The sequence below is a fragment of the Gopherus evgoodei genome, unplaced genomic scaffold, assembly GCF_007399415.2.
Source record: "Gopherus evgoodei ecotype Sinaloan lineage unplaced genomic scaffold, rGopEvg1_v1.p scaffold_35_arrow_ctg1, whole genome shotgun sequence".
Taxonomy (NCBI): domain Eukaryota; kingdom Metazoa; phylum Chordata; order Testudines; family Testudinidae; genus Gopherus; species Gopherus evgoodei.
The window spans coordinates 4,279,828-4,348,486 of NW_022060027.1; the positions used below are offsets into that span (position 1 = coordinate 4,279,828).

At 60.1% G+C, this 68,659-nt stretch overlaps 3 protein-coding genes across 6 annotated transcripts; 1 reads left to right on the plus strand and 2 right to left on the minus strand.

The window, feature by feature from the left end:
* Window positions 1-3,329: 3,329 nt before the first annotated feature.
* Window positions 3,330-31,347, minus strand: LMTK3 (lemur tyrosine kinase 3). The gene is made up of 15 exons (XM_030544755.1): window positions 30,664-31,347; window positions 29,112-29,245; window positions 28,738-28,888; window positions 24,369-24,445; window positions 24,033-24,151; window positions 23,038-23,125; window positions 22,072-22,220; window positions 21,659-21,743; window positions 21,297-21,418; window positions 20,672-20,821; window positions 17,142-19,564; window positions 8,539-8,861; window positions 6,446-6,560; window positions 5,845-6,066; window positions 3,330-5,477 (listed from the first exon to the last, which is right to left on the minus strand). Exons 1-15 carry the CDS (start codon window positions 30,749-30,751, stop codon window positions 5,461-5,463), a joined length of 4,263 nt encoding a protein of 1,420 aa, XP_030400615.1. The 5' UTR covers window positions 30,752-31,347; the 3' UTR covers window positions 3,330-5,460.
* An 8,315-nt stretch (window positions 31,348-39,662) lies between these two features.
* On the plus strand, window positions 39,663-43,554 carry RPS9 (ribosomal protein S9). Of its 2 annotated transcripts, XM_030544977.1 has the most exons (5): window positions 39,663-39,748; window positions 40,908-41,030; window positions 41,660-41,782; window positions 41,911-42,097; window positions 43,036-43,554. In XM_030544977.1, exons 2-5 carry the CDS (start codon window positions 40,934-40,936, stop codon window positions 43,211-43,213), a joined length of 585 nt encoding a protein of 194 aa, XP_030400837.1. In that variant the 5' UTR covers window positions 39,663-39,748; window positions 40,908-40,933; the 3' UTR covers window positions 43,214-43,554. The 2 variants fall into 2 exon arrangements, with proteins under 2 accessions (XP_030400837.1, XP_030400838.1); XM_030544978.1 differs by lacking the exon at window positions 41,660-41,782.
* Window positions 43,555-44,819: 1,265 nt separating this feature from the next.
* LOC115641639 (suppressor of cytokine signaling 3-like) lies at window positions 44,820-50,180 on the minus strand. 3 transcript variants are annotated; one of them, XM_030544972.1, is made up of 3 exons: window positions 49,831-50,180; window positions 48,490-48,527; window positions 44,820-46,521 (listed from the first exon to the last, which is right to left on the minus strand). In XM_030544972.1, the coding sequence occupies exon 3, from the start codon at window positions 46,439-46,441 to the stop codon at window positions 45,815-45,817; it is 627 nt and encodes a 208-aa protein (XP_030400832.1). In that variant the 5' UTR covers window positions 46,442-46,521; window positions 48,490-48,527; window positions 49,831-50,180; the 3' UTR covers window positions 44,820-45,814. The 3 variants fall into 3 exon arrangements, with proteins under 3 accessions (XP_030400832.1, XP_030400831.1, XP_030400830.1); XM_030544971.1 differs by having other exon boundaries at window positions 48,422-48,527; window positions 49,768-50,178; XM_030544970.1 differs by having other exon boundaries at window positions 49,768-50,176.
* Between the last annotated feature and the right edge of the window lie 18,479 nt (window positions 50,181-68,659).

The following is a 68,659-nucleotide window of genomic DNA, read 5'->3' on the forward strand; positions in this document are numbered from 1 at the left end:
TGGGGGAGCCCCTCATCCCCTGCAGGGCTCCCGGCAGCGCTGCCCAGATGTGGGGAGCCCCAAGGTTCACCACCCACCGCCACCTCGGCCCATTGTCCCTGCTGGGTTCCTGGCTGGAGTGTCCCCTCCTTAGGGGGGTTAATTGCCCCGCGACAGGTGGCTAACGGGAGGCCGAGGTTTTAAGCCCGGCTTCAGTGCCAGGCCAACGGGGTGAAACTCGAAGGCAGAGCAGAAGGCACCCAGAGGTGGGTGAAGGTGGGTTGGTGGGGAAGGGAAATCCTGTCTCGCCCACGGACGTGTGGCCATGGGGATGTGTGGGTCTAGCATCCTTGAACAAGGCTCTGAAGCAAAGCAGGCTGGGCCCAGAGGGAAGGGGGTGGTTAAAAGACAGGGGCAGTTTTCAGCCTGGAGAGTGATAGACGGGGGGTTCCCCAGGGCCTGGGCTGTGCAGCGGACTCAGAAAAGCAGACAGGGCGAACGCTGAGCAAACACTTGCAGACGAGACAAACTGACTCCGGATCATTAAGTCCAAAGCGCCCGGTGAAGAGCCCCTCAAAAGATCTCCCAGAACAGGGCGACTGGGCTGTGAAACGTGGGGTTGAGAAACGTGACGCTGGAAACGGTCCTCCCAGCCATACCTACGCCAGGAGGGGATTGAGGTTCGCCCCCGAGACCCAGATGGCGGAGTCAGGATCATTCACTGCAAACGTCAAGGAAAGGGAGGTGAGGAAACAGGGAGAGAATCAGACTGACGATACCGTAATGCCGCCCTATAAACCCAGGGCACGGCCACCCCTTGAATACGGCGGGTGGCTTGGGTTGCCCCAGCTCCAAACTGATCTGTTTGCGTTGGGAAAAGTGTGGAGAAGGTCAGAGAAACGATGCGGAGATGGAACAGCTTCCGGCTGAGGAGAGATGAAAAGGCCGGGCACCGTTCAGAGAGGGCGAAGGGGGATGTGAGAGGGCTGTGAAATCGGGACAGGGAGGGAGACGGGGAAGTGCTATTTACCCCTTCACATGAGGTGAGAACCAGGGTTTAGCTGATGAAATGAACAAGCAGCAGGTTGAAAACAAAGTGACAGCAGCACTGTCAACCTGGGGAACTCCCTGCCAGGGGATGCCAGGAAGGGCGAAAGTCGAACGGGGTTCGAGAGTGGGTCCAACGCTGGTGGTCACGGGGGCAACCCAGGCTCTGTGTGTCCCTAAACCTCTACCTGCCCAAAGCCAGAAGCAGCCAGTGGGGTGCTCACGCAACAGTCGCCTTGTGTTCATTCTCCGTGACGCAACGGGCCCCGGCCCCTGGCGACAACAAGCCACTGGGCTGGCGACTGTTCTTCCCTGGTCCTCGGGGGCTCGTTGGCTGTGTGGTTCCTCTGTCAATTGGGATCACTTCCAACTGCCCCTTTAACATCTCATTCATTCCCCCCCCCCCACGGTCCATGGTCCCACCCCTATGGCACCAGCTCTGTCCTGAGAGCAGCTTTGTGACCATTCGGCCCCCATGGGGGAGCTGCGCAAAACAGAGAGGGAAACTGAGGCAAACACAGGCCTCAAAAATATTACAGCAAATTTCCACCTCCTCATGCCCTCCGTCAATACAATTCTAGGTATGTGTCCGTCCATCCCCCCACACCCTCTCTATCCATCCCCCAAACCCTGTATCTATCCATCCATCTTCCCCCCTGCCTCTATCTATCCATCCATCCCCCCAAGTCCTGTATCTATATCCAATTTCCCCCCATTGCCTCCATCCATCCATCCCCCAAGCCCTGTATCTATTTATCCAACTTCTCCCCACCCCCTCTATCCATCCATCCATCTTCCCCCCCAAACCCTGTATCTATCCAACTTCCTTCCACCGTCTCTATCTACCCATCCCTCCCTCCCCCAAGCCCTGTATCTATCCCTCCATCTTCCCCACAAGCCCTGTATCTATCCATCCAACTTCCCCTCAAGCCCTGTATCTATCCATCTGTCCATCCCCTGCCCCTCTGTCTATCCATGTCCCCTCCACACACCCTCCATCCATCCATCTCCCCCCACTGCCTCTATCTATCCATCCACCCCCCAACCCCTGTATCTATCTATCCATCCATCCCTTCTTCATCCCTCCCAGCACACCCCAAATAGCTGTCTGTCTGTCCCCCACCCATGGCTCTGTCCATTATGTGTCCACCCCCCCCCCCGCCTTTTGCTCTATGTCCAGCCGTCTCCTGCTGACACAAGTTGCCTGCTGTGGGAACAACCCAGGACACCCTGAAAAGTGCCTTGTCTGTTCCCAGACCCACAGCTGGGCTACCGGGAAGGGGGGGTGTGTGTGCTGAGCCGTATAACCCCTCTCCCCCCACCAAACTATGGCTGGAGGATGCTGTATTCAGAACTGCATCAAATAGAATCATCGATGCCTCCCCCCGAGGGGAGTGCAGTGCCCCCTGCTGGGCATATGGGGGGAAGCAGCACCAGGGTGGGGGTGGGGGCTCTGTTACAGTCTTGATGTGACTGTGGGAATTACACCTAGACTGATACTAAACCATGTGTCCAGCTGTCTGTGGCACCCCCTGCTGGAGGGGCCGGGCCCTGTGCGCTTATGTGTCCCTGGCGACCCCTGCTGGAGGGGCTGAGCCCTGCGCTGTATGTGTCCCTGGCAACCCCTGCTGGAGGGGCCGGGCCCTGCGCTCTGTGTGTCCCTGGCGACCCCTGCTGGAGGGGCTGGGCCCTGCGCTGTGTGTGTCCCTGGCAACCCCTGCTGGAGGGGCCGGGCCCTGCGCTGTGTGTGTCCCTGGCAACCCCTGCTGGAGGGGCCGGGCCCTGCGCTCTGCGTGTCCCTGGTGACCCCTGCTGGAGGGGCCGGGTCCTGCGCTCTGTGTGTGTCCCTGGCGACCCCTGCTGGAGGGGCCGGGTCCTGCGCTGTGTGTGTCCCTGGCGACCCCTGCTGGAGGGGACAGGCCCTGCGCTGGGTGTGTGTCCCTGGCGCCCTCTGCTGGAGGGGACAGGCCCTGCGCTGGGTGTGTATCCCTGGCGCCTCCTGCTGGAGGGGCTGGGCCCTGCGCTGTGTGTGTGTGTGTGTCCGTGTCCCTGGCGCCCTCTGCTGGAGGGGACAGGCCCTGCACTGGGTCTGTGTCCCTGGTCTCCCCCTGCTGGAGGGGCTGGGCCCTGCACTCTGCATGTGTGTGTGTGTGTGTGTCCCTGGCGACCCTTGCTGGAGGGGCCTGGACTTGCGCTGTGTGTCCCTGGCGCCCCCTGCTGGAGGGGCTGGGCCCTGCGCTGGGTGTGTGTGTCCCTGGCGCCCCCTGCTGGAGGCTCCGGGCCCTGTGCTGGGTGTGTGTGTCCCTGGCGCCCCCTGCTGGAGGGGCTGGGCCCTGCGCTCTGTGTGTCCCTGGCGCCCCCTGCTGGAGGGGCCGGGCCCTGCGCTCTGTGTGTCCCTGGCGCCCCCTGCTGGAGGGGCCGGGCCCTGCGCTGGGTGTGTGTGTCCCTGGCGCCCCCTGCTGGAGGGGATGGGCCCTGCGCTGGGTGTGTCCCCCGGCGCCCCCTGCTGGAGGGGACAGGCCCACACTGTGGGTGAGTGCAGAGGGCACTGGGAAAAGCCCTCCTGTAGCATGGACAATGCAGCCTCTGAGCCCATTATTAATAAAGTTTAATTTAAATCCCTCTCTGAGGCCTCACTGAACTGGGGGGGGGCAGTCCCGCACCCCCCCCCCCAACCCTGCTGGCTGGGAGCAGAACTGCCCCACACGGGGGGCCCATCTCATTCCTTTTACCTGCTGTTTGTCCATCCATCTTCCCCCATATGCATCCCTCCAGCCATCCCTCAATGTACCCCACACGTCCGCCCACATACCCACTCCATCCCACTATCCCATACAGTGCAGCCCTTAATCCCTCCATCAGCCCACATCCTTCTCCCCCCCCACCTCGCTCCCCCAAAACCCACCGCCATCCATGTGTCCAGCCTCCCCCACGGCTCGTGGGTAGCAGACACTTGGGGGTTAATATTCACTCTTTTTTAATCTTTGTTCATTTTGGCAAATCAGGAGCAGGCCGAAGGCGGCGCCAGGCGAGACACCAGGCGTCTCCTCGTGCCCCCATATTTACAGACCTGGCCTTGTTTGGCAGCTGCCTGGTGTGTGTGTGTGGGGGGGGGTTGGTTCTTGGGGGACAGGTAGATCCCCCCTTAATGACAAACTGAGCCAGAAATGTGCTCTGGAGGGTGCCAGTGAAATCCAGGCCCACTTCTGACACAGGCTAGATAGGGCTGGGTGAGGAGGTGGGACACCGGGGTAACTGGACCCATGGCTGTGATCCAGCAGGGCATGGAGGTGGGCTGGACACCAGGGCAGAGGGACCCATGGGTCTGATCCAAGAGAAAAGGGGCAGGATACTGGGTAGCTGGTGCCCCCTAGTGGGGAAAGGCTCTCTGTCCCATTCCCTGACCCAGCTAGTCTCTCAAATTGGGGCAGATGGGAGCTGGTGGCCCCTAGAGGGGAAAGACCCCAGGCTCCCTTCCCTAAGCCTAACCCCATGCACCCCCAATGGGCCAAAGGCAGGGGGTGGGCCCCTAGGACTAGAAAATACACCCAGCGACCCTCCCCTGCAACAGGCTCTGTAACCCCCATTGACTCCATCAGGCTCCCAGTAGAAACCAGTGGTGCGCCGCCCCCACTGCCCCCATGCCGATAATAACCCAGCAGCCACCTGCGCCAGCCCAGGGTCTCCACTCGGCCCCCAGTACCAACCAGCGAGCGTCAGACCTCTCAGCCAACCCTCCCCTCATTCCCCCTCCCTGCTGATTCCCGGGGCCCCAGCTGATCTCCAGCTGCAAGGAGTGGGGGCTCCATCCTCAGTGCACATCCTGGGGGGGGGAACAAAGGTGTCTGTGTAAAATGCCCCCCCTTGTCCATCTGTCCATCCGTCAGGCAGCATCTGGTACCAAGAGGGGGAAGCGGGCAGCAGCTTTGGGGCCTAAATTCCACAATGGGGGGGGGGACAGGGCTGGTTGGGGGGAGCCCCCCCATTGCTGATGAGTTATGGGGCATTTCCCCTCTTTGCTTGAGACACAGTTAAACTGGCAGGGGGACCAGTCCTGGGGGAGGGCAGTGTGAGCCCCCACCCACACCCCGATACATAGCTCGCTGCCCCTTGGATTGGTTGGATTTGGCACAAGACAGTTTTGACAGCAAACTCCCACGTGCGGGGAAAGGGGCAGAGAGGGGCACTGGGGGGCAGGCACATTCAGCATCCTGGCTGCCCCCCAGAGGCTGAGTCACTGTAAAAAAATTGTCCAGAGAAGCAAGTCCTTGTGTGGGGGGGAGGGATCCCAAAACGCTGGCCTTGCCCTCCCCCTCCCGAGTCTCTGTGTCCCCCAGAACACGCCTGGCGCATGCGTCTCCCAGCCAGGCTAGGGGGTGAGATGGCCCAGCGCCATCCCGAGGAGTCCCTGATTGCTGGGGGCAGGTCCCCACCTCAGTTCTCAATGGGGTCTGGAAGAGAAAGAGAAAGGAGCAGAAGGACAGAGTAAAAAGACCTGGATCAGCCCCATGGACACATCACCCCAGTACCCTGCCCCCAGATCAGCCCCATGGGCCCACCTACCCGTGTCCTGCCCCCTCCCTGCCCCCAGATCAGCCCCACAGGCCCATCTACCCTGGTACCCTGCCCCCAGATCAGCCCAATGGGCCCATCTACCCCAGTGTCCTGCCCCCTCCCTGCCCCCAGATCAGCCCCACAGGCCCATCTACCCTGGTATCCTGCCTCCTCCCTGCCCCCATATCAGCCCCAGGGGCCCAACTACCCTGGTACCCTGCCCCTGGATCAGCTCCACAGCCCCATCACCCTGGTCTCACTCACTGGCTGTGGGCGCCAGCTCGGCCTCGTGGGGGGCCAGGCAGGGCTCGAGGGCAGGGGAGACGGTGAAGCGAGAGAAACGCAGGGTGTCCATCAGGCTGGGCTCTGCCGCCTTGGCCGGGAGCGGCGTTGGGGGGGCCCCTGAGCTGGGGTCCGTCACCATGGAGACGAAGGATGGGTTCTGGGCCATCAGCGGGAAGTCGTCATCCCATTCGAAGCTGCCGCCTGCGGGCAGGGGCAGGGTGAGAGGGGGTGGGGCCAGCCCCAGCCCACTGCCAATGGCCCCTCCCCAGGGAGGGATCCCCACTGGGGCCAATGCCCCTTCCCCCATTGGTCGGCACAGCCAACGCCCCCTTCCCCATGGGGATATCTGGCCTGTGTCTACCCCCTCATCTCCTCCTGAGCCCCCACCTCCCTCTGGCTCAGCTCCCTCCTCCCCCCATCTTGGGGCACCACGGCAAGGGGGCATCAACCAGCAGCTGCTGTTTATGGCTGTATGCAAACAAGCATTTTAAAATATGCAAATGAGCCCATGAAATAATTGGTGATGGCTTGGCCCTGTCCCCCCCCGGAGCCACTCCCACCCCCATGGTGCGGGGCTCACTGAATCCGTCGGCGGGCGGGAAGGCCTCAAGGGCAGGCTGCCCAGCAGGGCCCTGGGTGGTGCCGCCCTCACCCTCCGGGCCGCTCTGCAAGCTCAGCTCGTTGGTGGGCGTCTCCTAGGAGCAGATGGGGGAGAATGAGTGTGTTGGCCCCGCCCACCCCAGCCTGGCCACGCCCATTCCCATCACTCCCACACCCTGGGCTCCTCCCTATTCGTTGTCCCCGCCTTCCTACACCAGACTCCACCCCCTGCTCTCCTGGCCCCGCCCTCCAACCCCCAGGCCCCGCCCTCACCTGTTCAGAGCTCGAGGTGACACCATCAAACAGGGACACCACCTTGCAGTTCTGGTCCAGCCCGTCCCCTACCCCATCCCCCGCCTCCATCCCGCAGGCCCCGCCTCCATCCCGCAGGCCCCACCCTCACCTGGTCAAAGGTAGAAGGTGATGTTGTTGAAGAAGGAGACCCTCTTACGTTTCTGTTTCCCATCCCTGGGCCATGAGCCATCACCCCACCCCCGCCCCCATCCCCACCTGGTCGAAGAGGTAGACGGTGACATCGTCGAAGGACACCATCTCGTGTTTTCAGACCAGCCCATCTCCTGCCCCAGTCCCGCATCCCATCCCCAGGCCCCGCCCCCACCCCACGGGCCCCGCCCTCACCTGGTCAAAGAGGTAGATGGTGATGTCGTCGAAGAAGGACACCATCTTGCGTTTCCGGTCCCGCCCCTGTCCCCCATCCCATCCCCAGGCCCCGCCCCACCCCACGGGCCCCGCCCTCACCTGGTCAAAGAGGTAGATGGTGACGTCGTCGAAGAAGGACACCATCTTGCGTTTCCGGTCCCGCCCCTGTCCCCCATCCCATCCCCAGGCCCCGCCCCATCGACGGGCCCCGCCCTCACCTGGTCAAAGAGGTAGATGGTGATGTCGTCGAAGAAGGACACCATCTTGCGTTTCCGGTCCCGCCCCTGTCCCCCATCCCATCCCCAGGCCCCGCCCCATCCCATGGGCCCCGCCCTCACCTGGTCAAAGAGGTAGATGGTGATGTCGTCGAAGAAGGACACCATCTTGCGTTTCCGGTCCCGCCCCTGTCCCCCATCCCATCCCCAGGCCCTGCCCCCATCCCACGGGCCCCGCCCTCACCTGGTCAAAGAGGTAGATGGTGATGTCGTCGAAGAAGGACACCATCTTGCGTTTCCGGTCCCGCCCCTGTCCCCCATCCCATCCCCAGGCCCTGCCCCCATCCCACGGGCCCCACCCTCACCTGGTCGAAGAGGTAGATGGTGACGTCGTCGAAGGACACCATCTTGCGTTTCCGGTCCCGCCCCTGTCCCCCATCCCATCCCCAGGCCCCGCCCCCACCCCACGGGCCCCGCCCTCACCTGGTCAAAGAGGTAGATGGTGATGTCGTCGAAGGACACCATCTTGCGTTTCCGGTCCCGCCCCTGTCCCCCATCCCATCCCCAGGCCCCGCCCCACCCCACGGGCCCCGCCCTCACCTGGTCAAAGAGGTAGATGGTGACGTCGTCGAAGAAGGACACCATCTTGCGTTTCCGGTCCCGCCCCTGTCCCCCATCCCATCCCCAGGCCCCGCCCCATCCCACGGGCCCCGCCCTCACCTGGTCAAAGAGGTAGATGGTGATGTCGTCGAAGAAGGACACCATCTTGCGTTTCCGGTCCCGCCCCTGTCCCCCATCCCATCCCCAGGCCCCGCCCCATCCCATGGGCCCCGCCCTCACCTGGTCAAAGAGGTAGATGGTGATGTCGTCGAAGAAGGACACCATCTTGCGTTTCCGGTCCCGCCCCTGTCCCCCATCCCCAGGCCCTGCCCCCATCCCATGGGCCCCGCCCTCACCTGGTCAAAGAGGTAGATGGTGCTGTCGTCGAAGAAGGACACCATCTTGCGTTTCCGGTCCCGCCCCTGTCCCCCATCCCATCCCCAGGCCCTGCCCCCATCCCACGGGCCCCACCCTCACCTGGTCGAAGAGGTAGATGGTGACGTCGTCAAAGAAGGACACCATCTTGCGTTTCCGGTCCCGCCCCTGTCCCCCATCCCATCCCCAGGCCCTGCCCCCATCCCGCGGGCCCCGCCCTCACCTGGTCGAAGAGGTAGATGGTGACGTCGTCGAAGAAGGACACCATCTTGCGTTTCCGGTCCAGCTCGGCAGCCTCCTCGGCCGAGCGTGGGGACTTGAGCAGCCCGCGTAGGTTGCGCCCGTCGTCTGAGTCGCTGACCACGATGGGGACACCCCCGACACCCGGCGCCTCCTCCTCCTCCTCCTCCTCGCCCGGCCCCAGCACCCCCTGTCCAGCCCCCTCCTCCTCTGGTGTCAGCCCCCCGCAGCCCTTCCGCCCCCCCGGGCCGGCAAAGGGCTGCAGGCTCAGCGGGGGCAGCGCCAGCGACAGGCGCGAGACCTTGGCTGCAGGCGGGGACGGGACAGGAGGGGGGGCAAAGGTCAAGGGTCGAGAGGCAAAGTGAGAGAAGGGTGGAGGTGAAAGTTCAAGGGTCAGAGGGAGTGAGCACCCCTGTCCTCCATCCCTGCCTCCCCCCGCATCCTCTGTCCATCCATCCCCCCCAACACCTACCGGCCTCCATCCATCCCCACCCCACCCCCATCCATCCCTGCCACTCTCCCCGCTGCCTCCTCATCCTCTGTCCATCCATCCCCCCCCCACCTACCGGCCTCCATCCATCCCCACCCCACCCCCATCCATCCCTGCCACTCTCCCCGCTGCCTCCCCATCCTCTGTCCATCCATCCCCCCCACACCTACCGGCCTCCATCCATCCCCACCCCAGCCCCATCCATCCCTGCCACTCTCCCCGCAGCCTCCCCATCCTCTGTCCATCCATCCCTGCCTCCCCCCGCATCCTCTGTCCATCCATCCCCCCCACACCTACCGGCCTCCATCCATCCCCACCCCACCCCACCCCCATCCATCCCTGCCACTCCCCCCACAGCCTCCCCATCCTCTGTCCATCCATCCCACCCCACTCCCATCCATTCCTGCCACTCCCCCCGCAGCCTCCCCATCCTCTGTCCATCCATCCCCACCCCACCCCCATCCATCCCTGCCACTCTCCCCGCAGCCCCCTCATCCTCTGTCCATCCATCCCCCCCACACCTACCGGCCTCCATCCATCCCCACCCCACCCCCATCCATCCCTGCCACTATCCCCGCTGCCCCCGCATCCTCTGTCCATCCATCCCCCCCACACCTACCGGCCTCCATCCATCCCCACCCCACCCCCATCCATCCCTGCCACTCCCCCCACAGCCTCCCCATCCTCTGTCCATCCATCCCACCCCACTCCCATCCATTCCTGCCACTCCCCCCGCAGCCCCCCCCATCCTCTGTCCATCCATCCCCCCCACACCTACCGGCCTCCATCCATCCCCACCTCACCCCCATCCATCCCTGCCACTCTCCCTGCTGCCCCCGCATCCTCTGTCCATCCATCCCCCCCACACCTACCGGCCTCCATCCATCCCCCCCCCCATCCATCCCTGCCACTCTCCCCGCAGCCTCCCCATCCTCTGTCCATCCATTCCCCCCACACCTACCGGCCTCCATCCATCCCCACCCCACCCCCATCCATCCCTGCCACTCCCCCCACAGCCTCCCCATCCTCTGTCCATCCATCCCACCCCACTCCCATCCATTCCTGCCACTCCCCCCGCAGCCCCCTCATCCTCTGTCCATCCATCCCCCCCACACCTACCGGCCTCCATCCATCCCCCCCCCCATCCATCCCTGCCACTCTCCCCGCAGCCCCCTCATCCTCTGTCCATCCATCCCCACCCACACCTACCGGCCTCCATCCATCCCCACCTCACCCCCATCCATCCCTGCCACTCTCCCTGCTGCCCCCGCATCCTCTGTCCATCCATCCCCACCCACACCTACCGGCCTCCATCCATCCCCACCACACCCCCATCCATCCCTGCCACTCTCCCCGCAGCCCCCTCATCCTCTGTCCATCCATCCCCCCACACCTACCGGCCTCCATCCATCCCCACCCCACCCCCATCCATCCCTGCCACTCTCCCCGCTGCCCCCGCATCCTCTGTCCATCCATCCCCCCCCCACCTACCGGCCTCCATCCATCCCCACCCCACCCCCATCCATCCCTGCCACTCTCCCCGCAGCCCCCTCATCCTCTGTCCATCCATCCCCCCCACACCTACCGGCCTCCATCCATCCCCACCCCACCCCCATCCATCCCTGCCACTCTCCCCGCAGCCCCCTCATCCTCTGTCCATGCATCCCCCCCCCACCTACCGGCCTCCATCCATCCCCACCCCACCCCCATCCATCCCTGCCACTCTCCCCGCAGCCTCCTCATCCTCTGTCCATCCATCACCCCCACACCTACCGGCCTCCATCCATCCCCACCACACCCCCATCCATCCCTGCCACTCTCCCCGCACACTCCTTATCCTCTGTCCATCCATCCATCCCCCCCACACCTACCGGCCTCCATCCATCCCCACCGCACCCCCATCCATCCCTGCCACTCTGCCCGCTGCCCCCGCATCCTCTGTCCATCCATCCCCCCCACACCTACCGGCCTCCATCCATCCCCACCGCACCCCCATCCATCGCTGCCACTCTCCCCGCTGCCTCCCCATCCTCTGTCCATCCATCCCCCCCACACCTACCGGCCTCCATCCATCCCCACCCCACCCCCATCCATCCCTGCCACTCTCCCCGCTGCCCCCCTCATCCTCTGTCCATCCATCCCCCCCACACCTACCGGCCTCCATCCATCCTCACCCCAACCGCATCCATCCCTGCCACTCTCCCCGCAGCCTCCCCATCCTCTGTCCATCCATCCCCCCCACACCTACCGGCCTCCATCCATCCCCACCCCACCCCCATCCATCCCTGCCACTCTCCCTGCAGCCCCCTCATCCTCTGTCCATCCATCCCCCCCACACCTACCGGCCTCCATCCATCCCCACCCCACCCCCATCCATCCCTGCCACTCTCCCCGCAGCCCCCTCATCCTCTGTCCATCCACCCCCCCCCCCACCTACCGGCCTCCATCCATCCCCACCGCACCCCCATCCATCCCTGCCACTCTCCCTGCTGCCCCCTCATCCTCTGTCCATCCATCCCCCCCCCCACCTACCGGCCTCCATCCATCCCCACCCCACCCCCATCCATCCCTGCCACTCTCCCCGCTGCCCCCGCATCCTCTGTCCATCCATCCCCCCCACACCTACCGGCCTCCATCCATCCCCACCCCACCCCCATCCATCCCTGCCACTCTCCCCGCTGCCCCCTCATCCTCTGTCCATCCATTCCCCCCCACACCTACCGGCCTCCATCCATCCCCACCTCACCCCCATCCATCCCTGCCACTCTCCCCGCAGCCTCCTCATCCTCTGTCCATCCATCCCCCCCACACCTACCGGCCTCCATCCATCCTCACCCCAACCCCATCCATCCCTGCCACTCCCCCCGCAGCCTCCCCATCCTCTGTCCATCCATCCCTGCCTCCCCCCGCATCCTCTGTCCATCCATCCCCCCCACACCTACCAGCCTCCATCCATCCCCACCCCACCCCCATCCATCCCTGCCACTCTCCCCGCAGCCTCCCCATCCTCTGTCCATCCATCCCCCCCACACCTACCGGCCTCCATCCATCCCCACCCCACCCCCATCCATCCCTGCCACTCTCCCCGCTGCCCCCGCATCCTCTGTCCATCCATCCCCCCCACACCTACCGGCCTCCATCCATTCCCACCGCACCCCCATCCATCCCTGCCACTCTCCCCGCAGCCTCCTCATCCTCTGTCCATCCATCCCCCCCACACCTACCGGCCTCCATCCATCCTCACCCCACCCCCATCCATCCCTGCCACTCTCCCCGCAGCCTCCCCATCCTCTGTCCATCCATCCCCCCCACACCTACCGGCCTCCATCCATCCCCACCGCACCCCACCCCCATCCATCCCTGCCACTCTCCCCGCAGCCTCCTCATCCTCTGTCCATCCATCCCCCCCACACCTACCGGCCTCCATCCATCCCCTCCCCACCCCCATCCATCCCTGCCACTCTCCCCGCAGCCTCCCCATCCTCTGTCCATCCATCCCCCCCACACCTACCGGCCTCCATCCATCCCCACCGCACCCCCATCCATCCCTGCCACTCTCCCCGCAGCCTCCTCATCCTCTGTCCATCCATCCCCCCCACACCTACCGGCCTCCATCCATCCCCGCCCCACCCCCATCCATCCCTGCCACTCTCCCCGCTGCCCCCTCATCCTCTGTCCATCCATCCCCCCCACACCTACCGGCCTCCATCCATCCCCACCCCACCCCCATCCATCCCTGCCACTCTCCCCGCTGCCCCCGCATCCTCTGTCCATCCATCCCCCCCACACCTACCGGCCTCCATCCCCACCCCACCCCACCCCCATCCATCCCTGCCACTCTCCCCGCTGCCCCCTCATCCTCTGTCCATCCATCCCCCCCACACCTACCGGCCTCCATCCATCCCCACCCCACCCCCATCCATCCCTGCCACTCCCCCCGCAGCCTCCCCATCCTCTGTCCATCCATCCCCCCCACACCTACCGGCCTCCATCCATCCCCACCGCACCCCCATCCATCCCTGCCACTCTCCCCGCTGCCTCCCCATCCTCTGTCCATCCATTCCCCCCACACCTACCGGCCTCCATCCATCCCCACCCCACCCCATCCATCCCTGCCACTCCCCCCGCAGCCTCCCCATCCTCTGTCCATCCTTCCCCCCCACACCTACCGGCCTCCATCCATCCCCACCCCACCCCCATCCATCCCTGCCACTCTCCCCGCAGCCTCCTCATCCTCTGTCCATCCATCCCCCCCACACCTACCGGCCTCCATCCATCCCCACCCCACCCCCATCCATCCCTGCCACTCTCCCCGCAGCCTCCCCATCCTCTGTCCATCCATCCCCCCCCCACCTACCGGCCTCCATCCATCCCCACCCCACCCCCATCCATCCCTGCCACTCTCCCCGCAGCCTCCTCATCCTCTGTCCATCCATCCCCCCCACACCTACCGGCCTCCATCCATCCCCACCACACCCCCATCCATCCCTGCCACTCTCCCCGCTGCCCCCGCATCCTCTGTCCATCCATCCCCCCCACACCTACCGGCCTCCATCCATCCCCACCCCACTCCATCCATCCCTGCCACTCTCCCCGCAGCCCCCTCATCCTCTGTCCATCCATCCCCCCCACACCTACCGGCCTCCATCCATCCCCACCGCACCCCCATCCATCCCTGCCACTCTCCCTGCTGCCCCCTCATCCTCTGTCCATCCACCCCCCCCCCCACCTACCGGCCTCCATCCATCCCCACCCCACCCCCATCCATCCCTGCCACTCTCCCCGCTGCCCCCGCATCCTCTGTCCATCCATCCCCCCCACACCTACCGGCCTCCATCCCCACCCCACCCCACCCCCATCCATCCCTGCCACTCTCCCCGCTGCCCCCTCATCCTCTGTCCATCCATCCCCCCCACACCTACCGGCCTCCATCCATCCCCACCCCACCCCCATCCATCCCTGCCACTCTCCCCGCTGCCCCCTCATCCTCTGTCCATCCATTCCCCCCCACACCTACCGGCCTCCATCCATCCCCACCTCACCCCCATCCATCCCTGCCACTCTCCCCGCAGCCTCCTCATCCTCTGTCCATCCATCCCCCCCACACCTACCGGCCTCCATCCATCCTCACCCCAACCCCATCCATCCCTGCCACTCTCCCCGCAGCCTCCTCATCCTCTGTCCATCCATCCCCCCCACACCTACCGGCCTCCATCCATCCTCACCTCACCCCCATCCATCCCTGCCACTCCCCCCGCTGCCCCCGCATCCTCTGTCCATCCATCCCCCCCACACCTACCGGCCTCCATCCATCCCCACCCCACCCCCATCCATCCCTGCCACTCTCCCCGCTGCCCCCGCATCCTCTGTCCATCCATCCCCCCCACACCTACCGGCCTCCATCCATCCCCACCCCACCCCCATCCATCCCTGCCACTCCCCCCGCAGCCTCCTCATCCTCTGTCCATCCATCCCCCCCACACCTACCGGCCTCCATCCATCCCCACCTCACCCCCATCCATCCCTGCCACTCTCCCCGCTGCCCCCGCATCCTCTGTCCATCCATCCCCCCCACACCTACCGGCCTCCATCCATCCCCACCCCACCCCCATCCATCCCTGCCACTCTCCCCGCTGCCCCCGCATCCTCTGTCCATCCATCCCCCCCACACCTACCGGCCTCCATCCATCCCCACCCCACCCCCATCCATCCCTGCCACTCTCCCCGCTGCCCCCTCATCCTCTGTCCATCCATCCCCCCCACACCTACCGGCCTCCATCCATCCCCACCCCACCCCCATCCATCCCTGCCACTCTCCCTGCTGCCCCCGCATCCTCTGTCCATCCATCACCCCCACACCTACCGGCCTCCATCCATCCCCACCCCACCCCCATCCATCCCTGCCACTCTCCCCGCTGCCCCCTCATCCTCTGTCCATCCATTCCCCCCCACACCTACCGGCCTCCATCCATCCCCACCTCACCCCCATCCATCCCTGCCACTCTCCCCGCAGCCTCCTCATCCTCTGTCCATCCATCCCCCCCACACCTACCGGCCTCCATCCATCCCCACCCCACCCCCATCCATCCCTGCCACTCTCCCCGCAGCCTCCTCATCCTCTGTCCATCCATCCCCCCCACACCTACCGGCCTCCATCCATCCCCACCGCACCCCCATCCATCCCTGCCACTCTCCCCGCAGCCTCCCCATCCTCTGTCCATCCATCCCCCCCACACCTACCGGCCTCCATCCATCCCCACCGCACCCCCATCCATCCCTGCCACTCTCCCCGCAGCCTCCCCATCCTCTGTCCATCCATCCCCCCCACACCTACCGGCCTCCATCCATCCCCACCCCACCCCCATCCATCCCTGCCACTCTCCCCGCAGCCTCCTCATCCTCTGTCCATCCATCCCCCCCACACCTACCGGCCTCCATCCATCCCCACCCCACCCCCATCCATCCCTGCCACTCTCCCCGCAGCCTCCCCATCCTCTGTCCATCCATCCCCCCCACACCTACCGGCCTCCATCCATCCCCACCCCACCCCCATCCATCCCTGCCACTCTCCCCGCTGCCCCCTCATCCTCTGTCCATCCATCCCCCCCACACCTACCGGCCTCCATCCATCCCCACCGCACCCCCATCCATCCCTGCCACTCTCCCCGCAGCCTCCCCATCCTCTGTCCATCCATCCCCCCCACACCTACCGGCCTCCATCCATCCCCACCGCACCCCCATCCATCCCTGCCACTCTCCCCGCAGCCTCCTCATCCTCTGTCCATCCATCCCCCCCACACCTACCGGCCTCCATCCATCCCCACCCCACCCCCATCCATCCCTGCCACTCTCCCCGCAGCCTCCCCATCCTCTGTCCATCCATCCCCCCCACACCTACCGGCCTCCATCCATCCCCACCGCACCCCCATCCATCCCTGCCACTCTCCCCGCAGCCTCCCCATCCTCTGTCCATCCATCCCCCCCCACACCTACCGGCCTCCATCCATCCCCACCCCACCCCCATCCATCCCTGCCACTCTCCCCGCTACCCCCTCATCCTCTGTCCATCCACCCCCCCCACACCTACCGGCCTCCATCCATCCCCACCCCACCCCCATCCATCCCTGCCACTCTCCCCGCAGCCTCCCCATCCTCTGTCCATCCATCCCCACCCCACCCCCATCCATCCCTGCCACTCTCCCCGCAGCCCCCTCATCCTCTGTCCATCCACCCACACCCCTGGTCCTCCATCTCTCCATGTCCTACACCTCCTGGTCTCCATCCATCTCTCCATCCATCCACCCTCCCCACCCCCAGTCTTCCACCCATCCCTTTGTCCATCCCCCCCACTCCCAGTGCTCCGTCCATCCCCCCACCTCCCAGTCTCCATCCATCCCCCCACCTCCTGACCTCCATTCAGCCCGCCCACCCCCAGTTCTCCATCCATCCCTGCCACCTCCTGGCCTCCATCCATCCCTGTGTCCATCCCACTACATCCCCAGTCCTCCATCCATCCCTCCACTGCCCCCCCTCCAGTCTCCATTCATCCCTCCATCCATCTCCCCCACCCCAGTCCTCCATTCATCCCTCCATCCATCCCCACCCCCATCCTTCCCTTCCACTGTCCCTGCTGCCCCCGCATCCTCAGTCCATCCCCACCCTAGTCCTCCATCCATCTCTCCATCCATCCCCCGACACCTCCACTCCTCCATTCATGCCTCCATCCATTCCCCCTACCCCCACTCCTCCATTCATGCCTCTGTCCATTCCCCGACACCCCCACTCCTCCATTCATGCCTCTGTCCATTCCCCGACACCCCCACTCCTCCATTCATGCCTCTGTCCATTCCCCGACACCCCCACTCCTCCATTCATGCCTCTGTCCATCCCCCCACCCCCAGTCCTCCATCCATCCTCCCACCTCCCTTCCTCTGTCCTGCAGAGGGTAACCCTCCCCCTGGATGATCCCTCTCTTGTTGTCCTTACAGCTGCCCCTTCAGATGGTCCCCAATCCTTCCCCCAGACAGCTCCCCCTCCCCCAGATGGTCCCTGCCCCCTCCCTCCGATGGAACCCCCGACCCCTGGCATCTCCCTACCTTTGATGTCCTCGCTGCCTGGGCTCCCTGCCGTGCTGAAGTCCAGCTGGGGCTGGGGCTGCGGCTGCTCAGATGCCAGGTCCGACCCCTCGGGGCTGGGGACAGGGGCCTGCCCGCTCAGCTCCGGCACCTCCTGGCCATCCAGCTGCCCTTCCTCGCTCTCTGCCCCCTCCTCCTTTTCCTGGGGGAGCTCACCTGCCGTCTCCCCGCCGCCCCCTTCCTGTTCATCTCCAGCGCCCCGGGCCCCCTCGGGTTCCAGGGCCCAGAGTCGGATCACGGCCTCCTCCTTGGCACCTGGGGCCCCGGACACCGAGGTCCCCAGGTCCCGGTGGTTGCAGAGCAGGTTGCGGGTGATGTTCTCCCGCAGCGACACCAGCAGCTGCTCCTTGCACACCTGCACTACGAAGCCAGCCTCCACCTTGGCTGGCGCCGGCTGCCCCTCGTCCTGCCCCGCCTCCGGCTCCTCCTCTTCCCCCTGGCCCCCCTCCCCCTCGCCATCGGAAAAATAGGCCGAATCTCGGTGGGTCGTGGCCAGCCCCCGCCCCGAGCCTGCTTCCTCCTCGGCCCCCGGTGTCTCGTCCGACAGCGTCAGGTCGCTGGTGGACTCCGAGATGGGCGTGGGGGGCAGCTGGGCAGCATCCCCTTCACCGGGTGACTCCCCATCCTCTTCCTCCTCGGGCTCCCGGACAAGGAGCTCCGGGGAGAAGGTGTTCTCCGTCTCGTAGCCGCTGTCGGGGAACTTCTGGCCCGGCGAGGAGAAGCGGGAGGCCGGGCTGCAGCCCTCGGAGGAGCTGGTGTTGGACGGGAGGTCCAGCGAGTCCCCGGAGTCCAGCGGGCCCCTCCGCCGGCCCACCGGGGCCGGGCCGATCTCGGGCCGGGCCACGAAGCCGTCTGCGGCCTCGGGCACGATGGCGATGGTCTCCTCGTCGGCGCTCTCCGCCAGCGTGGCCAGGGGCGGGATCTCCACCGGCACGATGACGCTGCAGCAGGTGGCGGTCAGGCCGGGGAAGGGCGAGCCCGGCGGCCGCCCAGCCACCCCCCGCTTGGGGTAGTCCTGAAGTTCGTAGCTCACCACGGCCGTGCCCATCAGCGGGTCGTAGAATGCCGAGGGAGGGGGCGGTGCCCCGGCCAAAGAGGGTGGGCCGAGCGGTCCAGCCCCGCCCTCTCCAGCCCCGGGGGGGCCCTCTCCTAGCAGGATGGGGCAATCGGCCAGGGAGCCCCGCTCCACCTTGAGGGAGGAATCGTCCTCGGTGCCGCAGCTGTCGCGGTGGGGCCGGGGGATGGGGGCGTGGTTGCTCCAGCCGCTCACGACCTCCCCCCGGCCTGGGGCACAGCGGCAGCGCCCACCCCGGCTGCAGAGCGGGCAGAGCAGGGGGTTGCGGCGCCCGGCCCCGCCGCTGCTGGCGTCCTCCCCGTCCGTGCTGCCAGCCGAGCTCTGCTCCTCCATCAGGGAGGGCTCCCGGTCCCAGGGGGGCGAGGGGCGGAACTCCGAGGGGTCCCCCGCCAGCGTCTCCCCGGCTCCCCGCTCCTCCAGCCCCTCGCAGTCCCAGCCACGCTGTTGCTCCTCCAGCTCCTGGTACACGTGGAGCAGGGACTCCCCCAGGAAGATGCCCCCCGGCGCCGGATCTGTCAGCGAGGTCTCCTGGATCTCGGCCCGGAAGGGGTTGGTGCCACGCCGGGCCAGCTCCCGGGACACTGAGGTAAAGGGGTTGGTGGCACCGGGGGCCCAGCTGGCCGGCCCCTCCGGCAGGAGGTGGGGGAGGTGGTGCCGGGCACGGGGCGGGGGGCTGCCCCGGCCCGCTTCGATGGGGTCCCAGTCGGAAGGGAAGAGGGGCTCCGGTGGGGAGCCAGGCACCCCGTACTGGCGCTCGTAAACAGGGCTGGGGGTGCAGACGGTGTCCTCGGGCCCTTCCCCGTCGCCGTGCTCCTCCAGCCGGATGTAGTACTCGCTGCTGACAGAGGGGCTGCGGGCGCTAATCACCGGGACCACGCTGGGCGTCTCCAGGCTCTGCCGCGCCGGTGCCTCATAGAAGGGGTTGGGGCCGGGCACAGCCAGGCTGCCGTTGCTGGTGGGGGTGGCCCCGGGGGCCGGGCTGGCCTTCCAGCGCCCCAGCCGGGCCTTCTCCCACATGTACTCGAAGTTGAGCCCCCGACTGCTCTCGGTGATCGTGAGGACGTCGTCCAGGTCGGCCCCCTGGAAGCCATCCAGCAGCGGGTAGGCCGAGATCTCCTCCGAGCGGCGCCGGCGGGGGGGGGAGGTGGCCGGCGAGCGCTTGGGCTTCAAGGCGTTCCAGCGCCACTCAAAACTCTCCTCTGCCTGTGCGTGGCAGCGCTCCGTCAGCAGGTAGGTCAGCTGCAGGTGCAGCTCCTCCAGTGTGGGGCGCTGTGGCGCTGGCAGCCAGCATGACTGCATCACCTCGTACCTGCAACGGCAGGGAGACGGGGCGGTCAGAGCAGGGAGGGACAGAACAGTCAGAGAACAAGTGTCAGAAAAAGAACAGCTGGAGAGGTGGAAGAACCACCAGAGAGATAGAGACAAGGGTCAGGAATAAGCCAGCTGTAGAGACTGAAGAACAGCCAGAGAGACACAGAAGGACCGGCAGAAAACAATAGCCGGAGAGACAGAGAAACAGCTGGAGAGAGGTGAAAGAACAGTCTCAAAACAACTGCCAGAAAGAGACAGAACAATAGGAAAACAGACAGAGCAGTCAGAAAGTAACAGCCAAAGAAACAGAAGAACTGTCAGAAAGAGGCAGAAGAACATCCAGAAAAAGAACTTGAGAGACAGACAGAAGAAAGAACAGTCAGGGGGAAAAAACAGCCTGTCAGAGAGACACAGAAGAACTGCTGGAGAGAGAAAACAAACAGCCAGAGAGGAGAACAGCTGGACAGAGAGGCAGAAGAACAGTAAGAAAATAACAGCTATAGAGTCAGAAGACCAGTTGGTAACTGAAGACAGAAAAAAAATCAAGAGTGACAGAAAAAACAGTCAGAAAACAGCCAAAGAGAGAACAGTCCAAAAATAACAGCCAGAGACAGAGAAGAACAGTCAGAAGCATCAGCTGGAGAAACAGAAGTCAGAAAGAGCAAGAGGGGAAAAAACAGCCAGAGACAGAGGAACAGCCAGAAAAAACAACAGAAAAGTAGAAAGTAACATCTGTGGAGACAGAAAAACAGCCAGAAATGGAAGAACAGTCAGAAAAACACAGCCAGAGAGAGGGAGGCAGAGGACCAGTTGGAAAACAACAGTCAGAGAGAAAGAAGAACAGTGAGAAAACAACAGCCGCAGACACAGAGCAAAGCAGGACAAGACGAATGGGAGAAATGGAGCAGTGACAGGCCCCAGTGACAGCCCAGCCAGGAACCACCTGCAGCTGTCAGCGATGGAAGAACCCGTCAGGCGCACACCAAGTCCGGTGGTTCTCAGCCCTTTGGAGCGGCTGTACCAGGCTAGGGTCGTGGCCAGCCAGATCCCCATTGGGACCTGCTGGGGAGCTGGGGCAGCTGTGGGGCGGGGACCCAGTGCTCACCAGTAGTCAGAGTAGGGGAGCTTCAGGCGTGGTTTGGCAAGCTTCATCTGCTGCTCTTTGATGACGAAGGCGAGAACCTCCTCGTCCGACAGGTGCCGGTAGGGCTGGCTGCCGAATTCAAACAGCTCCCACATTGTCACCCCCAGAGACCTGGGCAGAGTAGGGTTACAGGGTGAGTGCAGGGACCTTCGCCTGGCGCTGAGATGCAGCTGCTCTGGGATGGAGCACAGGGGCTGGGTACACGGGGACCCCTCGCCTGGTGCCGAGATGCAGCCACCTCTGTGGTGGGTGCAGGGGCTGGGTATACAGGGACCCCTCGCCCAGCACTGAGATGCAGCTGTTCTGGGTGGAGCGTGGGGGCTGGGTATACAGGAACCCCTCACCCGGCACTGAGATGCAGCCACCTCTGGGGTGAGGCTGTATATACGGGGACCCCTCGCCTGATGCTGGGACACGGCCCATCTGGGGTGGGGTGCAGGGGCTGGTTAACAGCCATGTGGAACAGGTAGCTCTAGAACCGCGATCCCCCCAAAGCTTCCCCCTTACTGACCCTTTGCCCCTGAGGCTGGGGGTGGTCCTGGCTGCCCAGGGGTGCAGAAGGCACCGAGACACAGTCGGGACTCACCAGACGTTGCTCTCCTTGCTCTGATCCACCACCACGAGCGTCCCGTGAACTTCATCCAGCAGCTCCGGCGCCACCCAGCGCAGTGGGATCCACAGCCGGTCGGGGGTGATGTAATAATCCTCCTGCATGGGGGGGGGGCAGGGGGAAATCAACACTGGGCAGGAACCCTCCCGTGCCATCCCCTGAGCCAGCCAGTCCCCGCCCTGAGCCCGGGTGGGAGCTGGCACCCCCTAGACAGGAAAGGCCCCATGACCCAGACCCACCCACCTGAGCCAGCCAGTCCCTGCCCTGGGGCCGGATGGGAGCTGGCGCGCCCTAGAGGGGAAAGGCCCTGTGCCCCAACCCCATCCCAGGGCTCTCACCTTGTAGTTGTTGTGCGAGAGGCCATAGTCGCCGACACGGACGGTGAGGTCAGAGGTCAGCAGGCAATTCCGCAGGGCCAGGTCGCTGTGGGGGAATGTGGGGAGACCCCAGTCAGCGGCAGGCAGCATCCCCATGGGACCTCCTGTCGGTGTCACACCTGCCCTGGGGAGAGCTCTGCCTCCCAGATACCCCCTGCTCTAACCCCACCATCCCCTTCCCCTGCCAGAGGTGTGCAAGAACCCAGGAGTCCTGGCCCCTAGTCTTCCCTGCTCTAACCACTAGATCCCCCTCCCCTCTCAGAGGTGGGATAGAACCCAGGAGTCCTGGCATCCAGCCCCACCTCCTGACTCCAACCCCCTGAATCCCCTCCCCTCCTGCGGCAGGGAGAGAACCCCAGCATCTGGAAGCTGACCTGTGGATGTAGTTGTTCTTGTGCAGGTGTAGCAGCCCCAGGATGAGCTCATAGGCCATGCGCTGAAGTGTGCCGAGGTCGCGGGTCAGGAGGTCGGGGGTCAGCCCGTCTGCCTGGCACTGGGCTCGCAGGTAGCGCTTCAAGTCGCCCTGGGGCAACAGGGGAGTGATGAGGGGGAGGTCAGGCAGGCCGGGGCACAGACGGGGGCACCAGGGACCCTGCGGGGGCCACTGTACCCCTCCAGCAATCAGGAGCAGCCTTGGAGCCCCCAGCTTCGTTAGCACCAGTCACGGCAGCTGGTGGAGTGGAGACTCCCCACCCACTTCCGGCATTATGGGGCTATGACACACAGGTCGGCAGTGTGCACTGCACCCAGGAGAGGGCTCACTCCCCTTCTCAGACACACACAGCAGGGAATTCTGCCTCCAGCCATCAGGAGGCAGCAGGGGACACACACACACACACACACACACACACACACATTCACAGTGGGGAGTTCTGATCCCAGCCACCAGGACACACACACACAGACAGCAGCTCTGAGCCCAGCCACTGGGGGGCAGCAGGATGGACACACACACACACACACACATAGTGGGGAGTTCTGATCCCAGCCACCAGGACACACCCACGCACCCACCCACGGCAGTGATAAACCCAGCCACCAGGGAGCAGCGAGACACACCTACCCACCCACGCATATACAGAGCAGTTCTGAGCCCAGCAACTAGGGGGCAGGACACACACACACACACACACAGACACAGAGTGGGGAGTTCTGATCCCAGCCACCAGGACACACCCACGCACCCACCCACGGCAGTGATAAACCCAGCCACCAGGGAGCAGCGAGACACACCCACCCACCCACGCACATACAGAGCAGTTCTGAGCCCAGCCACTAGGGGGCAGCGCCACCCACACTCTCACCCCCCCATCCCCACAGCAGCCCCCGCCCGCGCTCACCAGCTGGCAGAACTCCATGATGAGCAGGAAGGGGATGGTCTCCGTGCACAGCCCCAGGCACTGCAGGATGTTGGGGTGCTGAAGGCTTCTTCAAAGGGCGGTGGCAGAGAGAGAGAGAAAGCACTGCCATTCCTCATGGCAACAGCAGCACCAGGACGCCTGGGTTCTATCCCGGCATTCTATCCGGTGGATAGAGTGGGGAGGGGGCTGGGAGCCAGGACTCCTGGGTTCTCTCGACAACTGTGAAAATGACTCAGTCTGGGCAAGCCCCTCCCCTGTGTGCCTCGATTTCCCCCTCCACAAAATTTGGGGAGAGGCTCCTGCTCTTTCCAGAGGGGGCAGGAAGTTTTCTGAAGGGCTGGAGGATGCTGTGGGATCCTCAGCGGAGAGAAGCGGGGGACAATCCCAGTGACTAGATCTCCAAATCCCCGTCCGGTCTCAGTCCCTTCCCAGATCCTCCCGTACTGACAGGCTGGGGAAGGAGGGGTCGGGCGGGGGGGGCGTGATTTTTAGCTTGACCCTGTGGCTTTAAACATAGGTCTGGCAAGCCTCACCCACAATCTCAGTAAGTCTGGGTGGAAGCAGGACCATCCTGGGCTGCTTTCATGCCACTGCATGACACAGGTTTCCTCCTCTTATCTTTGTGCTCTAAGGATGCTGAGGGTTGGGGTGGAGGGTGGAGCGTGAGGGTTGGGTATACGGGGACCCCTCACCCAGTGCTGAGATGTAACTGCCTCTGGGGTCAGCTGAGGGGGCTGGGTGAGGGATAGCTCAGTGGCTTGAGCATTGGCCTGCTAACCCAGGGTTGTGAGTTCAATACTTGAGGGGGCTGTTTAGGGAACTGGGGAAAAAATCTGTCTGGGGATTGGCCCTGCTTTGAGCAGCGGGTTGGACTTAGATGATCTCCTGAGGTCCCTTCCAACCCTGATATTTTATGACCCCCTCGCCTGGTGCTCAGATGCAGCCACTTCTGGGGTGCCCCCTCCCCTAATTACCGATAGGGCTGAGCCTCTGACAGGAACTTCCTCTGCTCCAGGGGTCCAGCGCTGACTCGAAGCTCCTTCACCACAACCTGGGCTGGGGTGAAGTCTGAGAATATCTCCCCCAGGATCACCTAGGAGACAGAGCTGATGGTCATACCGTAGGGTCTGTGCCCCAATGGGGCTCCTACCCCCCCAGAGCCTCCCAGTCCTGGGGTAGGAGCTGGTGCCCCCTAGAGGGGAAAGGCCCAATGCCTGCCATGGGGCCAGATGGGAGCTGGTGCCCCCTAGACGTGACACCTGTAGAGGCCGGGGTGGCAGGTAGTGAAGTGGCAGGAGAGACATACTCACCTTCCCAAACCAGCCGTTCCCGATTTCCTGCAGGTAGCTGAGGTGCTGCCGGCTCAATCCCAGATGCTTCACTAGGTCTGGAAGGGGACACAGGAGGGTGAGGAGGGGGCTGAACCCTGCCAGCCCCTCCAACGCAGAGAAGGGAGCTCCCATGATGGCCCCCTACCCACTTTCATCAGATCCCTCCTCCCAGCAGGAAAGGGGTTTGGACCAGGAGGTCGTGATCCTCCTTCAGGGCCCCCCCAGGAGGCTGGGCCATCAGCTCATCGAACACAGCTTCCAGAATCACTGGTTAATCTAGAACCATGTTCCCAGAGTCACTGCATCCCCATTGGGTCATCTAGAATATGGCTTCTAACGGAGCAGATGCCTCGATTGCTGATCTAGAACTTGCCTTCCAGAGTTGCTTCTATGCACGTGCGTGTCTAGAACCTCACTGGTGTAGAATCGGATTGCCAGTCATTGCATCTCAGATCATTTTTTTCTAACAAAACCCTAGTGTCATAGACTAATCTAGAACACTGTGTCCAGAGCTGCTTTGTCCACACTAGTTAGTCTAGAATATCACTTTTCTATAAATAGATTTCCAACATCTCTGCATCCAAGGTAATTAACCTAGAACATTGCTAGTCTAGACCCTCTTTCCTAGTGTCATTACTTCCACATTTGGTAAGTCTAAAGCTGCTTTATAGTGCCACTGCTGCCTCAGTGGTTGGTCTAGAACCCGTTTTCTTGATTTGCTGCATCTACAGTGGCTACTCTAGAACCCAACCTCCAGTCATTGAATCTTCATTGGCTAGTGTAGAATGTGGTTACCAGAATTTCTGCATCCGCACTAGGTAATCTAGAACATGGTTCTGTGGTCTTTTGCCCTATCTGCTGATCATGAATGTCATAGAATCATAGAATATCAGGGTTGGAAAAGACCTCAGGACGTCATCTAGTCCAACCCTCTACTCAGTGCCAGACCAATCCCCAACTAAATCATCCCAGCCAGGGCTTTGTCAAGCCTGACCTTAAAAACCTCTGAAGGAGATTCCACTACTTCCCTAGGGAACCCATTCCAGTGCTTCACCACCCTCCTGGTGAAAAAGTTTTTCCTAATATCCAACCTAAAACTCCCCCACTGCAACTTGAGACCATTACTCCTTGTTCTGTCATCTGCTACCACTGAGAACAGTCTAGATCCATCCTCTTTGGAACTTCCTTTCAGATAGTTAAAGCAGCGATCAAATCCCCTCTCTCTTTTCTCTTCTGCAGACTAAACAATCCCAGTTCCCTCAGCCTCTCCTCATAAGTCATGTGCTCCAGCCCTCTAATCATTTTTGTTGCCCTCCGCTGGACTCTTTCCAATTTTTCCACATTCTTCTTGTAGTGTGGGGCCCAAAACTGGACACAGTATCCAGATGAGGCCTCACTAATGCCAAATAGAGGGGAATGATCACGTCCCTCGATCTGTTGGCAATGCCCCTACTTATACAGCCCCAAATGCCATTAGGCTTCTTGGCAACAAGGGCACACTGTTGACTCATAGCCAGCTTCTTGTCCACGGTAACCCCTATGTCCTTTTCTGCAGAACTGCCGCCTAGCCACTCAGTCCCTAGTCTGTAACAGTGAATGGGATTCTTCCGTCCTAAGTGCAGGACTCTGCACTTGTCCTTGTTGAACCTTATCAGATTTCTTTTGGCCCAAACCTCTAATTTGCCTAGGTCCCTCTGTTTCCTATCCCTACCCTCCAGCATATCTACCACTCCTCCAAGTTTAGTGTCATCTGCAAACTTGCTGAGGGTGCAATTCACGCCATCCTCCAGATCATTAATGAAGATCTTGAACAAAACCGGCCCCAGGACCGACCCTTGGGGCACTCCGCTCGATACTGGCTGCCAACTAGACATGGAGCCGCTGATCACTACCCGTTGAGCCCGACGATCTAGCCAGCTTTTTATCCACCTTATAGTCCATTCATCCAGCCCAAACTTCTTTACCTTGCCGGCATGTGGTATCTAATGTCATTGTGTCTCAGGCCATGTCTACATCTAAAATTTTGCAGCGCTGGTTGTTACAGCTGTATTAGTACAGCTGTATAGGGCCAGCGCTGCAGAGTGGCCACACTTACAGCAACCAGCGCTGCAAGTGGTGTTAGATGTGGCCACACTGCAGCGCTGTTGGGCGGCTTCAAGGGGGGTTCCGGGACGAGAGAGCAAACCGGGAAAGGAAACCAGCTTCGCCGCGGTTTGCTCTCTCGGTCCCGGAGCCAGCCAGCAAACCGCAGGGAAGGAGACCTGCTTGCTCGGGGTTCCGGGACCGAGAGAGCAAACCGGGAACGCCGCGGTTTGCTCTCTCGGTCCCGGAGCCAGCCAGCAAACCGCAGGGAAGGAGACCTGCTTGCTCGGGGTTCCGGGACCGAGAGAGCAAACCGGGAACGCCGCGGTTTGCTCTCTCGGTCCCGGAGCCAGCCAGCAAACCGCAGGGAAGGAGACCTGCTTGCTCGGGGTTCCGGGACCGAGAGAGCAAACCGGGAACGCCGCGGTTTGCTCTCTCGGTCCCGGAGCCAGCCAGCAAACCGCAGGGAAGGAGACCTGCTTGCTCGGGGTTCCGGGACCGAGAGAGCAAACCGGGAACGCCGCGGTTTGCTCTCTCGGTCCCGGAGCCAGCCAGCAAACCGCAGGGAAGGAGACCTGCTTGCTCGGGGTTCCGGGACCGAGAGAGCAAACCGCGGCGTTCCCGGTTTGCTCTCTCGGTCCCGGAACCCCGAGCAAGCAGGTCTCCTTCCCTGCGGTTTGCTGGGTGGCTCCGGGACCGAGAGAGCAAACCGGGAAAGGAAACCAGCTTCGCCGCGGTTTGCTCTCTCGGTCCCGGAACCCCGAGCAAGCAGGTCTCCTTCCCTGCGGTTTGCTGGCTGGTTCCGGGACCGAGAGAGCAAACCGCGGCGAAGCTGGTCTCCTTTCCCGGTTTGCTCTCTCGGTCCCGGAACCCCGAGCAAGCAGGTCTCCTTCCCTGCGGTTTGCTGGGTGGCTCCGGGACCGAGAGAGCAAACCGGGAAAGGAAACCAGCTTGATTACCAGAGGCTTCCTCCTTCCACGGAGGTCAAGAAAAGCGCTGGTAACTGTCTACATTGGATTACCAGCGCTGGATCACCAGCGCTGGATCCTCTACACCCGAGACAAAACGGGAGTACGGCCAGCGCTGCAAACAGGGAGTTGCAGCGCTGGTGGTGCCCTGCAGATGTGTACACCTTCAAAGTTGCAGCGCTGTAACTCCCTCACCAGCGCTGCAACTTTCTGATGTAGACAAGCCCTCAGATGCTAGTTCAAGGCTGCAGCCATTTCAGCCCCTTTGTCTGGTCTAGTTTTGACCTAATAAATCATCAGTGTCTGATCTAGATCCTGATTTCTAGAGTAATTTTAGCCACAGTGGTGGGTCTACAAATAATCTCTCAGCTCTCACTGGTTATCTTGGAATAGGGACGGCCAACCTGAGCTTGAGAAGGAGCCAAAATTTACCAATGTACATTGCCAAAGACCCCCAGTAATACGTCAGCAGCCCCCCCATCAGCTCCATCCACTCCAACCTGCGGTTCCTCCTGCCCCCTGGCAGCCCCACCAAATCAGTGTCTCCCGCTCCCTCCCCACTCCTCCTGCCCACTGCGATCAGCTGTTACCCGGTGCGCAGGAGGCTCTGGTGGGGATGGGGGGCCGAGTGAGGTCATGGAAGGCTCAGGGGAGGGGCAGGAAGGGGTGGACTGGGGGCAGGGCCTGGGGCAGAGCAAGGGATTGAGCACTGAGCACTCCCTGTCACACTGGAAAGTTCGCATCTATAGCTCCAGCCCCGGAGTCGGTGCCTATGCAAGGAGCCGCATATTAACTTATGAAGAGTCACATTCGGCTCCGAAGCCACACGTTGGCCACCCCTGGCTTAGAACCTTATTTTCAGAGCCAGTCCATCCCCACTGGCTAGCCTGGAAACAGAGTCAGTCCATCTCCACTGAGCAGAATCACCTCTTCATGTTGACTAGCCTAGAACCAGAGCTTTCTCATCCCCGTCAACTACATAAAACAAAAGTCACCACATCCCAATTGAGCAGTCTAGAACCAGTGCCTCCCCATGGACTAGCTTAGAACCAGTACCACCAATCTCACTGACTAGCCTATAATCAGAGCCTCCCTGCCTCCATAATCTAGAACCAGAACTTCCCCATGTGCATTGACTAACCAAGAACCAGAGCCACCCAGTTTCCATTGACTAGCCTAGAACCAATCTAACACAGCCCATTCCCACTGGACAACCTAGAATCTGGTTTTCCAATCCATCCCATCCCCACAGTCCAGGAATGTGTCACACCCAGTTGGAAGACAAGCATGTCCCCTACCTGTCTTGGGCATCTGCTGGTTGGGAGCCGGGAGCGAGACCTCAGAGAGCGGCAGGATGTAGACGTCTGGGATGGACTGGGATGATGAGGTCTCCTCAGCGGGTGGCGTGTATTCCCCCGAATACTCCTCCCCATCTGGGTTCTCGAACTCCTGCAGGGCGCAGACAGACAGGGATGCATGAGGACCTGGGATATCCATTCTAGAGTCTATGTCTCTCTAGGCACATGGCCTGGGTACCACAAATCCCAGGGGTGGAAGGCAAGTGGTCCTGGGATCAGAACCGGGATGTTCTAGGTGTAAGGTTTTCCCTTAAAGGACCAGTGCATCCTCTGACACCCAGCCATGCTCCTCCCCAGCCCCAGCCATCTCTCACCTTGAAGCCAACATCACCCCGTTTGCAGCACAGGCAGGTGAGGAGGAGGAAGACGAAGGCCAGGAGACCCGAACAGGAGATCAAGACCACAGCATAAGGAGGAGCAAGAGGGAACCGACCTTGGGACAGACCATCTAGGGGAGAGAGAAATGAGAGTAAGAACCTGCCCGGCACTGAGATGCAGCCCCTCTGGAGTGGGGCACGGGGGTTGGTTATACAGGGATCCCTTGTGTGGTGCTGACATGACTGTCTTGATTGAGCTCTGTGAGGAAAACCCCAATGGAACAGAAACCAGTTCCAGGCATTACAGGGCAAATAACTCCCAGCCCCAATTGAAACGGTAATTCGTGGCAAATGCACGATTTGGGGATGGGGCGAGGGATGGATGGATGGGTATCGAGCGAGGACATACAGACTCCTCCGCATTCACCCATCAGGAACTGGGCCAAGACCCCTCCCCAAATCACCGAGTAGGAATTGGGCCTTGACCCCCAACTGCCCCACTGGTAACCAGGCCGAGACACTGCCTGCAACTCACCCACCAGGCATCAGGCCGGCAGCTCTTGCACCCCAAATTACCTCTCCCGAAACTTGGTCCAGAACTGCCCCCAAACACCTGCTCCAGGGACTGGACCCAGGCCTTCCCCTCAACCAACTTGCTGGGAACCGGGCCCAAGTCTCACAGACTCTTCATGCCAGGGCTCTACAGATCAGCGGCCCAACAGGCCCAGCCACCATAAACATGGACCTCTCCCCAGCGCCCCAACTCCTAACACCCCATCTCCTACCCTCCTGCAGCCACACAAACACGTAACTAGCCAGGGACTGACTAGTCTGCTGTGTGGAGGGGACGGGCTCAGCCACCTAAGGAGAGAAACTTACAAATCAGCTGCGGGGGAGGAAAACCCCCATCTGACCCAGCCCCCCAAACGACACTGGAAGCGACGTGGTCAGTTTCAGCAGAGGGAAAGGGTGCGCCAACAGGAGGTGCCCTGTGGAGGGGTGGAAAGCAGGTGGAATAGAGCTAAGGAAGGAGAAGTGGGACACGGCAGGGAGGGACCGAAGGGATGAAGGAGGAAGGGGACGGCGGAGGGAGAGAGCAAAGGAAGGGATGAAAGAGGAAGGGGATGGTGGAGGGATGAAGGAGACGGCAGATGGAGGAGGAAGGGGACAGTGGAGGGATGGAGTGCAGGAAGGGGACGGCGGAGAGAGGGAGCGCAGGAAGGGATTGAGGAGGAGGGGGACGGCGGAGGCATGGAGCGAAGGGAGGGATGGAGGAGGAAGGGGACAGAGGATGGAGGGAGTGAAGGAAGGGATGGAGGAGGAAGGGGTTGCAGATGGAGGGAGCGAAGGAAGAGATGAAGGAGGAATGAAAAGCAGGTTAGAGCAAAGGAAGGGATTGAGGAGGTACAGTAAGCCGGTTACAGTGACGGATGGGATGAAGGAAGCGATGGAGAGGTGGAGGGATCGGAGGCGGGGGGCGATCTGCCAGGAAACCTGTCCCCTCCACGTGCCCAGACTCCAGGGAGGCCGTCCAGGCTCGGCTGCTCACCGTTCTCCAGCGGCGCGGCTAATGCTCTGTCCGGGTTGAAATACGACATGGAGGCGGCCAGCAGGATGACGTGCCCCTGCCTTAGCATTGTTGGAGCTCAGCGGGCATCGATCGGCGGGGAGACAGCCTAGGTCCAGGGGGGGAAGAGGGGAGACCCGAGGGAGGGAAGCCAGGCGCAGGCCACGCCGCCTGAAACGGGGCAGGTGTGTGGGACAGGGGGGAGCACCCAGAGGCTTTCACGCATCCGAAGGGGTGAGGGGGACCCGGGCCGGAGGGCACCCCGGCTTCACATCGCCGGGAAGATGGGCCGGCCTGGCCTCAGCTGCTACCTGCTTTTCATCCCGAAGCATCTTCCTTCCTTCCTCCGCCTCAGAGCTCCAAGGGGAAGGAGGGAAGGGGCCAATCCGCCCAGCGGAGGGCTGGCAGGGGCCAAGCAATAGAAAGGATCAGACGTGGGTTATGCCCATGCCAACAATAGACGGGGGGAGGAGGAGAACTGGGGAGGGTGGGATGCAGGGTGAAAAGGAAAACTGGGGGGTGGGGAGATCCGGGCAGACGTCTGGGTTTTTCACCCGCTTTGCTGGGGTGGGGGGGGCGGGGAAGTGGAAGGGGGGAAGGGGAGAAGAAAAGGAGGATCAAACCCAATGGGAGGCTGGTTGATTTCGGCATCCGCCTGGCTGGGGAGCTGGGCTGCTGGAATTGATGGAGACAAGACCCACCCCCTCGGACAGACACCCCCCCGCCCCACTGCTGGGCTCGCCGATTGGGCTGGGGAGCTGTCTGTCAGGGCCAGAAGCCCAAAGAAAGGAGAGAGGAAGGGAGAGGGGGAGGGCGGAGAGATGCAGGAGATGGAGGGGGGGAGCGTCTCCATGGTTACCTTCTCCCTGGTACCAGCCTCAGCAGCAGTAGGGCACTGTGGGAGAGGGATAGGGAGGGAGGGTGTGTGTGCAGGGGGGTATTGTGGGGACAGGGTGGAGTTTGGGGGTGCAGGGTGTGGGGGGAGCTGCCAGGGGATTCCCCAAGCCAAGGAGGGGGAAAAGAGCTGGGCAGAGGTGTCATGCGTAAACACGCAGTGTCACATGGGCCACACACACACACAGACATACACACTGACAGTCTCACATACACACATGGCTCGCACACACCCTGACAGTGTCAGATACACACACACATGCACGGCTTGCACACCCTGACAGTGTCAGATACACACACTGCTCATACACACACTGTCAAATACCCACATGGTTTGCACACACCCTGACAGTGTCAGATACACACATGGTTCGCACACACATGGTCACACAAACAGCTCATACACACACTGTCACATACCACACATGGCTCACACACAACCCTGACAGTGTTAGCTACACACACGGCTCACACACGTTCTGTCACACACACAGCTCATACACATACTGTCACATACCCACATGGCTTGCACACACCCTGACAGTGTCACACTGACACAGCTGGCACACACACAGTTCACACACACCCTTTCTCTCTCTCTCTCACACACACACACGGCCTGCACACATACTGACTGTCACACATATGTGGCTCACACAATGACAGTATCACACACACACAAAGCTTGCACATACACTATCACACATACACACATAGCTCATACACAGACAGTGTCACACACACAGCTCATACACACATTGACACTCTCACACGCAAACATGTCCATGTGATGTCTCCTACATACACAGAGCATCACACACACAGAGAATGTCACAACATACTCGCAATGGCTCTCACACAAACCCATGCTGTCCCATGTGCCTGTGAGGTCTCACACACAGTGTATATCACATACACACATCTCGCACACACAAATACAGTCATGTCAAGCGGCCCCAGGGAGGGACCAGACCTGATCGTGCGGGGTGCTGTATAGATCCACAGACTGAAATGCCAGCGTGTGCCCTAAGCAGATTACAACCTAAGTACACAATTACACACAATGCCATGTGCACAGACACACATGGTGTCACAGACATCCTCAGTTTCACACACACACAGTTTCATACACGGTATCATGTACCCAGACACACAATATCATGAAAAAAGCCACATACAGTATCGCGTACCTGGACACACACACATTGTCACACACGGACACAGTCACAAATACATACACACTCACACAAAGACACAGCCTCACACATTCAGGCACATACAGTGTCACACACAGTCACACACACAGTGTCACACATGGGGACACACACAAACGCACTGTCACACACACAGTCACAGACAGTGTCTCCCAAATCCAGACTCTCAGTTTCTCATGCACATACACTGTCACATGCAGTCATAGAATTTCACACACTGGACACTCTCTCTCTCTCTCTCTCACACACACACAGTGTCATACATAGACACACACAGGCACTGTCACACATGCCCACAGTCTCTCTCTCTCCTTCACACACAGTGTCACATGTGCACACAGTCACACAGTAACAGTGTCACACAATTTCACATACCATCTCTCTCTTTCTCTGTTACACACACACACAAAGTTTCACATACCCAGTCTCTCTCTTTCACACACACACAGTGACACACAAACATAATCAGTCACACACTCACACTGTCATAGTGTCACACACACACACACACACACACAGTTTCACATGCCCAGTCTCTCTCTTTCTCTCTCTCTTACACACACACAAAGTTTCACATACCCAGTCTCTCTCTTTCTCTCTCTGTTACACACACACACACAAAGTTTCACATACCCAGTCTCTCTCTTTCTCTCTCTGTTACACACACACACACAAAGTTTCACATACCCAGTCTCTCTCTTTCTCTCTCTGTTACACACACACACACAAAGTTTCACATACCCAGTCTCTCTTTCACACACACAGTGACACAAACATAATCAGTCACACACACTCACACTGTCATAGTGTCACACACACACACACACAGTTTCACATGCCCAGTCTCTCTCTTTCTCTCTCTCTTACACACACACAAAGTTTCACATACCCAGTCTCTCTCTTTCTCTCTCTGTTACACACACACACACAGTTTCACATACCCAGTCTCTTTCACACACACACAGTGACACAAACATAATCAGTCACACACACTCACACTGTCATAGTGTCACACACACACACACACACAGTTTCACATGCCCAGTCTCTCTCTCACACACGAGAAGTTTCACATACCCAGACACACAGTCTCTTGCTTTCTCACACACACCCAGTGTCATACCCACAACCACACACAGTGTATCAGACAAGCTAACCGAGAGGCCTCCAAATGCCCCTGAAAACAGGCACTCTCCTCAAGCAGGTTTGTTTCAGGGATGGGGGGGCCATCAGGCTCAATTCTTGGCCATTTTTATTATCAATGACCCGGGACCAAACAGAGCATCCCCCGCTGATGGGGGCTGCGGTAAATGCCGCTGAGGACAGGCCACTGAGACGGAGCAACCGGGATCACTGGGGGCAAAGTCCTCCGCCCAGGAGCAAGGACCCAAGGCCCATGCTTTTGGGCTGGGCAGGGGCTCGGTGCCAGGACACGGCGTGAGGAAAAGATGTGGGGTCGTGTTGGAGAATCGGCTGACCACACGGGCACTATGGCCCAAAGAGGTAAGGGCAGCCAGGGGATCTCCAAGAGTTTATTTCACCTCTGGGTTTGGCCTTGGTGTGACCGTGGCTGGACTCAAGAAGGACCATGCTCAATTGATAGGGGTCTACCAAATTCACAACCGAGAAAAACGTGGCATGGACCGTGAACGCTGGTCTCCCCCGTGAAATCTGTATATTGCCCTATGCTATACGGATTCCAAGGGGGAGACCAGCATTTCTCCAACTGGGGGGCCTGAGCCAAAGGAGGTCATGGGAGGTCACAAGGTTGTTGTAGGGGGGTTGCGGTATTGTCACCCTTACTTCTGCACTGTCTTCAGAGTTGGGCAGACGGACAGCGGCGGCTGTTTAGTGCAACAAAGAGACAGGGAAGGGGGGGACTTGATTTGTTTCGTGTGGGGAACAAATATTTAATCCTGGGCTCCTCCGCCTGGCAGAGGATGGCTGGAGCCTGATCCCATGGCTGGGATTGGAGCTAGACACATTCAGATGGCAAATCGGGTCCGGGTTTTGAACAGGGAGGGGAAGATACTGAGGGGCCCGGTGGATTCTCCTGCCCCAGCAGTTACTCAGCCCAGGTGGCTGGTTTGGGAGATCTGCTCTTGTAGGGCAGTGCCTGGGTGGAGTCGTACAGGAGGTCAGACGAGCAGATCGCAAGGGTCCCTGCTGGCTGTGAATCTACGAACCTAGGAATCACGACATCATCTCTCTCTCTCACATACAGCCACACACAGCCAGGCAGGGGCGGGGGGTGCAGCAGTCACCCTGGTGGGGAGCACGGGTTGTCAGGTGCAGTGGAAACCCCACCCACACAGGGAACCAGCGCCGAATTTGAGCAGAAACCTCTTGTGCAACGAACCCCCCCTATGCTGGGATCCCCCCTTACCCTACAACTCCGCCCCCCCGCTGGTATCCTGATCCCCTGACAGCGCTCCCCCTCACTGGGATCCCTCTCATCCCACAGCCCCCCATCTCCTGAGATCCACCCACACCTCCACCCCACAGCCCCCTTTGCTGGCATCCCACTCTCCCCTTCCAGCCCCCCCTCTGCTGGGATCCCCCCTCACCTCACAGCACCCCCCTGCTGGGATCCTCCCCTCCTCCCGCTGGGATTCCCCTCCACTCCACAGCCCTCCTCCTCCCACCTCACAACCCACCCTCTGCTGGGATCCCCCCCCCCCCCCCCCCCGCTGAGGTCCCACTTTGCCCCCTGGTCCCTATCACAGTCCCCCCCCTCAATGCTGTATGGGTAGCACAGAACCCGCAGCCCCACTGCTCAGCCCCTCAGGGTGCCACCCCAGGGGATCGCTGAGCTGAGACACCCCAGGGGAGCTGAGTCGGATTCGCGATGGGGAGTGGCGGAGGCGATGAGAGGAATGTGATCTCATCATTGTCACAGATAGACTCGCGCGCACACACACAGTCTAGATACCCCCACCCCCAACCACAGAGACAGAACCCCCCATCACACAGAGACACACCCACCCCCCACCACACAGACAGAACCCCCCCAACCGCAGAGACACACACATCCCCAACCAGAGACAGAACCTCCCCAACCACACAGACACCCCCAACCACAGAGAACCCCAACCACAGACACCCCCACCCCCCACCACACAGACACACCCCCACCAGAGACAGAACCCCCCCAACCACAGAGACACACATATCCCCAACCAGAGACAGAACCTCCCCAACCACACAGACACCCCCCCACCACACAGAGACAGAACCCCCCCAACCACAGAGAGAGACACATCCCCAACCAGAGACAGAACCTCCCTAACCACACAGACACACACATCCCCAACCACATAACCCCAACTAGACATACACAACCCCAACCACACAGAGACACTCTCCCAACCACACAGACACATCCCCAACCACAGTCACACCCCCCCCAACCATGCAGACACAAATACACATAACCCCAACCACAGACACATCCCCAAACACACAGAGCCAACCCCAAATACAGACACACACAACCCCAAACACACACAGACACATTCACATACACATACAATCCCAAACACACACACATCAACTCATAACCCCAAATACACAGACACACACACATACACACAACCCCATATATTCACGCACACATGCACAAACAACCCAACACACACACAAACACACGTGTATGCACGGACCTACAACCCCAAACACACACCCAGAGACACACCCAAACACACACAGATGCACCCCTGCAGACTTGAGTGCTCACAGCCAGAGATGCCCACACACACAGCCACAAACATTCCCACACACATAGGAGACACACAAACCTGCCCCCCTCACCCCAGGTGCAAAAGAAAACAGCCGCCACACACACACGTCCCCCAACACACAGACACTTCCTCACACTGACGGGGCACAAACAAATATTACCTGCTACTGCCTATCTGCATCTCACTCCACTCCTGGCTCTGGGAGGGGAGTGGGGTCTAGTGGTTAGAGCAGGGGGCTGGGGGTCAGGACTCCTGGGTTCTCTCCCTGACTCTGGGAGGGGAGTGGGGTCTAGTGGTTAAAGCGGTGGGGCTGTGGGTCAGGATTCCTGGGTTCTCTACCGGACCCTGGGAGGGGAGGGATGTTCCAGTGGTTAGAGCGGGGAGGCTGGGAATTCAGCACAGTTGGCTTCTCACACAAACACCAGGTTAGGAAAAAAACACCCAATAAATCAGCAGCTTAATTCTCCGCCATTTGCGGCGGCTGGGCACTTGCCGGCTTCCCCCGTGAAAGTGTCCAGTGAAAAGGGAGATTTACTGGCTACTGGCTCAGCCTGGGCTGCCAGTCATGGGCTGTGTCCGGGATGGGGCAGCGGGCCAAGGGGAACTGGCCAGACCTCAAAGGGCCACAGACACAGAGCCCTTCAGACTAGTCATCCCTGACTGCACTGGGGGCAGGGCTGGGTTCTGACCTCAGCCCCCTAGGATCAATCCAAAGTCACCCCTCATTGCAATGGGACCAGGGCCAGATTCTGATCTCAGCCCCCTGGATCAATCCAAAGTCACCCCTCATTGCAATGGGACCAGGGCCAGATTCTGATCTCAGCCCCCTGGATCAATCTAGAGTCACCCCTCATTGCAATGGGGGTAGGGCCAGGTTCTGATCTCAGCCCCCTGGGTCAATCCAGAGTCACCCCTCATTGCAATGGGGGCAGGGCTGGGTTCTGATCTCAGCCCCCTGGGTCAATCCAGAGTCACCCTTCATTGCAATGGGGGCAGGGCTGGGTTCTGATCTCAGCTAGACCAGTATACAATCCACGCAATCAGACTCAGGCCTAGGGTGGAGGATTCGTTAACATTATTCTCTCCACTCCGGTTCCGTTGTCCGTTTCCATTGAGAGGGTCCCTCTCTCTCCACCTTTCTGCTGCTTTTTTCATCCTGCTTTTTTTTCCTCCTAAACTTACCCTAAGACAGACACAAACCCTGCGAAAGGTTTGGCGTGAGATGGGGGAGGTGGGAGAGATCCGGTGTTTGCAACCCCTCTCTGCCTTTTATCATACCCTCAACGGCTTCCAGTGTTTTCTTTGCTAGTTGATCTCAATCCCACCCCAAGGGTGGCCATGCCAGGGTTCTCACCACACGCTGGGCACTCCCATGTGATGCCAGGCGCCCTGGCCAACCACCGGCTGCGGCTCATACCGGATGGAGCAAGTCTATGATCTACAGACCATGGTCAGTTGGCAATTAAAATAAACTAGCCCGGACGCATCCCACCCCTGGTGCTGCTCCATCGACTCCACTTCACTTCCTGCACGGATCAGACTGCCCCGCATGCGCCGAGCACCAAGGTCCTTATGCAATGCCCACCAAAATCAGCAGGGAAACGCCCATTGATGGGTCAGTTCTCCAGCTGGTGACTTCTCTGGAGCTAGGCCGATTTACGTCAGCCGGTGACCTGGTCCCAGGGATTTGCTCCCACTGAATTCAAGAGCAAAACCCCTGTGGGTTTCATGGGGAGCAGGACTAGCCACACGGGCCATACAGAGGTTTCGTTATCTAGGGAATCGTTTCCCAAACAAGGGGTCCCGACCCACCAGTGGGTCGCAGGGAGAGTCTAGATGGGTTGCCTTAGTGAAAAGTCGGGGAAGCACTGTTCCCATTGGCTAGGGAACTGGTTTGGGATAGGAGTCATGGGACCTATTCCCTGCTCTTGCCTCTGCTTCCCCTAGCACAACAGGGCAGGGATCTCAGCTGCACAGGGACTGTCTCTCGCTGTGTCTATGTAGCGCCTGGCACAATTGGCCCCTGGTCTCAGCTTGGCAGGGCCTGTCTCCCATTGGAACTGCACAGTGCCCAGCACGACAGGGCCCTGATCTCAGATGGGCAGGGACCCTCTCTTGCTGGGTCTGGGCAGCGCCCGGCATGACAGACCCCTGATCTCAGCCTGGGCAAGGACTGTCTACACCTGCATCTGTGCAGCGCCTGACGCCGCTATAACATACATAACTGTAACAAGCAGTATTACTGCAATGCCTTTTCTGTTGTATTGACTTGTACGAGATTTGCATTGCTTTCCCCTTCACCCTCAACTACCTGTCTGTCTGTCTGTCTGTGTGTCCTTTGACTGTGACTTCCCGTCTGTCCTTGACTGTCCGGAAAAGATGTAGCACCGCGCAGGCTCTGTCTCCGACACACAAATATTAGCAATAAGTTCTACGAAGCCTCGATTGAGTCCGGGGGAACGACACACTGGAGCCAGCCCCAGTGGAAACGGCACCTGGAGGCTGAAGTAAGGGGGTCAAGCAAACAGCAGAGACACCGAGACTGGAGATATTGACCTACATCAAAGGTCACTGGGCAGCAAAAGGGGACAGGTGTCAGTGGGGGGGTGAATTATCCCCCGCGTTGATGGTCACGGCCCCTGTGCCAATATAATGGTGCCCCCCCAGCAATAGCCGCTCCTCCCCGGGAGGGGAAGGGGGCTCACCCCCCACAGCAATAGCCGCTCCCCCCAGGACGGGAAGGGGGTTCACCCCCCCACAGCAATAGCCGCTCCCCCCAGGACGGGAAGGGGGTTCACTCCCCCACAGCAATAGCCGCTCCCCCCCCGGGAGGGGAAGGGGGTTCACCCCCCACAGCAATAGCCGCTCCCCCCCGGGAGGGGAAGGGGGTTCACCCCCCCCAGCAATAGCCGCTCCCCCCCGGGACGGGAGGGGGGTTCACCCCCCCCAGCAATAGCCGCCGCCCCCCCCCCCAACACTCTCCCACGCGCGTACGACGCTCTAGGAATCTCTCTCTATGACCCCCGGGAGCGTTCAGTCATTGGCCAGCGGGCTGCGCGAAGCGCCTCCCTTCCACTGGCCAGCGGGACCCGGCGGCGCCCTGCCATTGGCTGATGCGTCAGAGGGCGGAGCCTTTCCCGTGCGGTATATAAGGCAGCCCCAGGAAGCGCTGCTCTCTTCTTTTTTCTCAACCGCCGTGGCTGTAGGTGCTGGTGTGAGGTGAGGGCGGGGCCGCGCCGCGCGCGCTCGGAGGGGAGCGGGGCCGGGGTGATGGGCGAGCGCGCGGCAGCGGCAGGGCGCGCGGGGATACGGGGGGGGCCGCGCGGCTCCCCGCGGGCGCGCGCATGCGCAGAGGCGGCGGTGAGCTAGGGCCTGTGGCGCGTGCGGACCCTGGGCCTGGCGCGCGCTGTTGCTGCAAGGGGGCGGGGGGGGAGGGGGAACACGTGGCCCGGGAGATCCCCCCCCAGCCCCGTGTATTGGGGGGGTCGTCCCCCCCGCCTGCTGCAGCGGGGCCTGGCGTTGCGCAAGGGGCTCCCCCCGTCGTGCCTCAGTTTCCCCACCTGCAGAGCGCCCGGGGCGCTGCGAGGCAGAGACCAGCTGCGGCCCGCGCCAGGGCCCCCCCCGCCCCCCTTCCTGCACCCAGGGCACGCGCTAAACACCCCAATGTCCATGTCGGGTTGGTCTGCAGCCCCTCCCGCCGGACCGCCCCCCCCCCCGGGCGCTGAGCTCTGCTGGCTGCCCTGGGGCCACCGTTTTGCTGCTCGATGTCACCAGACCTGGGGCCTGTAACGAGGGGCAGGTGGCTCTGGCTCCGTGGCACCGTGCGGTGTAACTGCTGCGCGGGGACCCACCACAGGGACGGCCCCTCTGAGTGCTAGTGGGTCCTGGCTTCATAGCTTGTGTTGGCTGCTCCTGTTGCACCCACCGTGGGCTCCTGGCCTCCCCTCCCTGCAATCGCTCACCCTCATGCCCACGACTCTTTCCCTGCTCCATACCAGTGTCTGCTGGGCCAGGGGCTCCACACTGGGCTGTGGCCTGAGCACACCCCGTGCCAGGGTTGCTGAGGTCTTTGAAGGCTTCGTGGGCGCTGTTCTGTCAACGTGGCAGAGACACGTGCGTGGGTGGGTGCAGGATGCAGGCACCTTGGCCTGATGGGAGTTGATTGGAGGGGTGATCCTGAGGGTTTAGGAAAGACAGGGAGCACTTGTCTGACCCTAGTTCACAGCCCAGGGCCCCCCCCCAGGATAAGCTGTGCCCTGGGTTTGTGGGGTGGCTGCTGGAGGATCAAGGCCCCATGTGCTTTGGTTGGGGGCTGGTGAGGATGGAGCAGAATTGTCCTGTCTCTTCCTAGCTCATTTCCCTCTGCCTCTCCCCCCAGGGCCAGAGCCCACAGCCTCAGCCAGGATGCCCGTTGCCAGGAGCTGGGTGTGCCGGAAGACCTATGTCACCCCTCGGCGCCCCTTCGAGAAATCCCGCCTCGACCAGGAGCTGAAACTCATTGGTGAGTTTGGGGGCAGGGTGGGGGCTCAGGCAGGTGCCTGCCTGGTGCTCAGCAGGGGGTGGGGCAAAGGCAATCTCCCCTGACAGGGATGGCCCTGGGGCAGTATTAGGGGGTGCTGGGCTGTGGAGGGGGGGGAGGGGGGCTCAGCAGGGGGCACTCTCCCTGGCAGTCAGGGCTGGCACTGTGAGGCGCTGTGCACCATATGCAGCTTGCTTTGTTAGACACAGCATTAATGGCCCAATTATTATTTCCTGATCTTTAGGCAATTTAACTCCATTAGTCCAGGCAGTGTTAAACCTGCTGCCTCTAGTCAGTGGGATACAGTCCTGAACCGTGTCCTGGCGCTGGGCGGGGAGTCCTGTATAACCAGCTCCCACGCCCCACCCCAGAGGGGCCACATCTCAGTGCCCAGTGAGGGGCCCTTGTATAACCAGCTCCCACGCCCCACCCCAGAGGGGCCACATCTCAGTGCCCAGTGAGGGGTCCCCGTATAACCAGCCCCCACGCCCCACCCCAGAGGTTCTGCATCTCAGTGCCCAGTGAGGGGTCCCCGTATAACCAGCCCCCGTGCCCCACCCCAGAGGTGGCTGCCTGTGGTCCCTGTTGGTAACAGCCCTGCTCCTCCCCAGGCGAGTACGGGTTGCGGAACAAGCGGGAGGTTTGGCGGGTGAAGTTCACCCTGGCCAAGATCCGCAAGGCGGCCCGTGAGCTGCTCACGCTGGACGAGAAGGACCCCAAACGCCTCTTTGAAGGTAGGGGGGCAGGATGTGTGTGTGTGGGGGGGTGCTGGGAGCTGGTCCCAGCAGCTGTCTGAAGTTGGTGGGAGGGGAAGAGGCAGGGTCCCTGGATCTAACCCCCTGTCTCACCGACACCCCCGCAGGCAATGCCCTGCTGCGACGGCTGGTGCGCATCGGGGTGCTGGACGAGGGCAAGATGAAGCTGGATTATATCCTGGGCCTCAAGATTGAGGATTTCCTGGAGCGGCGCCTCCAGACCCAGGTCTTCAAGCTGGGCCTGGCCAAGTCCATCCACCACGCCCGGGTGCTGATCCGCCAGAGGCACATCCGGTAGGGCACGTGCTGCTGTGGGTGGGGGGGGACAGGACTCCTGGGTGTTCTCCCTGGCTGAGGGAGGGGAGGGTCTAGTGCGTTACACAAGGTGGGACCGGGTGCTGAGTTCGTGAGGAGGAGCTGTGTGGCAGGCAGGTCAGTGGCCTCGTTCTCGGTGACTGTCCTGCCTCTTCGGCAGGGTCAAAGCTGATCCCAAGGACGTGGGGAGTTTGGCCGTTGCTCCTCCCCTCCCCGTGCCTAAAGCTTTGCTCTTGCTGTGTTGTGTAGCCCTCCTGGATGAGCCTGTGAGGTGTGTGGAGCCTCCTGCCCAGTGAGGCAGGCTCTGGCCTGGGGAGCCCCCCTGGTCGGTCCAACCCTGCGCTCCGGCTAGCGGGCAGTAGGGCTGCCCATGTCGGCAAGGGTCACTGCGGCAGAGCCGTACACCTTGCGAAGGGCCAGGCCGTTCCACCAGCCCCGTGTTCGGGGCTGCTGCACAGGTAACAAGCTGCCGGCTGCTCCCTGCAAATGGGGATTGGATCCCAGGGCAACCTGGTAATGGAGCTTGGTTCAGTGGGACCTGCTTCTGATCTTGGCTTCCCTGGTGTCAATCTGGAGTCACTCCTCTTTTGCAATGGGGGCAGGGCTGGGTTTTGATCTCAGCTCCCTAGCATCAATCCAGAGGTCACCCCTTTTCTTTGGATGACTCTGGATTCAAATCTGGTACCAGCAGGAGCTGGCTGGGGGTGTGGGGAAGAGATGGGATGGGACTGTGGTATCCAGGAGCAGCTGATGTGTAGCTGGCTCTGGGGAGTGTCTGGGAGGAGCTACAAGATGGCAAAGGGGTGGGGCATCTGCCCCAGGGGTTAATGTTAAATTCTGATTGGGGTCCTGTTGCCCCAGAGCACTGTGGGTAGGTGGCTTCCTGTACCTGCCCTCACCCTTTTCCCCTTCCCCAGGGTGCGGAAGCAGGTCGTGAACATCCCGTCCTTCATCGTGCGCCTGGACTCACAGAAGCACATTGACTTCTCGCTGCGCTCACCTTATGGGGGTGGCCGGCCCGGCCGTGTCAAGAGGAAGAATGCTAAGAAGGGTCAGGGCGGCGCTGGCGGGGCGGATGAGGAAGAAGAGGATTAAAGGCCTGGCAGCTGCTCCTGCTGGGCAGCCTGCACTGCTGTATCAATAAACCAGTTTGGAGTGGGGCTGAACTGGGTGGATTGGTCTGTTAGTGGGGTCCTGCCATTGGGGTGTCAGGGCTGCTGTACCCTAGCCTGACAGCAAATGCTCTGAGTCTTGTGCCTCACCAGAGGGGGGTGCTCTGTGAGCGGGAGGCAGCGTCTGCTGGGCCTTGCACCCTGCAGCAGGTAGTTCCCCAGCTCCCTGTCTGGAAATGAGCCCTGTCCTGCCTGCTGTTTGTCCTTCCCCCACTGGCCTGCAGGCAGCACTGGCCCTTGGAAATAAAACCACTGCAGACCTGCTGCCTGTTTCCATGCTGGGGATGGAGGGCTGGAGGATTAATCCTGGTTGGGCTGGCTGATGCTCATGGTGGGGGTGGGGGGTGGAGGTGACTCCCAGGGAGGGGTAGGAAGGGAAAATAGTTGGGAGTTGTCACAGGGCCCATGGGGCCCAGCTCAGTCCTTCCCATCCTCCCCCTGCTGGGGTAATTTGAACAGTGGGAGCTCTAGAAAACTCCCCCCCCAGCTCAACAGACATGTGGCTGCTGGGTGAGGAGTTTGGCTTGTTTGCCATGGGCTGGAATTGGGCCAAGGGGGCCGGGTTCTCCCCTTGCTGGCTGTGCCTCGGCTGGTTCTAGGATGCCTGGGTTCTGGGGTTACAGAGGGATATTTGGGTGGGATACTCCTCACTGAGTGGTCCCCTGGGTCCTAGCCCCCCTCCCGCTCTATGCCCTGATGTTGTCTCAGCCAAGCCTGGGGGCAGGATTTCCTTCACTGCTCCATCTTGTCAGCTGGGGGGGGCGGGGTCAGGGCTCTGGGGTCCTCAAGGGGAGGGGAAGGGCCTGTTCTCTAAGTGGCCTGAGGTGGGACCCCCTTCCTTGCTTGCTTGGCCTGGCATCTTCTGTTTCCTGCCTCATGGCTTTTGGTGGTGCCAGGCTGCCCTGAGCTCCCCTCCCCTCTGTTGGAAGCTGGCAGTGGGCACCGGGGAGGGATTGTGGTGTGATTCCTTGGTCTAGTCGTTCCCACTGGGGCACCAGGCAAATGAACCTTTGTTCTATCTAGGTGGGGCTGCTCTTAGCTTGTCCCCGAATCCTCCCAGGCTGAGAAGGGGGCTTTGGCCTGCCTGCTGGCTGGACAGTGGCTTTATAGTGGCATGGGGGCAGAGACCTGCCTGGTGCTGTGACCCTTGGTGCTGGATCAGCTGGGGGAGCTCCACCCACAAGAGGGAGGCGGGTCCAGGGCTGGCCCTGCTGGGAAATGAGGGTGAAAGGCTGGAGCTGAGCTGGGTGCCAGGGGTGGGGGACCAGCCCTGGGCTGTAATGGCAAAGTGCGGCTGGTGCCCCTGAACCCGTTTGCTGGGGGAAGCGAAAGTCAGAGCGGCGGAAGCAGCTGGGTTTTTTCTGAACTGCTGAGGCCATTTTCAGTAACTTTGCTCCCCCGAGTCAGCGTTCGTGGTGCCAAGAGCCTTACGGGAACAGCTGGGCGCGGAAGGGGGTGAGGATGGGGTCATGGCTAGATGCAGCAGCTTCTGGGGTGGGGCGGGGGGGTGGGGAAGTTGTTGACAGGAGGATCCCTCAACCACTGCCAGCTGGCAGGGAATGGGGAACCAGGCCTTTCCCCTCTGGTCCCAGGCCTGGGTCTTGCCTAGCTCAGGGGAAATGGGGCTCTTCCTCTTTAGGGGGTACTGGCTCTGATTTGTGGGTGCTTTGAGGGGCTACCCCTGCAGCCCCCAGGTCCCAGGCAGCCCCCAAAGCAGTGGTGGGAGGCAGGATGCAGCAGACAGGTTTATTCCAGCCCGATGCAGTGGTACAAGACCCCCCCCGTGCAGCCAGGCTGGTGGTAACAGGGCCACCAGCGCTCCTGGCGGGAGACGAGGTCCATGCGGTTGGTGTGGCGCCCTCCAGGGGATGAGGTGGGAGCCCCGGCATGGGGCTGGGGTCCAATCTGGCTCCCTGGGAATAGTTGGGATCTAGACCCAATGCCCTTCCCAGAGCTGCAGAGAGAACCGAGGAGTCCTGGCTCCTAGCCGCCCTGCTCTCATCACTAGACCCCTCCCAGATCTGGGGAGAGAACCCAGGAGTCCTGGGTCTCAACCCCCTCATTAGATCCCTCAGCTCCCACCAATTCCTATGTCCCCCTCCCAGTTCTTACTCTGGGTCCCAGCCCTGGCCTGAAGAGCCCCCTCTCCTGTCCACTCCAGGCCTCTCTCCTTATCCAGTCCCATCTCCCCCACAATCTGGAGCTGCCATGGGGCTGATGCCAATCTGCTCCCCTCCCCATCTGCCCCTGCCCTGCATTTTCCATAGGGCAGGGGCTACAGACCCCTTTCCCGCTCTTCCACTGTGCTGGAAAACCCTGGGGTGTCCTAGAGGGGGTCCCACTCTGCGGTTTCCTCCCCTCCCCCAGCTGTGCTGAGAAGGCCTGAGTTACGGGGGGGCTCCCTCTACCCCACTGCCTCCCATGAGCATTGGGGGGGAATTCTGAGCGTAGGTTGGGGGTCCCCCCCTTGCTCCTCTCCCCTCCCTCTGCGCAGACAGTTCAGTAGGGCCTGGGGCAGGGCCCCCTAGCAGCGCAGGGAGTTGCGTAGGGCCCGGGGCACAGGCAGCCCCTCCAGATCGGGCCCCCCGGTCCCTGCCCGGACGCTGGCCCGCACAGCCCGCCGGCACAACTCCTGCAGCGAGGCCACCTTGCAGCGCAGCGGGCGGGCGAGCGCCAGGGGCTCGGGGCGGCTCCCCTGGGCCTCCAGGTAGCAGGGCCCCCCCGGGTGCCCGGCCCGCCCCAGGTAGTGCTCCACCAGCTGCACCACGCAGGCGAAGGCGGGCGGGCAGGGGGCCCCCGGCTGGGTCTCCAGGTGGAAGGCCGCCCCCTGCTGCTGGATGCGCAGGTTGGTGATGCCGGCCCCGGTGCGGAGGCTGAGGGTGAAGAGGTGCCGGTGGTCAGAGGAGTCGCGGACGAGGAAAGCCCCCGGCGGGTGGGGGCTCAGCAGCCGCTTGGCCTCCGCCCCCGACAGGCTGCCCCAGTAGAAGCCGCTGGCGTCCAGCCGCTCCAGCGCTGTCTCCACCCGCTCGAAGTCCCCGCAGAAGCTGCGGTAGTGGTAGGAGAGGGCGGGGGGCTGCGGGGCGGGGGGCCCGCTCATGGCCGCCGGGGGGTACGGGCAGCAGTGCAGGCAGGGCCAGCACAGCGGGACCATCGCGCTGCCCAGGCTGGATTCTCCTCCCCCCGCTCCCTGCTGAGTCCTCCTGGTCACTGGGGTCCCTCCTGCAGGATCATCTGTGGAGAGAAGGGGGCGTAAATGGGGGGAGCCTGGGATTGCGGGTCGGGAGTGAGGGGCAGCTCAGGGCAGGCGACTGATTGATTCTGGTACCGGGAAGTTCTCACACAGAATCCAACACCAGCTGTTAATGTTCTTCACGACCTAATGACCCTGGGGCTGGGGAGAGAACCCAGGCATCCTGGCTCCCAACCCCCCCCTGCTCTAGCTACTAGACCCCACTCCCCTCCCAGAGCTGGGGAGGGAACCCAGGAGTCCTGGCTCCCAGCCCTCCCCCCACCACTCTAACCACTCTAGGATTGGAATCACCTCCAGTTGTAGAGGGGTGTGTGTATAGACACACACACACAATCAGCCACCCATATTCAATGCTGGAGGTACAGCCTCTCACACACACAAATCACTGACACACACACAGCGACACAGGTGCACACAAGCAGGCTCAGACACACACATACACACAGTCACGTACCCTTAGATTCACCTACAACACCCTCCCACACACACACATACACAAACGTCACACTGCAGTCAGCAACACACAGCAAACTGCACCCCATAGTTATACATACCCACACACAATTACAAACACACACTCCCAGAAACACCTCTGCACACCAGCGATACACACACTAAGTTATGTAGATACACACACATAATCACACCCCACAGGAGAACATACCTAAAAATCTGTGGGGTGTATATGTGTGTGTCCCTGCTGCCCCATGCTGGCAGGGATGAGCCCTGCGCTCTGTGTGTGTGTGTGTGTGTGTGTCTCCCTGCCTCCCTATGCTGGAGGGGATGAGTCCTGCACTGTGTGTGTTTGTATACACACCATACACTTAAGACACACCCACAAAATATACGCACAAAACCATACTACCCCCACATTCACACACTTATAACACACTCATCAGAAACCTCATTGCAGATCTACAAACACAACATATTATTCCATATAATTATACACACACACTGAAAACACACCCATGCAAACACAAGCATTCATAACAACCCATACACATGCACCCTTTTACATACGTATAACACACAAATGCACACAGATATGGTAAACACAAAGACAAATATATATCTCCTGTGTGTCTGGTTTGTCTCTGTGTACACTACACACAAAGCATAAGAGGCATAAACACACAGTGTGTGTGTGGAACACACTCACGGACAAAACGTATACATGCACACCAACAAAATATGCATACATATTCGTAACATATATACACAAAAATGTACACACACCCACTCAATCCTCCCCACACAAAACGTACATGCACAATCCTCCCCTCCCCACACAAGATGTACACATGCACACACACACGATCCTCCTCACACAAAATGTACACACCACACACACAATCCTCCCCTCACAAGATGTATACACCACACACACAATCCTCTCCTCACAAGATGTACACACCACACACATGCACATGATCCTCCTCACACATAACGTACACACATACACACACACACACAATCCTCCCCACACAAGATGTACACACACACACTCCTCCTCACACAAAATGTGCACCACACACACGATCCTCCTCACACACAATGTACACACCACACACATGCACATGATCCTCCTCACACACAATGTACACACAATACACACACACACAATCCTCCCCACACAAAATGTACACACTACACACACAATCCTCTCCTCACAAGATGTACACACCACATACACACAAAAAAAAACAACACCCATATTCCTCCGCACACAAGATGTACACACACACACACCCCACAAACTCTTCTGATCTTGGCCTGCCCCTACCCCAGCCCAGGTGCCCCAGAGAACAGGGAGTGAATCCCGCTTTGTGTGTGTGTGTATGTGTGCGTGCGTGGTGGCGGGGGCAAAGGGGAACAAACATTTTAAGGCTGCGCCAAATTCACTCCTGCTCCAACTTCCTCCAGGAAACCCCGAGGCTAGAACAAACCTCCAGCTCCGGGGGAACAGGATCTCTTCTGGTTGGGCCTAAAAAAGAAGAAATCCAGCGGAGATATTTTTTTAAACCAAACTCTTATAAAAAACTTGAACCTATTAAAGTAACAAAGGGCCTGATCTGCATCGTGCTACCTGAAATCTGAGCCCAGTTCTGGGAACCCTTATACTAAGGCTGACACAAACCCTCCCGGCTCAAGGCCCAGAGCCTGGCACCGATTTCTGCACCCGCTCGGATTTGTCCCATCGCTTACAGCGGCCTGGGCATCCCAGTTTGAACCCAAGCAACCACACTAAAATGTCCGAAAACTCAACCCGTCAACCGACCCCAGCCAGCAAGTGTGGAAAATCGGGATGGGGCAGAAGGTAATAGGTGGGGATATTAGACAAAGCCCTGAATATTGGCACGGTCTTTATAAAATCGAGACATCTGGTCCCCCATAGCTCAAAATAACTAACCTAAAACCAATGTTAACTCCCACCCCAAACCAAACCAAAAACTGATCCCAAATAACTAACCTAAAATCAATGCTAACCCCTGTTCCCCCCCCCCCCCGCAACCCATCCCAGAAACTGACCCCAAATAAATAACCTAAAACCAATGTCAAATCCCCCCCAACCCAACCTGGAAACTAACCCCAAATAACTAACCTAAAATCACTGTTACCTCCACCCCCAAATCAACCCAGAAACTGACCCCAAATAACTAACCTAAAACCGATGTTAAAAAGCAACCCCCAAGCTGTAACTGACCCTAAGTCAGTGGGATATTAACATTAAAGGAATGGCTGAATTCAAAATGTGGCAAAGAGAGAAATAAAAAATCATGACGGTCCGGGGGGTGGGGGTGGAGAGGACAAAAATGAGGCTTAAAAAAAACATCTGGAGAAAAAAAAATCCAAAGGATCCCCTGAAAAGAGTCATTGCAAAGATCTTCCTTAAAATCAACCAGCCCAAGTTCTCCCCAGGCAGGGCTCTTAGTAACGCTGACTGGTTGTTATCCTCATTAACAGCCCCCCACTCCTGGAGCAGGAGCTGGGTGTTGCTAAAAGTGCTCGAAAAGTCCCATTGTCTTGCCAGCTGCTGTGCTTCGTGGGTGACGGGGGGGAGGCCGGGGTCAGCGGGGCAAATGGGGGGGGGCAGCTGAGCCAAGGGCACCTTAGGTCCAGCCCCCCGCCAATCTATTTGCAAACTCCCCTGGTTGTAGTTTTTGTGGGTGTTTGCCCACGGCGGCTCCCCTAGGCCCATGAAATAATCTCCCGTTTTAACTCACCCCTTTCTGACCCCCAACCAGTCCGGATTGAAGCGATTTTGCTAGCAGCCCGTGTAGACTCACTCTGGCGTGCTGGGAATGCTACTCCTGGAGTCCTCGCAGGGCAGAGGGGGGAGGAAATGGAGCAAATCAACTCCCCTCCCCCAAGTCACAGGAAAGCTTCCCCCTTGGGGGGTACATCCTGGCCAGGCAGCCGGGCCCCCAGTCTCCGCGGGGTGGGGGAGCAGGCCTCTGGAGCGGGCAGCTGCCGGGAAGCCGCTGTAGGCACGGCAGAGGGAAAGAGGAAAAACCACTTTCCCTTTTGCACAAGCAGAAGGCTTGGATGCATTGGGAGTTGTGGGGCGGGGGGGGGGGCGGCACAGGAAACCCCCCCCCCCCCCGCCAGCCACCCGGCCAGAGTATCTCCTGGCCGGACTGGGGAAAGGGGTGTATCCGGCGGGGGGGAGTGTTTCATATTTATTTTTGTGAATGGGCCCCATCCCCATCCCATTGGCCAGAGGGGGGGCTGGGGGCAGGCTGGCTGGGCTCTGATTGGCAGGCGGGGCTGGGTAACCCCCCCGCCCCCGCCGGCTCAGGGTGATTCCTGGAAGTGTGCAGGGCACTGTTGGTAACAGGGAGGGGATGTGCGCCGTGGTCCCTCCCCCTCGCTGCCTGCACGGGGCTAGGGACACCCGGGGGAGGGCAGGGCTGGCTCTGCTCCCCTCTCCCTCCTGGGGGGAGTCCCGTAACCCCCCCCGCCCCCGCCAAGAAACACGCAGCCCAGCTGTTAACCCTTCAGCGCCTGCACAGGGACAGTCACAGACCTTCCCGAAGGCTGGGAGCGGAGTGCACCCCCCCTTCGTCTGCCGACCCCCCCCAGCTGTCCTCCCCCCCGTCCCCCCGCCCCCTCTCCCGCCTCCTTCCCCCTCCTCCTCCACCTGCCCCTTCCCCCAACTGTCCCCCCGTGCCCCCTCCTCCATCTGCTCCCTCCCCCGAGCTCCCCTCTCCTAGCTCCTTCACCCTCCTCCCTCCGCTTCTTCCCCCACGGCCCCCCGAGATCCCCTCTCCCACCTCCTTCCCCCTGCGTCTTCCCCCTGCCCTGCTCCCCTGCTCCCCTCCTCCCTCCGCTTCTTCCCCCCCCACTGCCCTCCCCCCGAGCTCCCCTCTCCTACCTCCTTCACCCTCCTCCTCTGTCTGCTCCCCCGCACGAGTTCCCCCTGCCCCGCTCCCCTCTCCCAGCTCATTCTCCCTCCTCCTCCATCTGTCCCTCCCCCCTAGTGCTCTCCCCTCTGCCCCGCTCTCCTTCCCCTCCTCCTCCATCTGCCCCTTCTCCCAATCCCTGCTCCCCTTTCCCACCTCCTTCCCCCTCCCCATCCTCCTGCTTCCTCTGTGCTTCTCCCCTTCCTTTTCTTCCCTCTCCCCCTCCCTCTCCCTCTCCCTTTCTTTCTTTTTCTTTTTCACTTTCTTTCCGCTTCGCATTTTCGTCTCTTTATCTCAGCTCCGAAGCCCCCCCCCCCCACAAACACACGAGGCTGGGGGCAAAAAGGGGCGAGTCTCCGTGGCCCATCCAGGGCTCCGTTAGATCACCTGGCGGAGGAGGGGGCTGTGCACTGTGGGTGCCCAGGAATGGGGCTGAGACCCAACAAACTCATTACACGTGAGCCACCCAAGAGGAAGGACTTTTGGTATCTACTGATCTAGGGCTGGATCAGAGCCAGCACCCTCTTGAGGGGACAGGCCCTGGGCCCCATTCCCCCCCCCCCAGCCAGTGGTTCCCCGCCCTGGGGCTGGATCTGAGCCGGCGCCCCCTAGAGGGGAGAGGCCTCCTGCCCCATTGCCTGCCCCCCTGAGCCAGCCAGTCCCTGGACTGCAGCCGGATGGGAGCTGAACAAGGGATATAACGAAAAACCATTTAAAATCTAGGTGCCTGCTAGTGCCCCCTGCTGGGGGAGGACACCCCTCAAATACCAGTCACTATCCCCCCCCCACCTCCAATAAAGCAGCAGGCACAGTGTCCCCTGCCCCCCAGAGAGAGAGAGTCTGGGGGAACCTCTGCGGAACCCAGGAGTCCGGGGAGAGAATCCCTGCTTTCCCCCCTGCTCAGGTTTCAGTGGCCACCCCTGGATATTGGGGAGTGGCCATGGGGGCACCGGGGCCCTATAGTGGAGTAGGGGGATTGATGGATGGTTGGCAGGTGTCAGTAGCACCTGGCTGGATGCTCAGTTCTTCCTGCTGCCGGTTCTCAGAGCCAGGTCCCAGGGGTCCTGAACCCTCGCTGGGTCCCCTCCATCACAGGCCCCCGGATGTGGGCTGGATGCCTTAACACAGCCCATGGCCTTTCGCTGGGAATTCACCAGCCCTCGTAACCCTCCCCTGGGGTCAGCTGGGAGCCCTCACCCGATGGGGCAGATGGGGAAACTGAGGCACTGAGAACGGATTTGTCCACAGCTGTAGCAGAACTGGGCTGAGAACCCAGGAGTCCTGCCTCCACCCCCGACCACTATACCACACTCAAACCACCAGACCCTGCTCCCCTCCCAGAGCTGGGGAGAGAACCCAGGAGTCCTGGCTCCCAACCATTAGACCCCACTGCCCTCCCAGAGCCAGGGAGAGAACCCAGGAGTCCTGGCTCCCAACCCCCCTCTCTATCCACTTCTCTTTTCCCCCTTTCTCTCCTAGCCCCCCTCTCTTCGCCACACCGTGGGCAGGAACCCTGCCCACATCCTAACCCCCATGGCAGGTTCCCCTTGGCTGCAGCTGGTTGGCAGTGGGCTCATTTCATTTCCCAGCCTCAGTGACACACTCAGGGCCCCTGAGGACAGCAAATGAGAAGGGACGCCCCATCCGGCCCTGGGCGGGGACTGGCTGGCTCAGGGGGGCAGGGAATGGGGCATGGGGCCTGTCCCCTCTAGGGGGCGCTGGCTCCCATCCAGCAGTGTTGTTCCCAGTGACGCTCCCAGGCGTCTCCCCCTGCCCTCCCCCAGCATGACACCCCCTGGTGCCACCCATCTCCCCTTCTACTGCAAGAAAGCAGCCCAGCCCCAGAGGCCCCTTGCTGGGGTGCATTGGTGGAGGGTGGGGCTGTGTATGTTGCCATGTGTATATGCTGGGTGGGGGGGCTCTCCAGGCCCACTTACCCCCTCAGCACACAGAGTCGGGGGGGGGCTCCCCCGGGGTTTCTGGCCAGCCCGGTGTTTACGAGCGGCTGGTTCCTGGCAGAGCCGAGATGCCGGTAAGGCCGCTGGCTTCCTAGCAGCCGTTAGCGGAGGCGCACGGCAGAATGCTAATCAGCAATCACAACAAAGGCCGTGTGCCAGAAGGGGAGAGTGTCGGGGGGCTGCTGGTCGCTCCCCAGAACCCCTCCCGAATTGCCATCACCGCCCCTCCCTGCTGCCCACTAGGGATCTCCACCCACCCCCCCTGTATGGCCCTCGGTGACGGTGCCACCTGGCAACCCAGAGCTGAGGCCTGTGAGCTCGGGGCATGAGTGGGGATGGAAATGGGTTTGCTAGAGCAGCTCCCCTGCCCCTGCAAGGGCTAAAGTGTGGGGAGGGGCTGCCAGCGGAGATGTCAGCATGGGTATGTGTGTGTGTGTGTGTGTGTGTGTATGTCCTGGCCGCCCCTTGCTGGAGGGAATCAGGACTGCCCCGCTCTGTGTCATAGCCCCCACACTGCCCCCAGCGAGTGAGGATTCCCCGGTCAGCCCAGTGGCAGGGCCTGGGGCCCCAGTGGGGAAGCGCCATGCGGGCTGGAAGGCTGGAGCGCCAGGTTACATTGCTTCTGGGGCGGCCGTTCTCTTCTCTCCTGCCTGTGTCGCTCAGCCAGCTCTGTCCCCTAGCCTACCCAGCTCACGGCCATCAACTCTCTGGGTGAAACAGCTGCCGCACCCCTCTCCAGAGGGGTCGCATCCCAGTGCTGGGCGAGGGTCCCCGGATACCAGCCCCCACACCCAGCCCAGAGCGATCCCATCTCCCCCAGGTGTAACACATGCTCCCGGCGCGAGTACAGGGGGGCTGCGGGGTGCCCGGGGGGTGGGGCTGGTTTGCGGTTCTGTGTTTATTACAAATCTGGAGATTAACAAGATGCAAAATAACACAAACAGCTGCCTCAGCACATCCCCTCCCCCTCCTGGTGCTGAGCCCCCCGGCCCCCCACCCGTGGGGTTGGGTGGGGCAGCACCAGCTGGAGGGAGGGTTATGGGGGGGCTATAAGCCAAGCCTGTTCTCGGGGGGGGAATCACTCTGTCATCCCCTGGTGGCCGATGCTGCCTGCCCCGTCGCTGCGATAACTCCCCCTGGGTTCACGCTATGCGGGTGGTGGGGGGCACCCCTGCACCCCGGGGGCTCTGCCCGTGGGGCTCCTAGTTGATATCGATGGAGGCGTACAGGACGGGCTCGGGAGCAGGGGCCGGGCCCCCCCTCTTGCCCTGCAGCGCCTGGCCATTCAGCTCGGCATAGGTGTGTCCCTCGGTGCCAGGGTTAGGCTTCTGGGGCTGGGAGGGGAGAGATACACCGGTGTGTGTGTGTGTGTGTGTGTGTGTGTGTACACCAACACACACACACACCAGCCGGTTCTGATCCCAGCCACCAGGCTGCAGTGATGTCCTCCCACAGCCCCCCCTCCCCACATGCACAGTTGCTCTGAAACGCTCTATCCTGTCCAGCAGAGGGCTCCCGAGAGCTGCTCTCCCCTCACCCCCCCAGGGAATCAGCAACACCCCCTCCCCCCCGCCAATCCAGCCCACAGAGCCCCATGGGGCAGAGATCAGGGAAATTCCCCATCCCCCTGGCACATGCCCCCCATGGAATTCCGCTGACCCTCCCCAAATCTCAGACAAATGCAAAGGTTTGGAGGAAGGTTTGAGGGGGGTGGAGGTGAGTTTGGGGGGTGCAGGGTCAGACTCTTATTCTCTGTGTTCTGGGTCATCCGACCCTTTTGTGGGGGAGCCTCATTTCTGATCCCCAGCTCCGGTGTCTGCCCTGAGGGGATATGGGGGGGCCAGGCAGAGTCTGGGGCCTGGCGTCAGAACATGGCTCTAGTGGGACCTGTGCAGGCTGGGGGCGTGGGGGAAGGAGGAGGCTGGATGGTCCATTGGTGTGGGGGTGGGTGGGCGAGGAGTGGGGGGAACTTACCAGGACATCCAGCTGCTTCCCTTCACCCATGAGGGCGTCTGTGGAATAGAGACACCCCCCCCCCCCCCAGTGAGCGGCTGGATCCAGATCAGGGCCATGGGCCCAGCCCCCATCCCATATCTGAGTCCTTCACAGACTGGCCCAGCTACCCCCAACACACTGGGGTGGGGCAGGGTCACTAGCCCCATGGTGCATCAGGGGAAACTGAGGCACAGGGCGGAGTGCCCCCAAAGGCACACAATGAGTCAGGGCTGCACCCCACATCAGCATGTCCCCCTCACAGGACACAGACCTTGCCAGGGGACACCCGCCCCTCCCCCCTGCTCCATAGCTGCCCCCTTACATGTGACTTACAGACTGTGGCTGCAGCCTCGGACTCCCTACGGGGAAAAAGAGAGTTAGTAACAGAACCCAGGTGTCCTGGTTCCCAGCCCCCCCCGTTGTAACCACTGGACACCACTCCCTATCCCGAGCCAGGGAGAGAACCCAGGAGTCCTGGCTCCCAGCCCCCCATGTTGTAACCACTAGACAGCATTCCCCATCCCGAGCTGAGGAGAGAACCCAGGAGTCCTGTGTCCTGTATCAGGTAAATCAGGGGTGGGGAGTGGAGCTGGGGTCTCACCTGCTCTGTCTCGGGGCTGGTCCTTTCCCAGCAGAGACATGAAGAAGAATCAACCCGATCTTATGTACCAGCCCTGCCCCACAGCCCTATAGGGCAGCTGGGATGAGGAGCCCAGGAGGGAGTCCCCCCCACCCCACTCTGCCTGGGGAGCATCTCACCCTCTAACTGCTGAGCCTGGATACCCTAGAGACAGGTCCCTGCCCCCTGCACCACAGCGCCCCCTAGTGAGCCCACACCCCTGCACCACAGTGCCCCTTGGTGAGCTCTCTGCCCCACCACCATAGCCCCATGCCCCCTACTGAGCCCCCACTCCTGCACCACAGTGCCCCTTGGTGAGCTCTCTGCCCCACCACCATAGCCCCGTGCCCCCTACTGAGCCCCCACCCCCTGCAGCACAGCGCCCCCCTAGTGCTGCCATGGAGCTTTGGGGGCAGCCCTGACTGCCCGGGGAGACACCCCCTGCTGGGCCCCTGCCCCACCCCCTGCAGCACAGCGCCCCCTAGTGCACCCCTACTCCCTGCAGCACAGTGCCCCCTTCTGAACCTCCACCACCTGTAGCACAGCGCCCCCTAGTGCTGCCCAGGGGCTTTGGGGCCAGCTCTCCCTGCCAGTGGAGACGCCCCCTGCTGGGCCCCTGCCCCACCCCCTGGGTTTCCTTCCCCGTCTCCCACCCAAGCCGTGACCCCTTCCCAGCCCAGCTTAGCAGTGGGTTTAACCCTTCCGTCACTGGGCGGGGCACTCACCTCCTCGGGTTCGTCTGTAGCAGAGGAAGGCCAGGAGGAGGAGGAGGAGGCCGACGGCGATGATGGGGATGCTCCGCTTCAGTTCTGATCCCCCTGGGAAGCAGCACCAGGCTGTGAGCGCCATGAGTGGCTGGTTCAGTACCTGCTTCCCCTGCATCTCCCCCTTGAGGACCCAGGGACCCACAGCAGAACAGTCTATGGGACTAGTGGGGGGCAGGAGCAGAGGAGATTCTGGGTAATAGTGGTCGGGGGTTCACTCCAATGGCAGAGGGCAATACAGGGGTGGGGCACGGTGTGTGGGGGGTGTACCTCTGGCCCCATGTACCCTGTGAAGCCAGCTGGCCTGGATCCCCCTAGATTTGGGGGGCAGGGAGAGCTCAGTGGTTTGAGCATTGGCCTGCTAAAGCCAGCGATGTGAGTTCAGCCCTTGAGGGGGCCACTTCAGGATCTGGGGAAAAATCACTACTTGCTCCTGCTAGTGAAGACAGGGGGCTGGACTCAACTCAACTCGCTGACCCTTCAGGGTCCCTTCCACTTCTAGGAGATAGATGTATCTCCAATATATTTTTATATTTTTTTAGTGTTAATTACCAGGAGCCCCTGTCCTCAGCCAGCTCCCCCGTGTGCTCGGAGCTGTACGGACACACAACACAGAGATGGTCCCTGCCCCAGTCAGGTGCCATTCACACCTGGAGTCACTGCGGAGCAGGTCTGGGCGCGGCTTTTCCTATTTCAGAGGAGGAATGTCCCTGGGTCTGTAGAGCTACAGGGGAGCTTGTCTGCCAACCGGGCCGTATCAAACCAGGGGCGCTAATACCGACGGCCTAGACTCGCTCTGAGATCACCAGTGGGGGTTAGGAACCACACGGGATTCATCATTTCGGGTCCAGTTTTCAGGTAGACAGGGTCTTACTCCATCTTTCTATCTGTCACCAGACATGCTTCCATCTGTCCGCCACCCTATGTTCCCGAGGACCCACATTCCCACCAACCCGTGACCGTCCATCCCCGTGGATCTGTCCATCACCCTCTATCTAGAAGAACTGAACCTCTCAGTTCTGTCTGCAGGAACCATCCCCCTCCAAACGGCCCTGTGGGTGTCTGAGCCGGGAGCACTGTTCACTAGGGGATGAATTGCTCCATTTCTCCCGCTCACCTTCTCCCTCCGGCTCTGTCGCGGGGGGATCCGGCTGCTGGGGCCCAGCTGAGTCGGTTCCCTCTGTGGGATGCGAACGAGCATCGGCTGGGATGCGGGAGGGAGGGAACCGAGCACCCGGCTGTCGGCCCTTAAACTCCAGTGGCTGCTGCTGCCCCCTGGCTGGGGAACCCCCCAGTGACTCTGTCCCTGCTCCCTATCTGGGCGTCCCCTCTGCTGGGCCCAGGGCAGAGCCTGGCTCTGAGTGTCCCATTGGGGCCAAGACCCCTTGAGGGTCCAGCTCTGGTTGGGGCTGGGAACGAGGACGCCGAGCCAGGCCCCTCACCTGCTACCACCAGCTCCACAAGGTCACTGGGCTTCGACCAGACGGGCGGGTCCCACTTGGTGCTATATTGGCAGCTGTAGCTCCCTGCATCTCCGCAGTCTGTGGGACCAACCAGGATGGGGTTGTGCGTTGGGGGGAAGCTCTCCCAGGCCCTGTCCCCACCAAGCCAATCTGGCTTCTGTCCAGTGACCCCCCCCCCCCGCATATGAAATGAGTCCAGGCGGTGTTCAGATGGGGCATTCGCTGTGGGGATCTTCCCCCGGTCCCACCCAGCCAGCCCTTCATGGTTCCCCCTGGGGGTGGCTCCTTGGGTAGCACATACCTGTTTCTGGGGGGGTTGATGGCGATTTCCTGCCCCCAGTACTGGTACCTGGTCCTGTGGTCCCCAAGCAGGTGGTAGCTTGTGCCCCTCCCAGCTAAGTCTGGTTGTTTCCCCCTGCAGGAATAGAACCAGCGCCTGTCAAGGGTGCTGCATGGGGCTGAGAAAGCTGGCACCCTGGTGTCTGTGGTTAGTTATACAGGGAATCTCTCCTCCCCCAACAAGCAACGGCGGCTCTTCCCCAGGCTGAGCTGGCGTCCCTGGGGAGAGGACAGGACCCAGGGATTCGGGCTGGCTCAGTGCCACCGGGATCCCAGAACGGGGAGGATCGGCCCCGCGAGACCCTGAGCGCAGATACAGCCCCTGACTGGTATGACGAACTGGGACTGTTCTTACTGTGGTCTGTGAATGCTGAGTGGGGGGTGTTGGCGTGGGAGGACGATCTGCATTGGGGGATGATGCCTTGTGGGAAGATGCCTGAGCACCTAACATGAGAACCCAGGTAGGGGTTAGAGGCCAGGTGACACCTCTGTCTGGGAAGCTGAACAAAGGCTGGGGGAGGAGAAGCTGGGGGGTAGAAAGAGTTTGCAGGAGGTGGCTGGGGAATGGAGGGAAGGACGGACAGGGCTCTGACCCCCCCAAGGGGGCTGTGGTGCTCCTGGGACCCCAAGATGGACCTAATTGGAGAGGATCCTGTTGTCCATGCCTGCAAGACCTGTCTTGGACTGTGTTCCTGTCGTCTAAATAAACCTTCTGCTTTACTGGCTGGCTGAGAGTCATGGTGATCGCAGGAAGCTGGGGGTGCAGGGCCTTGTGTGCTCCCCCACACTCTGTGACAGCTAGCTCCACGGAAACCGGAACCAAAATCATTGCTGACTAGTATTAATTACCAGGAGCCCCTGTGCTGGGCCAGCTCTCTTGTGTGCTCGGAGCTGTACAGACACATGACACAGAGACGGTTCCTGCCCCAGCCACGTGCCAATCACACCTGGAGTCACTGCGGAGCAGGTATAGGCGCGGCTGTTCCTATTTCGGAGGAGGAACGTCCCTGTGTCTGTAGAGCTACAGAGGAGCTTGTCTGCCAGCCGGGGCCGTATCAAACCAGGGGTGCTAATACTGACAGCCCAGACTCACTCTGAGACCCACTGAGCACCCAGCTGGGTGTGGGGCTGGGAGCAGGGACGGCTGAACCGGGCCCCTCACCCGCTACCACCAGCTCCACAGGGTCACTGGGCTGCAAGGAGACGAAGGGCTCTGACTGGGGCCGGTAGCTGCAGCTGTAGTTCCCTCCGTGCTGCCGGCCCACGGTGGGGATGAGGAACTCGGCCCCAGCCCCAGCAGGGTCCATGTGTCGCTGCGGGTTCAGATCTCCAGCCTTGTGCAGGAAGAACCTCACGTCCCGGCGCTGCCCCTGACACCGGATGGTGACGTCTGCCCCTGGGGCGGTGACTCCGGTGGGGCTCAGAGAGATGTTGGGTCTGGGTAAGCTGGGATCTGCGCACAGGAGACAGGCTGTGAGAGCCAGACCCAGGCACCCACCCAGCCCTGTCCTCCCCGGCCGGCTGCAGCCATGGACAGATGCAGGGCCCTGGGGGCAGAGATTCTCTCTCAGATCCCAGAGTTCCCCTCACCCAGAATCCTGGCCCTGCGAGCTGGGCTTCCAGCCCCACAGCCGCAGCTCCCTAGTGCTTGGGATCCTCATATGCCCACATGTGGCCCCTGCCTCATTCACTGCGTCGAGTCTGTCCTGGGGCCATGTGGGCATGGCCAAGCTAACTGCAGCAGCTCCTCCCCAGCACAGGTTGCCATGTGGGCACCATGCCCAGTCCCCGCTCTCTGCATCGGCTTCCCGCGGAAGGAGTCAAGTCCGAGGTCTCTGACCTGATCTCCAAGGGTTGAGCCCAGCCTATTCCCGGCTCCTGCTGCAGGGTGCTGTGATTGCCAGGTGCATGGGGCCGGGCTGGCAGCTCGAGGACAAGCCACCCAGGGCGCCGGGTGCACACGCGAGTGGCTAGTCCTGCCCGGCCATGGCTCCATTGCTGTTTTCAGCTCCGTCAGAGCTAACCCAGGTGCTGCCCGCCGGCCCCCAGCTGCAGGGCAGACACCCGACGACAGCCCACAGCTCTGAGGTGACCCTGGGGTGTCAGCTCCCTGCTTCCGGCCAGTCCACAATCAGGGTCACGCTCATCTGGGCAGGGGACAGAATTTCCTCCGGGGCCAGGCCCAGGCTGCAGAGCGAGCTCCCCCAGCCGCCAAGGGCCTCCCCAAAACCTCCCCATCTCCAGCTCCAAGGCCAAGCGCCCTCCCCCAGCCAGCCTGCTCCATCATCGACCCGAGGCAGCACGGCCATTGACCCCCCAAACAGCCCCAGACCAGACCCTCCGCGGTGGGCACGGACCTTCCCCGGGAAGAGGATGAGAGAGAACGACCCACCCATGACAGACGGGGCCATGTCGCTTAATGCTCGACTGGCAGGCGACCGACACCATGGTGACCAGGGCAGCGTCAGACCATGTGCAGGGTAGAAGGCTGCTCCCCCCTGGCTGGGACCCCCCAGTGACTCCGTCCCCCCTCCCCAGCCGGGTGTCCCCTCTGCTGGGCCCAGGGCTCAGGGCAAAGCCTGGCCCTGAGTGGCCCATCGATGCGAGCCCCCGAGGATCTAGCTGAGTGTGGGACTGGGAGCAGGAACGCTGAGCCGGGCCCCTCACTTGCTACCACCAGCTCCATGGAGCAGGAGGAGACAGGTCATAAGACACAGACCCTGGCACAGTCACTGCGTTCCGTCCCCACAGCCCGGCCCCAGTGATGAGGCTGATACAGGACCCTGCAGGGAGAGTTTCCTGGATGCTTGCCCCCAAATCCAAGACCGAGAGAGCTGGGCTAGTGACACTAGAAACCCAGAGTCCCCCACCCCTCAGCAGGGCAACGGTGCGGATCCATCTGCCAGGATCCCATGGAGGGGTGGCTGGGGCAGGGCAAGGAGAGGCCAAGGGGACCTAAAGGCCAATTGTATTTTCTCTCCATCGGCTGGGGAAGGAGAAATCAGTTGAGTGGGGAATGATCACAAGTGAATCAGAGTTCGCTGGTATAGTTTGTGGTTTCTCTGATTGCAGCCTCTGCACGATCGGAGTTTGCAGGGAAATTTCTTAGGACGGTTCTTAGGCTTCTTGTGCCATCTTTGTTGGCTGTTCTTAGTAGGGAGACCAGATGTCCTGATTTTATAAGGACAGTGCCAATATTCAGGGTTTGTCTTATATACGCACCTAAAATCCTCCACCCCCTGTCCCAGCTTTTCACCCTTGTTATCTGAGTTCCAGCTCAGATCAAGACACCTAGTCCTCCCTGCCATCTCTGCCCCTTCTCAACGGGACTTTCTCCCTGCCAGCTGTGTGCCTGGCCCCTTCGATGACACAGCTCGGCCACTGGGTCCCTGCATTTCTGGTGCCGGTTGGTACCTCGCTGGTTGCTGGTGTCTGTCTCCCGGCGCTGGGCAGCCTCCCTCCAACTCTACCAGCCGTTTCTGCCGGGAGCGCTCCGGGCTGTGGGGAGATGCTGCCTGTTGTCTCATCTCTTTTCTTTCTCACCCTACTTCAGCTGCCCAGGAATCCTTGGGGTTCTTCCCACCGCAGCTGTTTCATGGCTGTTTTCAAGGAATCCCCCCTCCCACAGCCCAAATCTCCAGCAGCTGCTCCTTATCCCAGTTGGGAACCCTCCAGTGACTCCATCCCCCCTCTCCAGCCAGGCGTCCCCTCTGCTGGGCCCAGGGCAGAGCCTGGCTCTGAGCACCGAGATCCCCTGAGAGTCCAGCAGGCTGTGGGGCTGGGAGCAGGGACACTGAGCCGGGCCCCTAACCTGCTACCACCAGCTTCACAGGGTCGCTGGGCTCTGACAGACGGGCGGGTCCCACTTGGTGCTATATCGGCAGCTGTAGCTCCCTGCATCTCTCTGGCTCACGTTGCAAATGGGAAACTCAGCCAGGCTCCATGTCCTGCAGCACGTTTGGGTTTCCAACATTGTACAGAAGGAATCGTGCGATCTGGTGCCGACCTCGACACCGGATGGTCACGGCTCCCCCAGGGGTCACCCGCCTGCTGGGGCACAGGGAGATGGAGGGTTTAGGGTAGCTGGGCTCCGCAGTGAGAAGGAGACAGGCCGTGAGACAGACCCCAACACAGTCACTGCGCCCCATCCTCGCTGTACACAGACAGGGCCCCTGGGAGAAAACCCAGACAAAGTAATCTCTCCGAGATACCAGAGATTCCTGGGAGCTTTGACAAAAACCTAAATCCAGAGCATCCCCCTGTACCCATCTATGTACTTAATGGCCCCCCCCCCCAGCCCAGTGTCCCCCTCCATCCCCGATCTCCCATGGGCCCATCTAGCCAGTATCTCCCCCTGGATGAGTACAGAGCAGCCACCAGTAGCTGCTGCGTCTCTGGCTCCTCCTAGCACTGGTAAGACTGCGACTCTGTACAGTTCTGGAGTTCATGCTGTAAAAAGGTTGTTGAAAAATTGGAGGGGGGGGCATAAAAGATCCATAAAGATCATGTGAGAGCTCGAGAATGTGGCTTGACGTGAGATATTTCAGGGGCTCAATCTCATTTCGCTGTGGAAGAAGATTGAGAGGTGATTTGATTACGGTGGAGAAGGACCTTCCTGGAGAGAAAATAACAAGTCCCAGAGTGCTCGTTAAACTCGCCGCGAAAGGCAGAACAAGAACCAACGGCTGTTAGCTGAAGCCAGAGACATTCAAGTGAGAAGCCAGGCACCAATTTTTAACAGTGAGGGTGATTAACCACTGGAACGAATTACCAGGGGAAGTGGTGGATTCTCTGTTTCCTGATGTCCTCACACCACAGCTGGGTGTCTGTCTGGAAGGCGTGTTTTAGTGAAACACAAGCCATTGGGCTTAATGTGGGGCTAAGTGTGTGAAACTTCCTGGCCTGTGATATCCAGGTCCGATTAGGAGATCAACTGGTGGCCACTTCAGGCCTAAAAATCTCTGAATCTATGAAGTGTGCGGGAGGAGGAACAGATCCTGCTGTTTTACTGTTTCGCCTGCTTGTTCCCTAGAATCACTAGTGAGCAAGTGGGGTGATTTGGGGGAGCAGCTGAGACACCCAAACAGGCTGGCCAGGGGCAGACGCCAGCCCCGCAAGGGAGAGGTGGGCGTGGCAGTGACTTCACAAGGGCCTTGGGCAGGAACCCAGCCTATTGGGCAAAGGTGGTGAGGCGGCTGTGACCTCACAGAGCTCCCTTGACATCAGACATGCAGTACAGGGGGGCAGGACAGGGGAACCTCAGAGACCCCTGTGGCCTTGCTGCAGCAAACCTTCTCGCCTCTCTCCTGGGGGATTTGTGTTCATGCACCTGAGTGCTAAGGAGGAGCTTCTGTTTCTCCTTTCCAGCTTGATTCTGTAGAAAGCAGATACCCCTGTGGAGAAGGTAAGATTCTCAGCGAGGGTTGGAACATTTCAGTCTGATCCAAACGTTGCCAGCCAAGTGCTGGGCTTGGAAAACTCAAGGTAAGTTGGCAGGGAAATGTCCCACCTAGGAATCTGCTCCTTATTAACTGGTTAACTAATGGGTCTCAACATGTAATTGTAAATGAGGAATCATCAGACAGGTGTCTTTCTAGTAGGGTCCTGCAGGGATCGGCCCTTGGCATTTTGATCAGTGATTTGGAAGCAAATATAAAATCATCACTGTTAAGACCTGTAGATGACGGACAGATCAGGGGAGTGGTAAATAACAGACAGGACACGTCATCGGTACAGAGCCATTTGGATTGCCTGGGAAGCTGAGCACAAGCAACATACGTGTTAGTTTGTCCAAATGTAAAGTTATACCTCTAGGAACAAAGAATCTGGGCTATACGTACAAGATGGGGAGCTCTATCCTGGGAAGCAGCAACCCTGAAAAAGATTTGGGGTCATGTTTGCTAATCAGCTGACCAGGATCTCCCAGCGGGTGTGATCTTTGGATGCATACACAGCAGAATCTCAGCTAGAAGTGGAGAGGTGTATTTGGCTCTGGTGTGACCCCTGCTGAATATTGTGTCCCGTTCTGGTGTCCACAATTTGAGACGGATGCCAATAAATTGGAGAAGGTTCAGAGAAGAGCCAGAAGAATGATTGAAGGATTAGAAAACCTGCCCGATAACGATAGACTCAAGGAGCTCCGTCTATGTAGCTGAACAAAGAGACAGTTAAGGGAACAAATATTGGCTAATGGGCTCATCACTTTAGCAGACAAGGGGGTAAGAGGATCCAGTGGCTGCAGGTTGAAGCTAGACAAATTCAGACTGGAAAGAAGGGGAACATTTTTAACTGACAAGGTTTGGAACAATTTACCCAGGGTTGCGATGGATCCTCTATAACTGGCATTTTTAAAATCAAGATGGGATGTTTTTCTAAAAAATCGGCTCTAATTCAAACAGGAATTTTTTTGAGAGACGTTCCAAGGCCTGTGTAATACAGAAGATCAGACGAGATGATCAGAGTGGATCTTTCTGGCCTTGGAATCTATGATTCGCTGGGGCTTTTGGAATTTGTTCTTTTTCACTTGCCTTTACCTTCCTTCCTCTTGTCTTTTCTTTTCTCTTTTCTTGTCCCATTTCTCTCTCTGCTCATCTTCCTGACAAGGGTGGGACTGTTCACCAGCTGTCCTTGTAAGGGGCCCTCGCAAAGACGTGGGGTGGGAATCGTGTGCTGATGGGGATCTCCCCCAGAATGATCTCATAGGGTGATGTAGTGGGGTGGCCACCCACTCCTGCCCTGAAAAGCTTAAAACAGCCCTGGGAGAGGACTGTGGTAGGGGAAAACCCGGGCTGATTGGGGAAGTAGCCACAGCTGGGCCACACCCTAATCAGGCCTCAGCCGGCCCTATAAAGAGGCTGTGGGCCAGAAGCACAGGCAGTCTCTCTCTCTAGGTGCAGAGAGAGTTGTCACGGAGTCCCCGGGTGATGCTCTGGAACTGCTCCCCACAAAGCCAGACTGGACTTTGGGGAGCCTCCTCTCCCTCAGAGCAGGGCAAGAAGCTCACACGGCTTCATCTCCTGAGTCTGACCTTGGAGTATTCAGCCTCCTCTGCTCCTTCGTGCGCTTCCCACAGCAAGTCCGCCCAGGTGGGGTCCTGGGGAAGCCACCGGGTCCTGCACCCCCACTCCGCAGTCAGACGAGACTCTCAGCCAGCCAGTAAAACAGAGGTTTATTCGATGACAGGAACACGGTCTAAAACAGAGCTTGTAGGTACAGAGAACGGGACCCCTCAGCCAGGTCCATTCTGGGACCCAGTGAGGCAGACCCCCACGTCTGCACTTCACTCCTCATCCCCAACCAGCCCCAAACTGAAACCCCCTCCAGCCCCTCCTTCTCTGCTCAGTTCCTTTCCCGGGCCAGGAGTCACCTGACCTCTTTGTTCTCCCACTCCTTTAGCATCCCCTTTGAAGGAGGGGAAGGGCCTGGCCAGGTGACAGAGGGTCGACCAGAAACTGAGGCCCCCCCCACAGTATTCAGAGGAAACATTAGGAACAGTCCCACTTCGTCACAGAAGGGCCTGGTTGCCTGGGACTTGAGTAAGGTACTGGAGTAGATCAGTGTTGGAGAATAACCCCCCAGGCTGCAGGCCTAGCCAAAGGCCTGAAAAGGTACTGGGGTTGCAGAGGTGCAGCCTGAGGGTAGGTGGAGGCAGCAGGTTCAAACCCCCCTTGCAAATGATGAGTGACATGGACTGCAGTCTGCCCCAGAGTGCGGGGGCTAGATGGGGCTAGAGGGTGGGGATTCCCCTGGGAGCGGAGCCCAGAGAGTGGGGGTACTGCCAGGGGGAAGCACCCAAAGGAGAGGGGCACCAGGATCCAGGAGGGACACAGGGCCAGCGACAGCGTAACATTGACCTGCAGAGGATGCTCCCACAGCCGGAATGCTAATTCCCCAGGAGACCCGCAGGGGTGAGTCCCACATTGCTACAGGTGACTGATGCTGTCGTCTGCTCATCTGTTCCCTTGCTCAGCTCCCAGCCCGGAGAGTCTCCACACGGCTGGGCTGAGCTTGGGGTCCTCACTGAGTTAACGGGGAGAAGGCTCAGGTCCCTGTTGGCTGAGTGCAGCAAGGCCGAATGCTCAGTTCAGTGGCATTTCTTTGTCTGTAACACGATCATTTTTGAAGACTGAGTTAAACTGATTCCAAAATGTCTGGGCATCGGTGGGAGGAAACTTCTTGGTTTTGGTGACAACTGGAAAACAGCAGCACCACAAAAGCCTGATTTTCTGCACCACCCCCATTAAAATTGGTGCCCTAGGCAGAGGCACTTTGTGACATCAGAGTTAACTCAGCCAGTCAGTGCTAACTCCAGGTGATTTGCATAATTCAACCCTATTGCTTAAAATGAGTCAACAAATGACCCTGCCAGTTTCAATGGGGGAGATGAGCCAGGCAGGTGGCAGGGGAGGATTTAAGATCAGGGGAGTGAGTGACTGATGGGAGGTTGCTGAGTTACCTTCCATGTCACAAGGCGACTGCTCAGGCTCCTCTGCCTGCAGTGCCACATGGGCACCGACTGCCCAGAGGAAGATTTTGTTGATCTGAAACGTATAAAACCAGAAGACCGGACGAGCAATGGCTCAGGGGATCTGACAGGGTTTTGGGGCACTATCCTGTGCAATTGTTACTGGTTCAGAGATGGAAACTGGCCCTACATAAACAAACAAGCATCCGACCCTCTAGTTAGTCTCTTTTCAGGTCGAGTAAATAATTTTCAATGAATTATTGACGTGATGAATTTTGCTGCCTTCTCTCCTATAACTGAATATGAGCAGTTTATGATTCTCTTGCATGTGGTATTTCTTCTAAAATCAGGGTGAATCAAAAGGGATTTTTTTCAAAAACAGCCACAAAAGGGATTGTCCTTTCAAGCCCAAAGGTGTCTAATGCTCATGACCTACTCAAATGGCACTACTGCTGGGAGTTAGAGAAGTGTCTCTATCCCGAACAGAGGTGGAGAAAATAGAGGTGAGAAGCAAGAGGTGGTTACAAAGCAAGGTTGCAGCAGAGCCAGAAAGAGAAGCATAAGAAAAATGTTTTAAATTTCAAACTGAGTTCTTAAACAAAGGAAATATTATCTGTAGTTAATGAACTGAACCGATACCTTCTGCTCACCATGTCCTTCGAGATGTATGAACTGGTAGATCTCATCCCCTCACACCTTTTTAGTTCTAGACTGAAGGAAGAAAACAAGTTTGCTGCTTGATCAGCTCCCCAGGGGGTTCTTAAATCCAGTGAATTTGTCATTGAACCGAACCAATTGGATAAACTGAAATGAAAAAAATCTTTTTCCTGCACTTTCAAAGGAGGCCACTGCTGTCAAAAGCTGTTTTAGCACTTCAGGTAATTGTGGTTCTAGGGGCTTCAGTGGTTTGACTGTCCTTAAAACTTGGCAGGAAACGTACTGCTTAATATTGGGTTTTTCTATTCTCTTTAAATTATTTTAAGAGATTATAATAAGGTGAGGGCTTAACATAGGTTGTCAATTTCAATTTTAATTTTAAGCAGCATTAGTTTAACAAACCAACCTGTGGTTAATTTAATTTAAAAAATCCAGTTAATATTATTAAAATAATCTATTTTTCATCCATCTGCCTAGGGATTGAAAAGCCTCCTAGCTCATCTCCCAGTCCAGGGCAGCTTTCCCTGGTTCAATCTCAGAGCGCTGACAACAGTGGGTAACTGTTACAGACCCTGTTACTGATGCTCCCGAAAGGAGCATCCTCCAGTGCTAAGTGCAGGGGCCTGGACGCAGGACTCCTGGCTCTGTCCCTGGCTCTGTCACTGGCCCCCAGTGCGACCCTGAGGCAGCAACTCCCCTGCCGAGGACCCAGTTTTCCATCAGGGAGTTGGGGTCCTGTCCCCATAGCCCAGGACTTGTCAGGAGTCAGGAATGTGTGTAAGGTGCTAGCAGACCCAGAGCTGGGAGGCGCTGCCTGCGGCAGGTCAGTGTTCTGGACCCCAGCTGCTGACCCGAGTTTCTCCATCCCTTGGCACTGTCAAGGTTAGACTCAGGACTCACAGTTTGTCAGACCACTCTGTTTTATTAGCACAGCGCTCTGCTAATAACACCAGATAATGTGAGCAACATGCAAGGCACAAACTATCTTATTTATACAGATAAAAGGGCGAGCACTTAATAAGATAACAAAGGAAGCAGAATCTGATAAGTTTACCTGGGCTAGGCATGCATATCTTATTTCCTTACTAACTATTACCGATCCTCTGTTAATGTTTCACCATTAGCACCCTTTTTTATGCCTAATGTTTCTTTTCCTGGCACCTGTATTTCAACATTACTTATTTCTGCTTAAAGGTACATACAACATTTCTTTAATCCATTCTTATTTTTACAATTTCATTCATTCTACTTTCACAGCACTAAAACATTGTCTTGTTTTCACAGCTGTGGCCGGTCTCCCGGTTCCTACACCCGGCCCTGTCGGCAGGGCATTGCACCGCCCTGCGCAGCACCTTTCCCAGCTCATATCGCAGCGGGAAAGCGAGGAAGGGGGCCAGGGATGGCCCAACTCGCAGCATCTGCCACCCAGCCCGACGCCACCTAGAGCAAGTGAG

What these genes read in the sequence shown, in the direction of transcription:
- LMTK3 (XM_030544755.1), bottom strand. Translation starts at nt 30,751, where the DNA reads ATGCTAAGGCAGGGGCACGTCATCCTGCTGGCCGCCTCCATGTCGTAT. An exon ending in AGGCAGCGAGGACATCAAAG is followed by an intron (nt 8,862 to 17,141) that starts GTAGGGAGATGC and finishes CCCCGCCTGCAG; the next exon opens with CCAAGGTCTCGCGCCTGTCG. An exon ending in CCATCTACCTCTTCGACCAG is followed by an intron (nt 6,561 to 8,538) that starts GTGAGGGCGGGG and finishes ATCTGCTCCTAG; the next exon opens with GAGACGCCCACCAACGAGCT.
- RPS9 (XM_030544977.1), top strand. Translation starts at nt 40,934, where the DNA reads ATGCCCGTTGCCAGGAGCTGGGTGTGCCGGAAGACCTATGTCACCCCT. An exon ending in CCCCAAACGCCTCTTTGAAG is followed by an intron (nt 41,783 to 41,910) that starts GTAGGGGGGCAG and finishes ACACCCCCGCAG; the next exon opens with GCAATGCCCTGCTGCGACGG. An exon ending in ATCCGCCAGAGGCACATCCG is followed by an intron (nt 42,098 to 43,035) that starts GTAGGGCACGTG and finishes CCCCTTCCCCAG; the next exon opens with GGTGCGGAAGCAGGTCGTGA.
- LOC115641639 (XM_030544972.1), bottom strand. Translation starts at nt 46,441, where the DNA reads ATGGTCCCGCTGTGCTGGCCCTGCCTGCACTGCTGCCCGTACCCCCCG.